The sequence below is a fragment of the Somniosus microcephalus genome, chromosome 6 (assembly GCF_052327205.1).
Source record: "Somniosus microcephalus isolate GS21.2 chromosome 6, FLI_Smic_1.0, whole genome shotgun sequence".
NCBI lineage: Eukaryota > Metazoa > Chordata > Chondrichthyes > Squaliformes > Somniosidae > Somniosus > Somniosus microcephalus.
Window position 1 is genome coordinate 138,406,094 of NC_140992.1, and position 71,888 is coordinate 138,477,981.

The 71,888-nt window shown below is 48.3% G+C and overlaps 1 protein-coding gene across 2 annotated transcripts; it reads left to right on the forward strand.

Annotated features, from left to right (window-relative positions):
* Positions 1-2,478: 2,478 nt before the first annotated feature.
* amotl2a (angiomotin like 2a) lies at positions 2,479-37,314 on the forward strand. 2 transcript variants are annotated; one of them, XM_085990855.1, is made up of 12 exons: positions 2,479-2,631; positions 5,901-6,742; positions 12,433-12,682; positions 15,740-15,884; positions 16,541-16,633; positions 26,040-26,185; positions 26,287-26,436; positions 28,321-28,511; positions 29,227-29,364; positions 31,771-31,988; positions 33,640-33,822; positions 34,371-37,314. In XM_085990855.1, exons 2-12 carry the CDS (start codon positions 5,925-5,927, stop codon positions 34,541-34,543), a joined length of 2,505 nt encoding a protein of 834 aa, XP_085846981.1. In that variant the 5' UTR covers positions 2,479-2,631; positions 5,901-5,924; the 3' UTR covers positions 34,544-37,314. The 2 variants fall into 2 exon arrangements, with proteins under 2 accessions (XP_085846981.1, XP_085846982.1); XM_085990856.1 differs by having other exon boundaries at positions 34,194-34,464.
* Positions 37,315-71,888: the final 34,574 nt, after the last annotated feature.

Consider the following 71,888-nt stretch of genomic DNA (forward strand, 5'->3'; position numbering starts at 1 on the left):
GTGAATCTTCGCTGCACTCCCTGCATGGCAAGAACGTCCTTCCTCAGGTAAGGTGACCAAAACTGCACACAATACTCAAGGTGCGGTCTCACCAAGGCCCTGTACAACTGTAGCAAGACATCTTTGTTCCTGTACTTGAACCCTCTTGCTACGAAGGCCAACATACCATTTGCCTTCTTAACCGCCTGCTGCACCTGCATGCTTACCTTCAGTGACTGGTGCACAATAAAACCCAGGTCTCTTTGCACTTCCCCTTCTCCCAATCTATTGCCATTCACACAATAATCTGCCTTCCTGTTTTTGCCACCAAAGTGGATAGCCTCACATTTATCCACATTATAGTGCATTTGCCATGTTTCTGCCCAATCACCCAACCTGTCCAAATCGTACTGGAGTTTCACGACATCCTCCTCACAGCTTACACTCCCACCCAGCTTTGTGTCGGCTGCAAATTTGGAGATATTACATCCAATTCCCTCGTCCAGATCATTAATATATATTGTGAACAGCTGGGGTCCTCGGACCGATCCTTGCGGTACCCCACTAGTCACTGCCTGCCACTCGGAAAAAGACCTGTTTATTCCAACTCTTTGCTTTCTGTCTGCCAGCCAGTTCTCTATCCAAGTCAATACCTTGCCCCCAATCCCATGTGCCTTAATTTTGCACGCTAATCTCCTATGTGGGACTTTATCAAAAGCCTTCTGAAAGTCCAAATACACCACATCCACTGGTTCTCCCTTATCTATTTTACCAGTTACATCCTCAAAAAATTCCAGTAGATTAGTCAAGCATGATTTACCTTTTGTAAATCCATGTTGACTTTGTCCGATCCTGTCACTGCTTTCCAAGTGCTCTGCTATTACATCTTTTATAATAGACTCTAGCATTTTCCCCACTACCGATGTCAGGCTTACCGGTCTATAACTCCCCGCTTTTTCTCTACCACCTTTTTTGAATAGTGGGATAACATTAGCTACCCTCCAATCCATGGGTACCGTTCCAGAGTCTATTGAGTTCTGGAAGATGACCAGCAATGCATCTACTATCTCTAGGGCCACCTCCTTAAGTGCCCTGGGATGTAGACCATCAGGCCCTGGGGATTTATCGGCCTTCAGTCCCATCAATTTTCCTAACACCATTTCCCTACAAATACTGATTTATTTCAGTTCCTCCCTTTCATCAGACCCTCTGTGATCCCTATGATTCTATGATTCTATTCTATGATTCCATTCTGTGATCTCTATGATTCTATGATACTATTCTATGATTCTATTGTATGATTCTGTTCTGTGATCTATATGATTCTAGTCTAAGATTATATTCTATGATTCTATTCTATGATTCTATTCTGTGATTCTATTCTATGATACTATTCTATGATTCCATTCTATGATTCTATTCTATGATTCTATGATTCCATTCTATGATTCCATTCTTTGATCTCTATGATTCTATTCTATGATTCGACTGTGTTTCTATTCTGTTTTTCTATGATTCTGTTCTATGATTCTATTCTATGATTCTATTCTATGATTCCATTCTGTAATCTCTATGATTCTATGAATCTATTCTGTGATTCTATGCTATGCTTCTATACTATGATTCTATTTTATGATTCTGTTCTGTGATCTCTATGATTCTATTCTATGATTCTATTCTGTGATTCTATTCTATGATTCTATTCTGTGATCTCTATCATTCTATGATTCTATTCTGTGATTCTATTCTATGATTCTATTCTATGATTCCATTCTGTGATTCTCTGATTCTATACTGTGATTCTATACTATGATTCTATTTTATGATTCTGTTCTGTGATCTCTATGATTCTATTCTATGATTCTATTCTGTGATTCTATTCTATGATTCTATTCTGTGATCTCTATGATTCTATTCTGTGATTCTATTCTATGATTCTATTCTATGATTCTATTCTGTGATTCTATTCTATAATTCTATTCTATGATTCTCTTCTATGATTCTACTCTATGATTTTATTCTGTGATTCTATGATTCTATTCTGTAATTCAATGATTCTAGTCTGTGATCATTTGATTCTATTCTGTGATTCACTGATTCTATTCAATGATTCTATTCCATGATTCTGTGGTTCTATACTGTGATTCTATTCTATGATTCTATTCTATTCTATGATTCTATGCTCTGATTCTATGATTCTATTCTGTGATTCTAGTCTATGATTCTACTCTGTGATTCTATGATTCTATTCTGTGATTCTATTCTATGATTCTATTCTGTGATTCTATTCTCTGATTCTATTCTATGATTCTATTCTGTGATTCTATTCTGTGACTCCATTCTATAACTGTGCCCTCTGCAGTTTGAGTCTTGCTGTGCAGCAGCGAGCACGGATCCCGGCTGCTGGCTGCCTTTGATAAGCCGAGGAACACGCAGCTCCGCATTCCTGGCATTCTTGTCGCTGCTCCATCGCTTGCTGCTGTTGTGCTGCCGCACGTCGGGATCCAGCCATTCCACAGCAGACAGGCACGCAGGCAGCAAGGCTCCCGGCTCCTGTGAGCGCTCGGGGACTAGGCACTCGGAATCCGGACACTGACTCGGCGCCTTCACGCACACCAGGGCTCGCTCCCTGATATGAAATTATAACCTCAGGTCAGTTTCTTATTTCTCATTGTATTGTGTCAGATTCAGGCTTGGGGCAAAGTGTAGGGATTTACCACGGCTCGTCAACTTTATTTTTCCAATGCCGAATTACTTTAAACATTGTACTTCGAGGAGATTCAAACTTTTATAGATATTCCGTGTACTTCATCAGGGCTCTGATAGGAATGTCCTGACTGCAACAGGAGCGATTCACACTGTTACAGCGGATGGAAATAGCTGTATTTCACCGATTTCAGCACGGAATTATTCATCTTTCTGTCTCAGTTATCTCCCCTTTCCCTGGGTATGTGCACTGAACGCTTCCTTCTCACTGCCCGACTCAATGATGTCACTCGACAAGAATGTGCCAACAGCAAGGAGCAAATGAAGGAACTAGTCAGTGTGGTAGTAAAGATTACAGATTATAACATATCCATATTGTAACTGTTATTAAAGAAAGACTTGCATTTCTATAACGCCTTTCACAACCTCAGGACATCTCAAAGTGCTTTACAGCCAATGAAGTACTTTTTTGAAGTGTAGTCACTGTTGTAATGTGGGAAACGCAGCAGCCAATTTGCGCACAGGAAGCTCCCACACACAGCAATGTGATAATGACCAGATAATGTTTTTAGTGATGTTGATTGAGGGATAAATATTGGCCAGGGAACCGGGGATAACTCCCCTGCTCTTCGAAATAGTGCCATGGGATCTTTTACATCCACCTGAGAGAGCAGACCCGGCCTCGGTTTAGCATCTGATCCAAAAGACGGCACCTCCGACAGTGCAGCACTCCCTCAGCACTGCACTGGAGTGTCAGCTTGGATTTTTGAACCCAAAAACTCAGAGGGAGAGTGCTACCAAGTGAGCCACGGCTGACCAAAGATTACAGATTATAAAATATTCATAGTGTACCTGTGTGTTAGTACGGGTTACAGAAGAACAAAACCCAACAATAAACCTTATTTAATATAAACTGACTGAGGGGATGAGGACCCTATTGTATAATTAGACTTTTTAATAATTAGACTTTCTGACCTGCTGCATCTGATAGCACAGAAATTCTTCAATGATCTTTATAGATGTCGATGGGAAGAAAAAACATTTTTGTGTAAAGTTTAGAATTTTTTTGCCACAATACGCGTGAAGAATATATTTAAAACCCAAAGAGTTTTGGGAGAGGAGCTGCTCTGTGGGCTAGTGTGGAGACTGGAGTTGTCAGGTTTTCAGGGCGAAGAGCGGTGGACTGGGAGGTGTTTTCACATTGCTGTGGAATGCGCGCTCTGCCCCGGGATGCTGCAGGTAAATGAATGAGCCATTGTTTTGGAAACCTTTAGGAATGCAGTTCCTTTTACAAGTCTGTTGTGTTTTATCAGTGGCCCCATTCAGGGATAATCGGACCCAACTGAGAAGGAATGTTTCCCGACTTTCAATGAACATATTTTTGTTTGTGTATCAACTGTTACTATCTTCAGATCTGTTTCACTCCCCCCCCTACAAATGTAATTTGGGAGCAGATTCTTTCCTCCACCAATGTACATTTGGGTGGTTAGAAACGGTAGTTATTTAGACCTTAGCTAAAGAGACACTTGCCATTTTTGCATCAAGGATGGAGAAATCGCTTTAGTGCTGTCAATGCGCAGTTAAATCAGAACCACACGTAAATTACAGGATCTGTCGGGAATAAAGGAAGCTGGGCTCTTTTCACTGCCGAGTATCCCATCCATTCTCTGAATGTTTTCCTAAGTGATTTATACTTTTCATTTGTACCAGGGTTCCCTCAGCTTTGAAAAATCAAAGCATCTGCATTGCCGGAGTGGTGTGATTGTTTTGTGTAGTCATCCTTTATGTCGTGTTTGAAATGACCAGCCCAATATATTTTAAATAAAACTTTTACATGTATAATATCTTCCTCCTGAAGATTCCCAACGAATGCGATTTAAAGTCCGCAACTAATTACCCACCCTCTATCTCTCCCGAGTGTTATTAAATGTTGCTCTATGTACATATCGTTAAAAAATATACAAGCAGCCTTGCTAACAGAGATAAAATGCAGATGGTTTTGATTGCAGAAACTTTGGTAGAAAAATGCACTCTTTCTTAGCTTTCACACGCCACATTTTATTGCTGGAATTTCCTGCAGGGTGTTCAGCCTCCCTCCCATCAGCTCAGACTGCCAGCCAATCTCCCTCAGAACCTCCTTCACCGGCCAGTCATTTCAAGCTTGCAATTCAATGCCTCACATTCCTCAAATTCATGCCATTATCTCGTGATGATAAAATAACTACCCCGAGCCTGGATGGCTGTTATTTCAGCCTGACCTGCTGTCTCCAGGGATACGCTCCCAGGGAGGTAGATACATGTTGCAGTCCTGGGCTGGGGGAGACTCGGGGAACGCAATGTGACAGGGCTAGTGCAGTTAATTGTACCCTGTGTCATTTTCTTGGAAGGAAGTTGAGGATTTGCACCGCGGATGAAGGGGGAATGAGTGTTGGCAGGTTGTCCATATCCTGCCCGGGCTTGGAGGATCACTGTACGATGGAGTACCCTGGACTCAGGATTAATTACTCACGGGCTTTCCGCTCTGTCAGGGCTTAATAGGCACGTTTAATTTTGCAGTGTTACCAATGACCTAATGTTTGCTGTAGATGTCAAAATTAAAATGATGCAGGAAATGTATTGGATTGGGTAGGGTATCAAGGCCATGGAGAGGATGCAGAGGAGATTTATTCGAATGGTACCAGGGGACTTCAGTTATGTGGAGAGACTGGAGAAGCTGGGGTTGTTCTCCTTAGAGCAGAGAAGGTTATGGGGAGATTAAATAGAGGTGTTCAAAAGCATGAAGGGTTTTGATAGAGTAAATAGGGATAAACTGTTTCCACTGACAGGAGGGTCGGTCACCAGAGGACACAGATTTAAGGTAATTGGCAAAAGAACCAGAGGGGAGATGAAGAGAATTTTTTTTGCAGCGAGTTGTTGTGATCTGGAATGCACTGTCTGAAAGGGCGGTGGAAGCAGGTTCAATAGTAACTTTCAAAAGGGAATTGAATAAATACTTGAAATGGAAAAAATTGCAGGGCTATGGGGAAAGAGCAGGGGAGTGGGACTAATTGGAGAGCTCTTTCAAAGAGCTGCACAGGCACGATGGGCCAAATGACCTCCTTCTGTGCTGTAAGATTCTATGAAATATCTAATGATTGTACTGAATGATTCTACTGTTTTGTATAAAATGTCTACATCTATGTGTGTGTGTATCTCATTGCTGTTTTGTCTTTTAGGTTCTATCCTTTAACTGAGCCACGATGAGAACAGCAGAAGACTCGTCAGGTACGGTCCTCCACAGGCTGATCCAGGAGCAGCTGCGTTATGGGAATCTTACAGATAACCGCACACTGTTGGCTATCCAGCAACAGGCAATGAGGGGAGGGTCCAGCAGCCCCCGGTCCTCTTTGGAAAGTCTCACTCAGGAGGAGTGTCAGATTGTACAGCATTCCACCCGGCAGGAGCCGCAGGGTCAAGAGCACCAGGGTGACCACACTCATTCGGAAAATCTGCTGCACCGCCTGCACCAGCTTCAGTTCAATGGGGAGGAACTTCCTTCCTACGAAGAGGCGAAGGCCCACTCTCAGCTCCTGGCTGTGCAGAGGAACCAGCAGGCTGGAGGCCTGTGTTCTTACATGGTTGCTGGAACAAACCAGAAGAACTGCACCGAAGGCAAGGCAGCAACACATGAAGTCTATCCAGACCACAGCCTTCACGATGATGCTCTCAAGGAGTTGAAACATGGGCACGTGCGGTCTCTCAGCGAGAGGCTCATGCAGCTTTCTCTGGAGAGGAATGGAGCCAAAGCCCAGACGACCATGAGCTCCTCGCAGAGTTTCCCTCAGCTGTCCAAACATCACAAGCAGCCGGTGCTTGCAGGATACCAGGTGGATTGCCATTCCATAGACCCTCGCGGCCCTCCCCCAGAATACCCCTTCCGGGTGAAGTCAGCCGCTCCCATGCTCAGCCGCTCCCAGCAGCCTGGCTACTTTTACAATGAGTCCACCGCTCCGCACTTCAACTGCCAGCCGAATGTGCCGGATGGTTATGGTTACTGCAGCCAAGTACAAGCAGCCAGGTAAACATGCTCCGTACAATCTCTCACTGAAACCAATCTAAGATTCTTCAACTCCTTCTGCCACAGACAAGTTAAAAACCGACGTGTGGTGGTTCAGTCAGTAACTGCACTGCACAGTGGAACTGATTCCTGGAGATCAGGAAGCTCCCAGCTTTGATCCCTGATCTGTGCTGAATTAGCTGCCCTTAGCTGGGTGATAGGACTGGCTGTGCGATTACCGCAAGGCTGCTCGGGAAGGTGGGGGGTGCCAAAAGAATCAGCCAGCACTCCCATCCCTAGTCGCTGCCCAGTGATATGTGATGGAGAGTGTGTGTGTGTCTGTGTGTGTTTTTATGAGCAGTGGGCAGTGATATGTGATGGAGAGTGTGTGTGTGTGTGTGTTTATGAGCAATGGGCAGTGATATGTGATGGAGAGTGTGTGTGTGTGTGTGTTTATGAGCAATGGGCAGTGATATGTGATGGAGTGTGTGTGTGTTTATGAGCAATGGGCAGTGATATGTGATGGAGAGTGTGTGTGTGTGTACTTATGAGCAATGGGCAGTGATATGTGATGGCGAGTGTGTGTGTGTGTGTGTGTGTTTATGAGCAATGGGCAGTGATATGTGATGGTGAGTGTGTGTGTGTGTGTGTGTTTATGAGCAATGGGCAGTGATATGTGATGGAGAGTGAGTGTGTGTTTATGAGCAATGGGCAGTGATATGTGATGGAGAGTGTGTGTGTGTGTGTGTTTATGAGCAATGGGCAGTGATATGTAATGGAGAGTGTGTGTGTGTGTGTTTATGAGCAATGGGCAGTGATATGTGATGGAGAGTGTGTGTGTGTGTGTGTGTTTATGAGCAATGGGCAGTGATATGTAATGGAGAGTGTGTGTGTGTGTGTGTGTTTATGAGCAATGGGCAGTGATATGTGATGGAGAGTGTGTGTGTGTGTGTGTTTATGAGCAATGGGCAGTGATATGTGATGGCGAGTGTGTGTGTGTGTGTTTGTGTTTATGAGCAATGGGCAGTGATATGTGATGGAGAGTGTGTGCGTGTGTGTGTTTATGAGCAATGGGCAGTGATATGTGATGGCGAGTGTGTGTGTGTGTGTGTGTTTATGAGCAATGGGCAGTGATATGTGTTGGAGAGTGTGTGTGTGTGTGTTTATGAGCAATGGGCAGTGATATGTGATGGCGAGTGTGTGTGTGTGTGTTTATGAGCAATGGGCAGTGATATGTAATGGAGAGTGTGTGTGTGTGTGTGTGTGTTTATGAGCAATGGGCAGTGATATGTAATGGAGAGTGTGTGTGTGTGTGTGTGTGTTTATGAGCAATGGGCAGTGATATGTAATGGAGAGTGTGTGTGTGTGTGTGTTTATGAGCAATGGGCAGTGATATGTGATGGAGAGTGTGTGTGTGTGTTTATGAGCAATGGGCAGTGATATGTAATGGAGAGTGTGTGTGTGTGTGTTTATGAGCAATGGGCAGTGATATGTGATGGAGAGTGTGTGTGTGTGTGTGTTTATGAGCAATGGGCAGTGACATGTAATGGAGAGTGTGTGTGTGTATGTTTATGAGCAGTGGGCAGTGATATGTGTTGGAGAGTGTGTGTGTGTGTGTGTTTATGAGCAATGGGCAGTGATATGTAATGGAGAGTGTGTGTGTATGTTTATGAGCAGTGGGCAGTGATATGTGTTGGAGAGTGTGTGTGTGTGTGTGTGTGTGTTTATGAGCAATGGGCAGTGATATGTAATGGAGAGTGTGTGTGTGTGTGTGTTTATGAGCAGTGGGCAGTGATATGTGTTGGAGAGTGTGTGTGTGTGTGTGTGTGTTTATGAGCAATGGGCAGTGATATGTGATGGAGAGTGTGTGTGTGTGTGTGTTTATGAGCAATGGGCAGTGATATGTGATGGAGAGTGTGTGTGTGTTGTGTGTTTATGAGCAATGGGCAGTGATATGTGATGGAGAGTGTGTGTGTGTGTGTGTTTATGAGCAGTGGGCAGTGATATGTGTTGGAGAGTGTGTGTGTGTGTGTGTTTATGAGCAATGGGCAGTGATATGTAATGGAGAGTGTGTGTGTGTGTGTGTGTGTGTGTTTATGAGCAATGGGCAGTGATATGTGATGGCGAGTGTGTGTGTGTTTATGAGCAATGGGCAGTGATATGTGATGGCGAGTGTGTGTGTGTTTATGAGCAATGGGCAGTGATATGTGATGGAGAGTGTGTGTGTGTGTGTGTGTGTTTATGAGCAATGGGCAGTGATATTGTGTGTGTGTTTATGAGCAATGGGCAGTGATATGTAATGGAGAGTGTGTGTGTGTGTTTATGAGCAATGGGCAGTGATATGTGATGGAGAGTGTGTGTGTGTGTGAGTTTATGAGCAATGGGCAGCGATATGTGATGGAGAGTGTGTGTGTGTGTGTGTTTATGAGCAATGGGCAGCGATATGTGATGGAGAGTGTGTGTGTGTGAGTTTATGAGCAATGGGCAGCGATATGTGATGGAGAGTGTGTGTGTGTGTGAGTTTATGAGCAATGGGCAGCGATATGTGATGGAGAGTGTGTGTGTGTGTGTGTTTATGAGCAATGGGCAGTGATATGCAATGGAGAGTGTGTGTGTGTTTATGAGCAATGGGCAGTGATATGTGATGGAGAGCGTGTGTGTGTGTGTGTGTTTATGAGCAGTGGGCAGTGATATGTGTTGGAGAGTGTGTGTGTGTGTGTGTGTGTTTATGAGCAATGGGCAGTGATATATGATGGCGAGTGTGTGTGTGTTTATGAGCAATGGGCAGTGATATGTGATGGAGAGTGTGTGTGTGTTTATGAGCAATGGGTAAGACCACATCAGGCTCAACTGGGATGTCCTCATGGTTGAATAGCCTGCGGCCACCTTCTGTTCAGACTTGCACCGGAAGAATGCCCCCGGGTGAAGTACTGGAGGGCCACCAGTGTCCATCGAACTGCACCTCACTGGCTCCAGCAACAGAGCGGCGAAATAGGAGGCAAGACCCAATTGTTGGCCTGCGTGTGGGAGAGTCTGGATTATTACGTGGGGTTCTGGGAAGAAGCTGAACCTCCTCAGTTCTTTGGTGTGCCTGATTTGGTGTGTTTGATTTCACAATCAGCTTTTTTTTGGCTATGAGCTTAAATAGAGAAATTAAAAAATAAAATGAGAACATTTTCAGCAACCTGTAACAACCAGTGATTGAGTAGGGAGATCCCAGCAGTAGAATGATTACAAATGAACAATCACCAATACAGGAACAATAGTTTGGGGATTATTTGGTAGTGTCAGTTTAAGTACACTAATTATTAGTGTATATATACTCTAGATATTAACTACCCTGCCCAGCCTCAACCAATTTACGAGAGCATTTATGCAGAGGTCAGGAGACTTACACAGCATCATTTTAATGTTTGCGAGATCTGTTCTCATTGTCAGCTTTCGTACAGAAGGATTTGGATGGGCAGGGGATCATTACACTGTCACATTTGTAGCCTACTCATTGAATGACCCATTTAACTAATCGTGTAGCACAGCCTTGACAAAAAAATGTGAGTATCAGCTTGTGATTTTCCTTCGGCTAATCCCTTTCCTGCCGTGCCCTTCATTGTTTTGGTCATTAATTGCTTGTTTGGGTGAACACAAGAGAGGTGAAGTAGTGCAGAGCTGGTCCCCTGCACCTAGTGCCCAAGTGAGATAACCTCAGAAAGGAAATCCGAGCTTCCTGTGTGGAGTGAGTGGGCGGTTGAATTGACCCACATTGTGCACTCCATGGCCCTTGTCAGAAGTTGTACTATTTGTTTGAGGAGTTTGTTCAGAGTTCCCTGTTCCCTCATGACCTCTATTATTGTCAATCTTGAAGTCATTTTAAGAAACAGACCCAAACTCGGGAAGAAGAAATAATTTTGCCTGTTTAATATAGACTAGTGAGGAATGTCCTGTGTGCGAGGGATTGATGGTGGACCATTGTCGATCACCTCATTACCATAATCGCCTTCTTTTACAAAGATCAATCCTGCTAAACACATAAACTATTCTAATTAAAATGACCTACACAGAGCCTTTCTACTTACATTCATACTCTGTGGATTTAAATAAATGTATTTGTTCACCAAAGGACTGTTGTGTAAATACTGCAGATATGTTAAAATCTTTTCTTCCTGAGTTTTAAATGTGTGGATATGATTTGAATAATAACAGAGTTGTTATAGCGGAACAAGCAGCAGCGTGAAGGTGTGTCTTGTCACATTCCAGTGAGGTGTGTAATCCACATCTTGCTCACCTACGGGAAGCAGTGACGTCGACACTGGGGAGATGTTGGGAGTGAGACTTACGATCAGCCAGAGTGAGAGAGATTGTAAACTTATTTCATAGAAACATAGAAAAATAGGAGCAGGAGTAGGCCATTCAGCCCTTCGAGCCTGCTCCGCCATTCAATATGATCATGGCTGATCCTCTAGCTCAACACAACTAGTGGTTTTATTTTGTGTGCCAGAGAGTGTCTTCTGTGGGTCGATCTCCCGCGGTCAGGCTGCGAATCAGGGACCTGCTTGTTTTGCGTTGCTGTGGTAACGCGAAGATCCAGGGGGAGAACATGGGATGCTCCTTGCATTTATTTACAGGAACCGGTTCCATTGACCCGATGGAACATTGGTAAACCCATAATTCTGTAGGTCTGTCTGTGACCACTCTCGTTATCTGCCGGAGATGGCACCTATAGATTGTTGAAGAAAGCCTTGGGTGCCAACTGGGAAGGCCACAGCCCCAGTGGGATACTGTACCGAGATTTCATCAGCATAACAACACTAATAAAGCACAGAATTCTGAATCTTACTGGTCATTCCTTCTGAGCAAAGTGGGAACCGTTTTCAGAACTATTATTCTAGGAACCAAAACATGGAAACAACAGCGAGGTCGGCCTAGAATTAAGTAGAATGCTCAACTTGTACAAGGGACAGAAATTCTCATAGAAGGATTACCATCATTCCTGATGAATAAGGAGGTTTGAAGGGAGAATAAGGAGCTTGTGACGTTAGTCCCCCAATGGTGATTTGATGATCAGTCTGCTTTGCTCTATAGTATTAAAGCTCCCCTGGAGAAGTGACTTTTATAGTGCTTTACTCACACTGGGGGAGGTCTGGGACAGTGTGATCCCATCGTTTGACTTAATATCTGACAAAAGAATGTCCTGTACTTGAGCACACTGCATTACAGCTTTGAAAGAGCCTGTAGGACATAATCCACTTGTTAATAAATTGCTTTAAGTTTGCAAACGGGTTAACAATCTTTACAAACTCATTGCTGCTAGTGATTTAAGCGTAACCTGATTTATCTAGAAGTGATACATGGAATATTTGTTGTATTGTTGAGATTTTTTCTAGTCTATCTTCCCAGTGGTTGTATAATTACGCTTCATTTGGTTCAATAAAACTTGCATACAGTTTGACAAATCCCACTTCAGGTTTCATCCTAAATATTGTACTGGGTTTCATTGACAGGCATATTTAAAGAATGTTTTCTCGTTCAGTCAAACCTTCCTTTTGAAATGAGGTTTTTTGTCTGTGCCTGAGCTGGTGGTGATGTAAAGACTCAAGAGCCTACAGTTAAATACTGAGGCAAACAGTAGGCTGATGATTGTACAGCAAGGTTACATTCCAGAGAACTCAACCTATCGTGACGTCTGCTCCCTTTGTGTCATTGTTTTTGCTCAGGATGACTCAAGCCCAAGCACTGTATCCTGCCCAGCAGCAGAGACACAGCCTCCTGTCCTCTCCAGCCTCTTCACAAATGGAGGCATTGATGGTTACTGGCACCCCTCGTGGCAGTGGCCAGATGGTGCCGGTCGATCACGTGGCACTCATAAACCGTGCTCAGCAAATGGTCGAAATGCTACTGAAGGAGAATGAAAACCTGAGGAAGGAACTCGATGGCCACACTGAAAAATCGGCTAAAATCCAGAAGGTACGAAGAAATATTTTCGTCAAGTGCATCTTTTGTAATGAGCACTGACCACTGGGTATACGGAGTAGAGTCTGACAGTAAACGCCAGTGCAGGTGGGGCCAGTTACAAAGTATCTGAATTTAAAATCAAATGTAATACGATTTGTCGAATGGCAGACATGTTGGGGTTGAGAATGGTGAGGGGGTGAAGCTGATTACTGGAATATCTGACTCTCACTTCCTCTTATATCCTTGCTGCTCTTGGATTAAATAGTTGCGAACAGTTGCAAACTGGGGGGGTTTGAAAGCTATTGACAACTGCTGCCTGTGGAAGTTGGTTGGGCACACAGCTGGTAACTGCAGTCTCTTCTGTAGCTCTGCCCCTTTCACCGAGAGCCACAAATACCTGACTGCGATGGTCACACGTTCCAACCAGGTGCGCCTACGCCTGTTATTTTTCTGCATACTTTGAATGGTTTCTTGTTCTTATGATCCTTGTGTTTTTCTTCCACTGCTGATGATATAATTTGCATTGTTAATTTGATTATATCTAATATGTTCATCAATTCTCATTGACAAATTACCACCCACAAAAGGAATGCTCTTTAGGGTTTTTAAAAGGCCAAGTCTGTGCAATACTTTCCTTGCTCCTGGTCTTTAAGGATGTGAATTCCGACAGCTTATAATCAGTACATGACTCACCCTCTACTAAACTCTTGCTTAATAAAACAAAAGATTGGGTTTTGCTTGAGTGTTTGTTGAGCAGTTAAAGCTGTTTATTTCACAGAAGATCTTTTAGTTTCTGTAAACACAATTACCTGGTTTTGGGGGCACATTAAACTCAAAGCCCAGAGAAGCAGACGGCAGGTTTAGCAATACCCCATTCCAGTGCTCGCATTGGAATCAGAATGGAATGTGTGTGATCACAAGGGAGGGACCTTTCCTGCTGTGGGCCAGCCATTAGTTTTGATACAGGAATTTTGACTGAGAAAACTCAGTAAACAACATGGGTGGAATGATCAAGTAATTCCAAAGTCAGTAACTGGCAATGTTCTTCAGAACCCTTGAGAGACTTTTGCTGAATCTCATTCTTAGAGCTTTGTAAGCCTATTGCTTTACTTTGATAACTCCCTGGAGGGTTTCCAGTCATATCTGAAACTAGGATTCACTGCACCTGATAAACAGTGTACAATAACAAATGAGGGAGAATCATTCAAGCTATGCGACTGCTAGTGTCTATTATGAGCGCAATTGCCATGACCATAAAGTTGGCAGAACCACAGTGAATTTAAATTTGTATCATCTCCCGTCTGACCTCAGCTGTAATGGTTAAGGAATGAAAGTTGCCGAGACTTGAAGAGGGATACAACAGTTTTTTTCATGTGAAAGAGCCTCTTTCATTTGCTTCTCAGTCAGGTGCATGGAGGCTTGTCTTTCTAACCCTTGTTGAGTTAGAAATAGAAGGCCTTTGTGAAAGCAGGGCTCCAAATGTAGTCTTCTCTGCGCTTTGCCTCTTGGTGTAGGAATGCTTTCAGATCATGTGTAGATTACAGGGATTACCAACATTCAACAGGCTCAATCAGGTCTAAGCAGAAAGCCCAGTGAGTAGCTCAACCATCAGACCAGGAAAGTCCCAACTTTGATCCCTGGCTTGTGCTGGGTTAGCTGATCTTAGCTGGGGTGGCAGTAGGCTTCCATTGAGCTCAGTGTCCCCGGGGATAAGGAGCTGGAAAACCAGCCAGGATTCCGTGCCTCTGATTGCTGTCCAGCAGGCTCTGCTGGAAAGCTGTACGTGTGGATGTCAGGTGAGGGGTTTCAGCTCTGATGCCCCCTCACCATTTAACAGCCTGCCAACACTCACTGCTAAGGTTCTAACTGGGTGAGATATCAGAGCACAGTTAGCACACCCAAAGCTTTATCCCAGCAACAGAGAGGCAGGGGAAGGGGGAAAATTGATAAAGAAAAACAATTATGTCTGTTAGTGAAAGCATTTGATGTGGGAAAAGGTGAGGGTAAATTCCCCATGCTCCCAGTGAGAGTGTAGCTCGCAGAATCAGTGTTGTGACCCTATCTCTGGCCTACTGCCCCTTTGAGCGTGGTCCCCTGCCTGGGTGGGGGCAGTGGGAGCTGTAAATTCACCCTTCAGCCTGCTGACTTCCAGCTGGGTACAGTTACTAATTGTCAAGAAGTGTGCTTTCAGATATGCCATGACTTTTTCACTGTATCATTTATAGTAGTTTTGTCTATTGTTTTCTTAGTGGTTTAAAATCATCACTGAAGGCTGCAGGTTTTGCATAGCTGGCTGTGAAATTATTGTCTGTGCCCTGGTTTTGGTTAATTTTGCCAACGTCATTTCCCTGGAATTTGACCAGGCTGGTTTTGAGTGCAAGAGCTGATATTCTCCCAAAGTTAATAGTGGCAAATCAAGCATTTCATGTGTCTTCTAAAGCAGATGATGATCTTAAATCAGCCAATTATTGAAAAAGCTCATTTAAGGAATCCACTGTAATAAAATGGGGAAAGAACAGCGGGGAGTGGGACTAATTGGATTGCTCTTTCAAAGAGCCAGCACAGGCACGGTGGGCCGAATGGTCTCCTCCTGTGTTGAATTGTTCTGTGAAAATATGATTCAAATGTTATTGGATGGACATCTAAGCACTTTTGGATTGATTTGAACCTGGCCATTTCTTCTCAGCTAACCATTGCTTGCTGTTCACTGCCCTCGGTGTTGTTGCTGTGTAGGGGTCAAGCCATCCGATTGAGTTAAGTGCCCCACATGCTGCTGCATCTCATTTTATTACCGTTCACTATCAAACATAGAAACATAGAAACATAGAAGATAGGAACAGGAGTAGGCCATTCGGCCCTTCGAGCCTGCTCCGCCATTCAACGAGATCATGGCTGATCATCCAAACCCTAGCACCCGGTCCCTACACCGACAGCCATCCCACACAAGCCCTATCCCCGTAACCCCATAACCCCACGTATTTAATCCCCCCTAACACTAAGGGCCAATTTTTATCATGGCCAATCAACCTAACCCGCGCATCTTTGGACCCGCCTGTGTTTGCTCTGCAGTTGGAGAGAGAGATCCAGAGGATTTCCGAAGCCTACGACAACCTCATGAAGGCATCTTCCAAACGGGAGACACTGGAAAAAACAATGAGGAACAAAATGGAAGGAGAGATCAGAAGGCTTCACGATTTCAACCGCGATCTGAGAGGTAAGTTCGTCAAACAAGCTACGAGCCAGAAATTGGTGGCGGCTAGCTCCCAAATTTCCCTTTTAATCAATTTGCTAAGACAAAGACTGTCACAATGGAAACGATCAAAAGATTTAGTATAAGCAAATATGAGAATTACTCATATTTAAACTAAATTAAAATTGTCAGGGAACTACAGCTTTAAAGGGTTCATGGAGTTAATTCCACTTAAGCATTGCTTAATATATGTACCTTAAAATATTTCCAAGCATCTATTGCACCACACATTTGAACCAGAATGCATATATCGCTATGTTTGGAGTCCAAATGGTGTCATGACTACAGTCTACCAAACTGGAGCACGTTGAGAGAATCAATGGGAGGAGAAATCTGACATTCAGACAGTGTTATAATTTATCAGAAAGAGAACAAGAAACTGTAATGGAGGATTCTGACACGTACTTCACTTGGACTTCATAATAATAATTAGACAGAAAATGTGAGCAGGAGATGCGGTTAAAGGAGCTGTGTGTATTAGCACAGTGTAGTTTTTGCAGGTGAACTCTTCACAAGATTGATGGCTTTAGATCATTTGAAGTACAGCTAGCTGCTTTGAGCTTGTCCTTCTACAGGCTGGTCATTTCACCGTTTTTTTCCCCCCAATAAATCTTTTGTAGAAAAGCTGGATTCTGCCAACAAACTCTTGACCAGCAGAGAGTGTGAGATCTCAGAAGACAGACAAAGCATTCTCAGCAAGCTGATCACTCAAAGTAAGTTCATCTTCAACTAACTAACAACAAACTTCTGTCCAGAAAAACAAGCATTTGCAGAATAAGGTTCTCGTGGTTTGGTAAATGCTCTTTGTTTTTAAAAAAAATCTGTTTTGTAAAAGTAAAACTTCATTCATGAAGATTGACAGGCTGAAGCTAAATTGAACAAATGAGAAGGGCCCAACATAATTTGGGACAATTTACGTGCCTTTAGAATAAAGCAGTTCCACTGTCAACTCTTGAAGTTAAGTAAAAGAAAACAATTGGATTGATTTTTGTAATGCTGCTGTTCGAGTTTTCAGACTGGTTTAAGATTGTTACAAGTGACCTATTCAATGAAGTAGTTCCTATTTTGTTGGCCTGGTATTGAGAGAATGTTAGAATCCTTCCAGCCCTTTCCCACTCCCATTGTTTTCCTCACCAGTTTTCTCCCTTTCCTGCCCCTCCTCCTGAAGGTGTTGACTCCTTCAATGGGAATGTTCTGTGGGCTCTGCCTGTTCTCCATACCTCACTGTCTGCAGCCTTCATTCACGTCCGAATCTTGGCCCAGCCAAATCCCCTCATTTCCAGCAGGACTTAGCTGCCAGGGGAAGGAATCCTGGCTTGGTGTTTCCACTCCTTAACTTGGGCGTTGAGGCTGCATTAGCTTCTGTACTGCACCCGGGCTCAGCTAACTCAGCGCTGGACTGATCGTGGGACGCTCCTGGTCTTTGCGGCTCAACCAATCACGAGATAAACCCCGTGAAGTAAATGACCTTGGCGTGTGCCAGTGGCAAGGTGCATCGCCCGGCGCCAGCACCGGTAACAAAATGGCGGCTGCGCAGCCCTTGACTTTGCGGTGCGTGCTGAAGGCGTGCGCTGTACCTCGCAATCAGCTTGGCTTGGGGAAATCTTGGCCATTGCGTCACTGAGGGGTGTCTGCAGCCAGGCTATTGGAGGGTCAGAAATCCGAAGGCCCGCCTCCAGGCATCAGCATTGGCGGGAGTGCTGCACGGAAACCAATAAGCAAGCTGGAACTGCCATTAAAGGCACACACACAGCTTCAAGTGTAATGCAAGCAAAAAAATGGCCTCCCCTTCCCGCCAAACCCCCCGCCCCACCCTCTCCGCCCCCCTCTCATGTGCTGTGGCACTTCATATGTACTCCAATTTGGTCAATTCTTCAGGGTTTAGTTGAGTTGTACAAGGGACAGTGAAAAGCTTAAGGAGAGCGAGACTAGAGGACTAAACAAACTGCTCTTGGCACTTGAACACTTCTCCCCTGTGATAATAAAGGCAGTCTAAATTCCTGGCATACCCCAGGTGATTCTAGCTGTTGTCGGCCTCCCTCTGCCAATCCTCAAACACCAGTAATTTGCGCTTAAGTAACTTGGGCAGAGTTAATGGATCGGCTGAGTGTAGTGCAGCATAATTAGCACACCACTCTCCCGTACCATATCGCAAGCAGACATGTTTGCTCTTGCCGTTGCTAGTGTGTCCTTGAGGTAAGGTCAGGGGGGAGGCAGAGAGCTGGCTCTGCTCACTGGGCCACTGGGGCCTTTAGAAAGCTGCTCTTCTCCTGAGTGCTGAGCTTGAACCCATCGCTGCCACACTTTCCAAAACAAACAGCAAGCGAGATTTAAAGCGAGAAAGGTCTCAAACGAAATGCTGAGTATTAAATTGTGCCAAGGTTCTGCGACCTGTGCACTGGGAGTCTACGTCATCATCTGTTGGTTAATATAACAAGCAAGTCAATATTTCTGACCGTGGAGCTGATTAGTTATGATAATCAGATAGAAGGGCACTTTGACAGTAAAATGTTACTTTCGGCATGTATGCGGACTTTTGAACTGGCTCGGGTACAAACTGCAAGCGAGGGCTTTGGTTCTTCTTGAAAGTCTCCTGCATCAGACACTCTCGTGTTATGTGGATGCCAGATGGTTGAGTCTCACCGCCCTGCCTCCCTCCCTGTCTTTTCCCAATGGCACAGGTCACAAATGCGCTACCAAGTGCTGAGATAACTGATATCAGCCAGGGCACCAGTCGGAGTTGTATAGTTGGCCTCAGCACCTCTGGGCCAGAGAAAGGCCCACTCCTGATCACTGTCCAGTGACTGCTGCTGGATACCTCTGGGCCAGAGAAAGGCCCACTCCTGATCACTGTCCAGTGACTGCTGCTGGATACCTCTGGGCCAGAGAAAGGCCCACTCCTGATCACTGTCCAGTGACTGCTGCTGGATACCTCTGGGCCAGAGAAAGGCCCACTCCTGATCACTGTCCAGTGACTGCTGCTGGATACCTCTGGGCCAGAGAAAGGTCCACTCCTGATCACTGTCCAGTGACTGCTGCTGGAAAGTGTGCATGCCTGGATGTAAGCTGCATGGCGGCATTCATGTGGCGCACTGCACGCTCACTCACTCCTCGCTGTGATGCACTCCTGGGTCGAATAGGCTGCTGGCGCTCACTGTCTGGACCTGTAAGCCAGCCTGAATCAGGAAAGGAAAGCAGAATCTTAAAAAGAGAGCCATCTGTTTCAGATACGTTGGGAGGTGCTGAGAGTCCACACTGGGTAACTGTCATGTTTTGTTTGAGATGCGCTTTTAAAGATAGCAAGTGCTTTTTAATTTATTCCGCTTTCCCATTCCTTGTCTGAGTGTGCACTAGCAGGTGACTGCACCAGCACAGCCGACACCAGTGTTTGCTTGAACCGTCATTGCTTCTCACGGTGTGGACTGGTAATCCAGAGAACGTGAGTTCAGATCCCACCATGGCAGTTTCGAGAATTTGAATGCAGTTTAAAAATTCTGTTAATTAAAAAGCTGGTCTCACTAAAAGTGATCATGAAGCTGTCGGCTGGTCATAAAAACCCAACTGGTTCACTAATGTCCTTTAGGGAAGGGAACCTGCCCTCCTTACCCGGTCTGGGCCTATAGAGTCATAGAGTTATACAGCGCAGAAAGAGGCCCTTCGCCCATCGTGTCCGTGCCAGCCATCAAGCCCTGTCTATTCTAATCCCATTTTCTAGCACTTGGTCCGTAGCCTTGTATGCTATGGCGTTTCAAGTGCTCATCTAAATGCTTCTTGAATGTTGTGAGGGTTCCTGCCTCTACCACCCTTTCGGGCAGTGAGTTTCAGATTCCAAAGTCTTCCTCAAATCCCCTCTAAACCTCCTGCCCCTTACCTTGAAACTATGCCCCCTGGTTATTGACCCCTCTACTAAGGGGAAAAGTTCCTTTCTATCTACCCTATCTATGCCCCTCATAATTTTGTACACCTCAATCAGGTCCCCCTCAGCCTGTGACTCCAGTCCCACACCAACAGGCCCTCTGACGCGGCCTAGCGACACACGGTTGTCAGAGCAACTAGGGAAGGGCAATAAATACCAGCGATGCCCACATCCCGAGAATGAATATAAAAAGAAGCAAACTGAGAAGTGACTTACTCTGAGACTGTGTGCAAAAAGTGTTTTTTTAGGAGGTGGATTAATCATTAGAGGCAGCTGGTGTAACACTGATTGGCTTTGAGGGAAATGTTTGACATTTTGGGCTGTTTCAAGGCGTGCAGCGAGATAGCTTGGAATTGTGGGAAGGTTTTCTAGACGCGGTCACCGAACAGACCTGTTGCTCTGAAATACCGCGTGGGACTGTGTGCTGTTAAATACTGCTGTCGCTGTGCCTCCGCCACGGAATTGTTGAACACTTGCCACCACTTTATGTACGAGACTCTTAATGACTAACCCACACCTCTGCCGCACTCCAGGCATAAGACCCATGATATCTTGGATCCTATTTTTCCCTGTCCACCCCCCTCCCTCAATGCAGTTCCAGCACTGACTGAAATCCCCACATTAACTCCTGCTCCCCAGCCTCTGGCAGCCTCTCCAGGTGTGTTTGGGCTTTCAGTACATGTCTCTGTTGTGCGGCATTGGTTGTAGCCAGCACAGTGTGCGATTCTGTTAGTCACAGCTGAGCGATTGCCATGCTCAGTGAGCAGAGCGCAGCATGAAGGGAATGTTCGCCATTAACCCTGATCCAATTGCATTCTTCCCCGTCCCACGGGAGACTCTCACCTTTCTCCTGAGCAGTGAACAACCAGCCACTCCTAGTGATTTAACCCATTGTGAGAGAGTGAGTGTGTGTGTGAGCGTGTGTGAGTGTGAGAGAGTGTGTGTGTGTGAGTGTGTGTGAGAGTGTGTGTGTGTGTGTGTGAGAGTGTGTGTCTGTGTGAGAGTGTGTATGTGTGTGTGAGAGTGAGTGTGAGAGAAATTGTGTGTGAGAAAGTGTGTATGTGAGAGAGTGTGTGTGAGAACGTGTGTGTGTGGGTGAGAATGTGTGTGAGAAAGTGTGTGGGTGTGTGTGAGAGTGAGATTGTGTGTGTGTGAGTATGTGAGAATGTGTGTGTGTGAGTGTGGGTGAGAATGTGTGTGTGTGAGAGTGTGTGAGTGTGTGTTTTTGTGAGTGTGTGTGTGTGTGCATTTTTGAGAGTGTGTGGGTGAGAATGTGTGTGTGAGAGTGTGTGTGAGAAAGTGGGTGTGAAAGTGTGAGTGTGTGTGTGAGTGTGTGTGTGTGTGTGAGTGTGTGTGAGAGTGGGTGTGTGTGAGAGTGTGTGGGTGTGTGTGTGTGTGTGTGTGAGAGTGGGTGTGGGTGTGTGTGAGTGTGTGTTTGTGTGAGTGTGGGTGAGAATGTGTGTGTGTGAGAGTGTGTGAGTGTGTGTTTGTGTGAGTGTGTGTGTGTGTGCATTTTTGAGAGTGTGTGTGGGTGAGAATGTGTGTGTGTGGGTGTGTGAGAGTGTGAGTGTGTGTGAGTGTGTGTGTGAGTGTGTGTGAGTGTGTGTGGGTGTGTGTGTGAGAGTGTGTGTGGGTGTGTGTGTGAGAAAGTGTGTGTGGGTGTGTGAGAGTGTGAGTGTGTGTGAGTGGGTGTGTGTGGGTGTGTGTGTGTGTGTGTGTGAGAGTGGGTGTGTGTGGGTGTGTGTTTGTGTGAGTGGGTGTGTGAGAGTGGGTGTGTGTGAGTGTGTGTGTGAGAGTGGGTGTGTGTGTGTGTGTGTTTGTGTGAGTGGGTGTGTGTGTGAGTGAGTGTGTGTGAGTGAGTGTGTGAGAGTGGGTGTGGGTGTGTGTGTTTGTGTGAGTGGGTGTGTGAGTGAGTGTGTGTGTGTGTGTGAGTGTGTGTGAGAGTGGGTGTGTGTGTTTGTGTGAGTGGGTGTGTGTGTGAGTGAGTGTGTGTGTTTGTGTGTGAGTGAGTGTGTGAGTGTGAGTGTGGGGGGGGTGGATAGGCCAGAAGTTATATTTGGTTATGTCTGGTTATGTGGAGGGTGCAAAGATAATACAAGCAGTTTGGTTCAGACACAGAACCTTGTGCAAGTGCCGAGATTCATATATTGTAAAACTTATGTACATAGGAACAGAGAGGGGTGGGAGAGAGCACGGCTAAATCTGAACAGTCCCAGTAAACCCTAAGTGGTCAGCTGTATATCTCCCTGGATCTGCTGAAATCATAATAAATTAAAGTATTAAAAGGGAGGTGCAAATCAGTCTGCAGAGTAGAACAGCCTAATGTTGCAAGGATCAGAAAGGTCCCTCCATGATTAATGCCTCCTCGCTTCACAGAACAGATCCATTGCAAGCTGATCCTGGTCAGACACAGGTCCAGATCTGGCCTCTTCACGTCTCTCTGCCTTCTGCCTTGAGGCCAGAAAAGGCAAAGCAATTCTTAAAAAGTCAAACCATGAGTTGCTCGTTGCATTGCCAGCCCTCTTCTGGCTTCAGTCAGTTCCTGTTTTTGATTTTTCTGAGAGGTAGGGATCACAGCCACTGTCATTAAAGTGTTAATTTGGGTTTGCTCTGGGAGGTACGTGTTTTGGAATGCATTTGATTGTTAAGTATGTAGGTCAGTCAGGAGCGATGTGTACTGTAGTTTGTCCCATGACTTTCATCAACAACCCAGCTTCCCCTCCCCCGCCCTGCTGCCCTGAAGCACATTCTTTGTGGAATGCTGGAACGTTATAGCAGGAAGTTCGGAGCCTACCAAGGTCATTCAGTCATTCCCTTGGGGGGGCAGGGGAGAGAAAGGAGGAGAGGAATGTGGAATGCGGGTTTCTGTTGATACTAATGCACTGAGCTTTTACTGGAACAGTTAAGTTAAACAAGAAAGGATGCCAGGATTTGTGATGCTTATGCACAAATTATTTGCAAACTTGCTAAAGGACAATAACAAGCTGCAGCTTAAAGCAGCGCCTTTACTTTCTCAAGTAAATTGTTTTGTGTGTCGGGCAGTGTCTGCAGTCTGCGCAGCAATTAGTGTTGCAGGACTCCGTGCTATTTCCTTAATTATCGCTTGCAGGAATGCATCTTGTTTCTCAACCTTGGGCAGACAAGGTTCTCAACATTTGTTTTATCCGCGACTGCATTCTGTGAAGACTCAGTGAGGAACACCACTGAGGTGGGGGCGTTTGTACTGCTGTGTGAACCATCTTGAAGCGCTTGGCTGACATTACCCAGAGCGAGTTGGTCTCCATGACATGGAGCACATGCAGCCAGGAGTGTTCCTTTACTGTAATTCCTCAGTTATCCTGAGAACAACAACAACTTGCATTTATATAGCACCTTTAACGTAGGGAGATGCCCCAAGGTGCTTCACCAGGAGCGTTATCAGACATAAATTAAACACGAAGCCAAAGAAGGAGATATTGGGAGGGGTGATTAAAAGCTTGGTCAAAGACGTGGGTTCAGGAGCGTCTTAAAGGAGGAGAGGTTTAGGGAAAGAATTTCAGAGCTTTCGCCTCTGAGTCAGAAGGTTGTGGGTTCAAGTCCCACTCCGGAGATTTGAGCACAAAATCTAGTCTGACATTCCAGCACAGTGCTGAGGGAGTGCTGCACTGTCGGAGGTGCTGCCTTTCGGGTGAGACGTTAAACCGAAGCCCCGTCTGCTCTCTCAGGTGAACATCTAAGATCCCGCAGCATTATTACGAAGAAGAGCAGGGGAGTTATCCCCGGTGTCCTGGCTGATATTTCTCCCTCAACAAACATCACTAAAACAGATTATCTGGTCATTATCACCTTGCTGTTTGTGGGAGCTTGCTGTGCGCAAACTGGTGGCTGTGTTTCCCACATTACAACAATGACTACACTTCACCAGGCTGATATCTGGGATGGCAGGAATGACGTATAAGGAGAGATTGGGTCGATTAAGCTTACATTCGCTGGAGTTTAGAAGAATGAGAGGGGATCTCATTGAAACTTATAAAATTCTAACAGGACTAGACAGTCTAAATGCAGGAAGGATGTTCCCGATGGCGGGGGAGTCCAGAACCAGGGGTCACAGTCTAAGGATAAGGGGTAAGCCATTTAGGACTGAGATGAGGAATTTCTTCACCCAGAGTGTGGTGAACCTGTGGAATTCTCTACCACAGAAGACAGTTGAGGCCAATTCATTAAATATATTCAAGAAGGAGTTAGATATGTTTCTTAAGGCTAAAGGGATCAAGGGATATGGGGAGAAAGCAGGGACAGGGCACTGAATTTGGATGATCAGCCACGATCGCGTTGAATGGCGGAGCAGGCTCGAGGGGCCGAATGGTCTACTCCTGCTCCTATCTTCTATGTTTCTATGTACTTTAGCAAAATACTGCGGATGCTGGAAATCTGAAATAACAGCAGAAAACGCTGGAAAAACTCAGCAGGCCAGGCAGCATCCGTGGAGCGAGAAACAGATTTAACATTTCAGGACCTGAAACATTAACTCTGTTTCGCTCTCCACGGATGCTGCCTGGCCTGCTGAGTTTTTCCAGCGTTTTCTGTTGTTACTTCAAAAGTACTTCATTGGCTGTGAAGTGATTTGGGACAGCCTGAGGTTGTGACGGGCACTGTATAAATGCAAGCTCTTTCTATTTCCTTCTTTATGTAAGAGAAACAAACTTGGTGACTCATTTAAATTACAAAGCTGGAAAATCAGACAAAATGGCTGCGAGCTAGGGTTGGAAGCAAAATATTCCCCCGCAGCAGCACCTGGTGGCTAGAGGAGGGAACTGCAAGTCGGACAGTGTCACCAAATGTCACAGACTGTCACATAACATTGGAAAGCCCTGTTAGGTGAACATTACCTGCAGATGGCACCTGCAGTCCGTCTGTATGTCTGTATGTATGTCTGTCTGTCTGTATGTCTGTCTGTCCGCTATACACTCAAAAGTTATAGAGCGTACCTACACATATGTTATAGCAAAAGAAAGCTGATGATCAGGGGAGTGTCATAGGCATATTTACTTTTTGGTCAGACAAAAATTGTTCGGACAGTATACAAAAAACGTTCAAAAATCCGCTCATTAGCGGTTGACCAATCCTACAGTTCAGTGACCTGATGGTTGACCAATCGGTGCGTCACGGGCGGGAGCTAATCCTGCAGCCTCCCGAAACGTTGCTGCCATTTTTTCCCCTGCTTCTACCAGCTGCAGCGGCCCGCCGGAGCGGGAGGTGAGTTCGGGTCACTCGGGCCGATGGGGTCACTCAGCCCGAGCCTCACAACCGCTCAGCCTGAGACACAGAGCGGGGGAGCGGCAGCGGCCGGCCGTCAACCGTGCGGCCCGAGGCACAGAGCGGGGAAGCGGCAGCGGCCGGCCGTCAACCGCGCGGCCCTCTAAACTGCCCTGGCAACGCCGGGCCCCCCCAGCTAGTATATTGATATATATCGGCTGATATTTATCCTTCAACAAACATAAAGAAAGAAAGACTTACATTTATACAGCACCTTTCACGACCACCGGACATCTCAAAGTGCTTTACAGCCAATGAAGTAGTTTTGGCATGTAGTCACTGTACTGCTGTAATCTGGAGCTTTCTATTCCCTGCCCTAGGATGCTGGAGCCAGTGACTGCGAGCCATGTCTGAGATCAGCTCAGTCAGCAGGATTTGTGTTGGCACTCCTGATGTGAGCACCCTAGTACCACAGGGCCATCGGATGACCTCGCCCACTGGCGGGTTTCACCTCTATAGCTCAGGCTGGGCTCCAGGAGCCTCCCCCGGATGCTGGCGACCTGTGTTTGACCCTGGGCTGTGGTGTACTTACACTCACTGAGGGAAGTAAAGGATGAGTTCCCCGGCCCAGCACAGTGCTGTAGCCCTGCCTCCGAAATGTGCTCCCTTTCACAGGATTGGTCAATTCATCTTTTATCATTGACAAAAGAAAAGATCTTGTCAGGACTGTTGGGAGTTTTGTACCAATGCAGCGATCCCTGACATGAACTGCGGTCCAGTAACTCGGCTTCAAGACGTTTATTTTGACTTGCTATCTGTGCAGATAAACATACACATTTTTTTTAAAGACGTCTGATTTATAAATGTATGGAATAGATTGCCATGCAGCGTTTGTGTTAAAATCCTCTTGTAAGTTGGGTAAGGAGCTTCGAGTGACTGATTGTTTTGCTGTGTTTGTGTGCTGACAGATAGAGAAGAGCAGCAAGAAAAGGAGCGGCTGCGGACGGAACTAACCCTGTCACAGAGCAGGAATGAAGAGCAGCACAGGCGGATGGAGCTTCTCGACCAGGCACTCAACAGCACACAGTCCAAAGTAGTACGGCTGGAGGACGAGGTACTGAGTGTAAATTCCAGCCCAATTTCGCAATTAAGGACTGTTGCAAAAAAGTCAGGACATTAAACCCGGGCGTGTTTTTTAAAATCTTTTTCTTCCAGCTGCGGAAGAAGCGAGCGTACGTAGAAAAGGTGGAGAAACTGCAGCACGCGCTGACTCAGCTGCAGGCCGCCTGTGAGAAACGGGAACAGCTGGAACTGCGGCTGAGGAACCGCTTGGAGCAGGAGCTAAAGAGCCTGCGAACGCAGCAGGTAATGAGCAGCCCCTCGGCCCGGCAGGCTATTGCCCACAGCTCACTGCTCATTTCACATCGTGTTTACACTTCAGAATTCCTCCTCAGTGAATCGGTGCATAAGTAGAAGGATTTGCTGACGAAGATTGGATTGCTCCTGATCAATAAAGGGTGGGGGGGATTCTGCAGTCTGGGGGGGATTCTGTAGTCCGGGGGGGATTCTGTAGTCTGGGGGGGATTCTGTAGTCTGGGGGGGATTCTGTAGTCTGGGAGGGATTCCGTAGTCTGGGAGGGATTCCGTAGTCCGGGGGGGATTCTGTAGTCTGGGGAGGATTCTGTAGTCTGGGGGGGATTCTGTAGTCTGGGAGGGATTCCGTAGTCCGGGGGGGATTCTGTAGTCTGGGGGGATTCCGTAGTCCGGGAGGGATTCCGTAGTCCGGGGGGGATTCTGTAGTCTGGGGGGGATTCTGTAGTCTGGGGGGGATTCTGTAGTCTGGGAGGGATTCCGTAGTCCGGGGGGGATTCTGTAGTCTGGGGAGGATTCTGTAGTCCGGGGGGGATTCCGTAGTCCGGGGGGGATTCTGTAGTCTGGGGAGGATTCTGTAGTCTGGGAGGGATTCCGTAGTCTGGGAGGGATTCCGTAGTCCGGGGGGGGGATTCTGCAGTCCGGGGGGGATTCTGTAGTCAGAGGGGGATTCTGTAGTCCGGGGGGGATTCTGTAGTCTGGGGGGGATCCTGTAGTCTGGGGGGGATTGTGTAGTCTGGGGGGGATTCTGTAGTCCGGGGGGGGTTCTGTAGTCCGGGGGGGATTCTGTAGTCTGGGGGGGATTGTGTAGCCTGGGAGGGATTCTGTAGTCCAGGGGGGATTCTGTAGTCTGGGGGGGATTGTGTAGTCTGGGAGGGATTCCGTAGTCTGGGGGGGATTCTGTAGTCCGGGGGGGGTTCTGTAGTCAGGGGGGATTCTGTAGTCTGGGAGGGATTCCGTAGTCTGGGGGGATTCTGTAGTCCGGGGGGGATTCTGTAGTCTGTGGGGGATTCTGCAGTCCCGGGGGGGGTTCTGTAGTCGGTGGGGGGGTTCTGTAGTCTGGGGGGGATTCTGTAGTCTGGGAGGGATTCCGTAGTCCGGGGGGGATTCTGTAGTCCGGGGGGGGGGGTTCTGTAGTCCGGGGGGGATTCTGCAGTCCAGGGAGGATTCTGCAGTCCAGCTGTTCCCTTGGGATTCTGCAGGCATGCGTCCTGTGATTTACTGGGTGGGAGTCTGACTGCGATTGCGTGGAATCACCAGGTCATGGAATCACCTCAACCTAAAACATAGCCTTGCAAAGTAGCACCTAGCTTGAAGCAAAAGTGCCCGAAGAGATTGCAAATGTAAATCACTTCTTTGTTGCACGGGCACTTAAGAAAGAAATTATATTTATATCTTACTTTTCACATCCCCAGGACATCCCAAAGCATTTTACAGAAGTACATTTGAAGCGTAGTCACTGTTGTAATGTAGGAAATGCGGCAGCCAATTTGCACACAGCAAGCTCCCACAAACAACAACGTGACAAAGACCAGATCATCTGTTTTAGTGGTGTTGATTGAGGGATAAATATTGGCCAGGACACTAGGGAGAACTTCCCTGCTCTTCTTCGAAACAGTGCCACAGGTTCTTTTACATCTCAGCCGAAAGATCTAACAGTGCAGCACTGCTCTTGAGTGTCAGCCTACATTACATACTATAAGTCTCTGGAGTGAGACTTAAACCCACAATCTTCTGACTTAGAGGCAAGAGTGCTACCCACTGAGCCAAGGTTGAGACCTAGAATATAAGTGCATTTCTGGCATTTTGGTAATGCAGTAGCGATTGTTTTGTTTGTTTATTTGTAGTAAGAGTTAACACTGGCTTTCCCCCCCGCAGCGCCAGGCGATGACCCAGAATCCCGGAGCTTCAGAGTACAGCGCTCCAGCACTGATGGAGCTGCTCCGAGAGAAGGAAGAGCGGATCCTTGCTCTGGAAGCCGACATGACCAAATGGGAACAGAAGTACCTGGAGGAGAGCACGATGCGGCAGTTTGCAATGGATGCTGCTGCCACTGCAGCTACCCAGAGGTACGTGCTGTGTACGGACAACTCCTTCCATTTAATCCTCCAGCTCAGTACGACTCCGAATAAATCCTTCCACCTTCCAACTCAACGTATGTCACCGCCGGTGTCACAGGTCACTCAAACACTGGGACTTTTTGTACTGGGAGCAGGATAACCTGTGGATTTAACACCACTTCCCCTCTTGGAGCTTTCCCTTCTCTTTATTTACTGCCTCAGCTTTCAAAACGGAATTTCTCTCCTTTTTAAAAAAAATGTCAAAATGTAAATGGTTAAACTGAAATTATATTACATAGAATGTACAGCACAGAAATGGACCATTCACCCCAACAGATCTATGACGGTATTTATGCTCCACATGAGCCTCCTCCCACCCTACTTCATCTAACTCTAGTCAGCATTCCCTTCCATTCCTTTCTCCCTCATGTGCTTATCTAGCTTGAAATGTATCTGTGCTATTGGCCTCAACCACTCCCTGTGGTAGCGAGTTCCACATTCTCACCACTCTCTGGGTAAAGAATTTCTCCTGAATTCCTTATTGGATTTATTGGTGAATATCTTATATTTATGGGCCCCTAGTTTTGGTCTCCCCACCACAAGTGGAAACATTTTCTCTACGTCAACCCTAGCAAACCCCTTCATAATTTACAAGACCTCTCTATCAGTTCACTTCTCAGTCTTCTCTTTTCTAGAGAACTGAACAGTTTCTTTATTTCTACAGAGACACCACAATCATCAATCACTCCCCTCGCCATTCCCCTAACAGCAGCTTCAACGGTGGCTCCTTGGAGAAGCATGTTTACTACGAGAGTGGGGAGGTCATTGTGATCAGTCATCGCCATCAAGAGATGGAGAGCAGGTACATATTTTTGTTTAGTAGCCTAATTCTAGATGTATTAAAGTGATTTATTAATTCCTTCAGAAGCGAGTATTTATCTCTCCGTTAACCTCACTGATAAAGGCAAGCCTTGCGGTAGTTACTTCATAACAGTCAGAAGGTGCTGAGATCCATTGCTGGTTAGTGCTGACTCGAGCTGATGCCAGCCAGGGCAGGATTGGCCTATCGTTGACCCTGGGTAAGAGAGGCTAAAGGTTAGGCCGGGTTCCCTCTGGTGATTGCCATCTAGTCACACCTGGAAAGTGCACCTGTGCACACGTTGGGTGAGACACTGTCAGGCTAATGGCGGTCCAATCCTGTGTAGTCAAATAGTCCGCCCAGAACTCACTGCTTAGGTTCAACACGCGGGAGGTTCCGGAAAGCTGCTGGCGCTGTGCTACTGGGACCCCAGTCAAAATCTGGGCCCAGTCTGTCTGTACCCCAGTCAGTCTGTACCCCAGACAGAGTCTGAACCCCAGTCAGAGTCTGTACCCCAGTCAGAGTCTGTACCCCAGTCAGAGTCTGTACCCCAGTCACAGTCTGTACCCCAGACAGAGTCTGAACCCCAGTCAGAGTCTGTACCTCAGTCAGAGTCTGTACCCTAGTCACAGTCTGTACCCCAGTCACAGTCTGTACCCCAGACAGAGTCTGAACCCCAGTCAGAGTCTGTACCCCAGTCACAGTCTGTACCCCAGACAGAGTCTGAACCCCAGTCAGAGTCTGTACCTCAGTCAGAGTCTGTACCCTAGTCACAGTCTGTACCCCAGTCACAGTCTGTACCCCAGACAGAGTCTGAACCCCAGTCACAGTCTGTACCCCAGTCACAGTCTGTACCCCAGTCACAGTCTGTACCCCAGACAGAGTCTGAACCCCAGTCAGAGTCTGTACCTCAGTCAGAGTCTGTACCCCAGTCACAGTCTGTACCCCCAGTCACAGTCTGTACCCCAGACAGAGTCTGAACCCCAGTCAGAGTCTGTACCTCAGTCAGAGTCTGTACCCTAGTCACAGTCTGTACCCTAGTCACAGTCTGTACCCCAGTCACAGTCTGTACCCCAGTCACAGTCTGTACCCCAGACAGAGTCTGAACCCCAGTCAGAGTCTGTACCTCAGTCAGAGTCTGTACCCCAGTCACAGTCTGTACCCCCAGTCACAGTCTGTACCCCAGACAGAGTCTGAACCCCAGTCAGAGTCTGTACCTCAGTCAGAGTCTGTACCCTAGTCACAGCCTGTACCCCAGTCAGAGTCTGTACCCCAGACAGAGTCTGTACCCCAGTCACAGTCTGTACCCCAGACAGAGTCTGTACCCCAGATGGAGTCTGTACCCCAGTCAGAGTCTGTACCCCAGACAGAGTCTGTACCCCAGTCAGAGTCTGTACCCCAGACGGAGTCTGTACCCCAGTCAGAGTCTGTACCCCAGACGGAGTCTGTACCCCAGTCAGAGTCTGTACCCCAGACGGAGTCTGTACCCCAGTCAGAGCCTGTACCCCAGTCAGAGTCTGTACCTCAGACAGAGCCTGTACCCCAGTCAGAGTCTGTACCCTAGTCACAGTCTGTACCCCAGTCACAGTCTGTACCCCAGACAGAGTCTGTACCCCAGTCACAGTCTGTACCCCAGACAGAGTCTGTACCCCAGTCAGAGTCTGTACCCCAGACGGAGTCTGTACCCCAGTCAGAGCCTGTACCCCAGTCAGAGTCTGTACCTCAGACAGAGTCTGTACCCTAGTCAGAGTCTGTACCCCAGTCACAGTCTGTACCCCAGACAGAGTCTGTACCCCAGTCAGAGTCTGTACCCCAGACGGAGTCTGTACCCCAGTCAGAGCCTGTACCCCAGTCAGAGTCTGTACCCCAGTCAGAGTCTGTACCCCAGATGGAGTCTGTACCCCAGTCAGAGTCTGTACTCCAGTCAGAGTCTGAACCCTAGTCAGAGTCTGTACCTCAGTCAGAGTCTGTACCCTAGTCACAGTCTGTACCCCAGTCACAGTCTGTACCCCAGTCAGAGTCTTTACCCCAGACAGAGTCTGTACCCCAGTCAGAGTCTGTACCTCAGTCAGTCTGTACCCCAGACAGAGTCTGTATCCCAGTCAGTCTGTACCCCAGTCAGTCTGTACCCGTCAGTCTGTACCCCAGACAGTCTGTACCCCAGACAGTCTGTACCCCAGAGCCTGTACCCCAGTCAGAGTCTGTACCCCAGTCAGAGTCTGTATCCCAGACAGAGTGAGCACCTTGAGAAGGTTGTGGTGAGGATTTGCTACTAATGAAGAATTAGCATTTAATTGATCACAAAAGGCCCGCACACTTTGTTTGATTAAGATTGTTGTGTCAGATTAAACACTCCGGTTTAATTCAGAAGGCGCTATAAGTAAATATGTGGGCTTCTCTTGCCTTTAGGATTAAAGCCTTGCATGCACAGATCCTAGAGAAGGATGCCATCATCAAGGTCCTCCAGCAGCGCTCGAGAAGGGAGCAGGCGAAGCCTGAGCAGTCTGCTCTCCGGCCTGCAAGGTCAGTTCCATCCATCGCCATGGCCACAGGAGTGACCCAGGGCAGCTCCATCAACCAACTGACCAGTGACAAGCTCCTTGACAAGGCAACGAGAGGCACATCAGGTAACTACATTCTAGAAATGTTTTAGTTAGCTCTGACATGAATGTCTTCTAATTTTGGCTATTTATGATGCAGTTACAGCATTAGCGGTAGCTCAGTGTGTAACTCTCATCTCTGAGCCAGAGGTTTGTGGGTTCAAGCCCCACTCCAGAACTTGAGTGCAAAATTCAGGCTGGGGCAGCGCTGCATTGTCGGGAGAGTCATCCTTCAGCAAGACATTGTCTGCCTGTTCGGTGGATGTCCTATGGCACTATTTGATGAAGAATGGGTAGTAATTATCCCTCCTTTATCTCATTGCTGTTTGTGGGACCTTGCTGTGTACAAATTGGTTTCCTACACTACAACAGTGATGACACTTCCAAAGTACATCTTTGACTGTGAAGCACTTTGGGACTTCCTGAGGTCAATTTGCACACAGCAAGCTCCCACAAATAGCAATGTGATGATGACCAGATAATCTGTTTTTGTTATGTTGATTGAGGGATAAATATTGGCCAGGACACCAGGGATATCTCCCCTGTACTTCTTCAAAATAGTGCCATGGGATCTTTTACGTCCACCTGAGAGAGCAGACGGGGCCTCGGTTTAACATGGCACCTCTGACGGTGCAGCGCTCCCTCAGCACTGCACTGAAGTGTCTGCCTAGCTTTATTTATGTGCTCAAGTCCCTGGAGTGGGACTTGAACCCACAACCTTCTGACTCAGAGGTGAGCCACAGCTGAAACTAAGTGAGTAGAGGGGGAATGCTGGTTCGTTCAGTCCTGCTCCCTGTACCGAGGAATGAATTATAAAATCATACAGCACAGCAGGAAGCCATTCGGCCCATCGTGCCTGTGCCAGCTCTGTGAAAGAGCTCTCCAATTAATCCCACTCCCCTGCTCTTTCTCCATAGCCCTGCAAATTTTTCCTTTTCAAGTATTTACCCAATTCCCTTTTGAAAGTTATTATTGAATCTGCTTCCACCGCCCTTTCAGGCAGTGCATTCTAGATCACAATAATTCACTGTGTAAAAAAAAAACTCATCTCCCCCCTGGATTTTTTACCAATTACCTTAAATCTGTGTCTTCTGGTTACTGAATTTGCTGCCAGTGGAAACAGCTTCTCCCTATTTACTCTCAAAACCCCTCACAGTTTGGTGGTGGGATAATTCCTCAGGTGTTGAGCATTAATCTTGTACTATTTTCATGCTTCACTGGGAACAGCTCATCCGACAGCCCACTCTGTTAGAAAATACTGTGTGCCTCGCAGGAAAGGTTAGGCGAGAAATATCGGGCTTAGTGTGGTGCAACGCAAGGTTCTGACCCAACCGTCAACTTGCTGGCATCACTAATGCCCACCACCAGTAAAAATAAGTCGCCCAATTGGCCAGCCTCAGGGGATGCGGCAAGTTTGCCCTGTGTTTTTAGCCAGCTGTGTAAGACCCAGCTGTTGGCGCCTATGCAAGCAATCCTTTGACCTGCAACTTTCTACATCTGTTAATGAGCTTGTTTCATGTGACCTGCAAAAACTACATTGAAACAAACAGCAAAGCTATTATCAGTAAAGAAAAGGGAACATGCGCTTACAGAAGAATTGATTTCAATTATACAAGTTCTTACGGTATAATAAAATGAAGGACTGCGTTCAGTGTTTAAAGTCTCTTTATCTTTCCAGGTGCTTTGAACAAAGGCTTCGCAGAGGATCAGGCCTCGCGTCCTGCGACATCCCATGGCAAACATGGGAACAGAGACGGCAGCACGCAGACCGAGAAAATGGCAGAGATTGAACAGTCAAGCTCGCGGGACAGTGACGCTGCAGTCAGCTCGCGGGTCGCCAGAACCACAGCAACTTCATTGGGTGAGTGTCTGTGTAGCTGGCAGTGACCCCGAGTGAGCGGAGTGCGTAGGGAGGGGGAGAGTTTGTGATTTGGTGCAGGCAGGGGTGGGTATGGAGAAATTGGCCTGTGATTCACCGCCCAGTAACTTACCCTTAGACTTGTAAACTTGGAGGCCGCGTTGAATCCCATTTCTAGCCTCTTCACATTAGACCCCTGCAGATTGGCCTAGTCTCAAGGAATTCCAGCTATGCGGTTTAGATGGGATGCGGACGAACCTGAAGCCCTGGGGGGGGGGGGAGAAGATTCTTTCTTGGCATCGGGGGGTGAAGAGAAGAGAATTAAAAGAAAAAGGCACTTATGAGGAATGTTCTTTTGCTTTTCCTGCTGGCAGATACTTTGCAGCCATCGATCCAGATGGTCCCCAGCAATGCCAGAAACCACCAATCATCAGACAGCGAGATGGTCGAAATTCTTATCTGAAAAAAGACTCTTGTGGCAGGAAATGCAGGACTTCTGTGAAACATAAACATCTCCTTGTTTAGAAAGCCTTTTTCTCCCCTCTTCCCAGATGTCAAAACGTGGAAGCAGAACAGCGACAAGAGAAATGAGCATTCAGTGGACTTCCAGACAGGACGTTATTTTTGTGGGAAAGTGGGGAGTTGTAGCCTGAAATGTACCACATCCATAAGCTGCTATAAAGACTGTGCGTTGGTTCGAGGATCGCACACATGGAAGAGCTGAGCTAGTCTTTGTGCCAAGTGTGTACCTACCCTGAGTGACGGGAGACACTTGTGAACGAACTCGAACTATTCAAACTGCTGTGAAGCTATGTTCCATGAGGGACAAGTTGGTCCTGTAGGAGGAGTCAGTATTTTTTCACGCAACTGCCAAGCAAGCAAAAAGGCTTCACAGCACCATAAATATATATAAATACAAATACATAGCACTAGACTGTGCTATACATAATATATACTGTACATAATGCTGTAAATTAATCTGTTTTTAACAGCCTCTTTGTTTCAGTTTTAGACTCTGTGCAATTGAGCTAAATCCTCTGATGTTGCTAAACACATCTCTGAAAACCTAACTTCTGTTTCCTGCCGGCAGCAGACATTTTCTGTCCTTCCTTTGCCATCGCCCAGATGTATGTTTTCCATTTTCTTCTGTTATACGTATCCCCTGTAGTTGTTGCCCAGCAGCTATATTTAGCGCGCCTAAATTCCCTCTGGATTTGAAAGGTTCCCAAGTTTTCCGTTTGCGACTGGGAGATTCTTTCATTCACAGCTTTTAATGGACGCGAATAAAAGCAACTTTCTCAGGTGTTGCATACTGTCCGCGACAGAGCGCAGGCTGCTCGGCACAGTCACAATCAGGCTTCACTGAGCAACCCTTCCGCAGCTTTGAAACGGGGCACCGTCGTGACTGAGTACTCGTTAGCATTCAGTCAGTGGCGATTCAGCGGGCCGACATCACTCCCCATGCAGTGAAACAATCTACCCCTTCCTGAACAGGAGAAAACATTCTCAAAAAGAGAAAGAAAAATGGTTGATGCCACGTGCAAGGGTCTCCACGGTAACTGCAAGCTGCTTCCATGCCAAGCTTTTCATGGAACTGAGCACGCTTCGCAAACTCGCCGAGAGTCGCCCAGTACCCTTTCAGTCGGCAGTACTTGGCTCGCAGCGCATAAATGATTTGTCGGTTCGAATTTCCAGTTCAGTAGCAGGACAGGGACACTGTATTTACATCTCACCTCCAGCTTCCATCACACCTCGGCAATAATCGTGCAACAGTTGTGTCAGAGCACCATAATGGTGAACGTGTCAGACATCCCCCCCCATTGTGTCCCTTTAACCGAGCAACACAATACCGCCGGGTGTTTGAGCCTCTGTCTCTATAACACTCGGGCACCAACACAGCCAGCCAGCCCTCCGAGCCGGCCCCTTCAGCGAGCCCAGGGCTGAGATCACCGATGCTCAGAGATGCTGCAAAAAGAGGGGCTACCTTGTTGAACAGGTGCCCCCTGTCCTGTGTCCCGGCCCGGCCTGCCTGCTCGGGTTGTGTTAGAGGAAGCACCTGCCCCCTCCAGTGGAGACTCTCACCCTGCAGATTTCAGATTAAAGTTAATAGCCGGGGCGTGGGGGAGGGGGGGGGGTTCTGAGTTCCCCAAGCCCTGATTTCCTCCACCCCTCTACCGAGTGGGAATGGATGAAAGCGGGGAGACAGCCACAGTTTCTACTAGGAGGTGTGATCAGTGTGACGACACCACTGAGTGTGTCACTGGTCACTATTTCATGCACAAATCACTGGATATGTGAATGATGCTCTTTAGAGGGGCACTTCCCCCTTTCAGTGAACATGTAACTCTTTAAGTTGTTGCTTGTCCACAGCTCCAGTTTATTATTGGGTTCGGCCCGAGCACGTCTGTTATTCAGCTGTGTTCCATGCCCACTTTTGCAGAGTTGAGCTGGTGTTTATTCCGCTCTCTCGTTACCCCCAGTGACACACCCAGACTGCATCTGTTGCAGTTCAGGAGGATGCAGAGCACCAGCGTACGGCAGAGTGTTTACCTGAGGTGTGGGGTGGCAGCTGGTTTCTGCCACATTTACTATTATCAGGTTAATTTTAAAAAAAAACAAAACACAACCTGGACCTGTGGAATGTGGAACGGCTGGGTTTAAAGGCTAACGTACATCATCTGATTATCCCTTTGTCAGCTGTTGGACCCGGGCTGGGGCCAGGATCAATCCGGCAAGGGTCCCACTCCTGGTTGTTGTCCACTGACTCATTCCGGGACACACGTGGCTGTAAGTGTCGGATGTGGGGGCAGGGGAGACTGTGATGCCACCCGTGGCCGGATAGCCCGCTAACAAAATGTCCGGGTTTATAACCTGAAGTTATGAGGTACCAAAGGGCCTTGCTGGATCTCTAACCCCAGCAAGAACCAAGACCTGCAAGAAGGGGTGGGGGGTACAAGGTAGAGGTATCACGTTTCAACATAGGTTTCAGTGTGTGAGGGGTGCAACACTGTGAGAACGAATAAAGCCGACTGGGAACCGGACAGCAGAGGGGAATTCGCTTAATTCCGCAGTTGGAATTGCCCGGCTTTTACATTGTGATGTTTTTCATATAATGTGCAATTGCTGGCCATTGCCTTTACTTCGTGACAGCATTCACACTTGTACTTTGTTTACAAAAAAATATTGTGAAGCAAACAAAAAAAAGAAAAAAAAACTTAATATATTTTGTATGAATATTTGTACCTGACACCGGCTGTATTTTAGTGCCATTGAACTTCATGCCAAAGATGACAAACTGCATTATTATTGATAACTTATATAAGTATTTAAATGTAAACCCTAGGGTTTGCGTTAAGGCGCCATATCCTGAGATTGCTGCAGCATTCTGTATGGTATGCAGTTATTTGAAATTATTGATGTGAACTCTGAGACACGGGGATTTTTGTATTGGGATGTCAGCACACATTTCAGTAATAAAATCAAAAGTTAAGTAAATATCTCTCCGGCCTTTTCTACCTTATTCTTGGCTACAAGCAGCAAAAGCTGAAGCTCGTGTACACCGATGAAACAAAACTAAAATACGTGCCATTCTTTCCCCCGACCTCCCGCGCCTGACTGGGACTCTGAGGGGGGAGGGGGGGCAAAGCACAGAAGGAGGCCCTTTGGCTCACCCTGCCTGTGCCGGCTCTTTGAACGAGCTATCCAATTACTCCCATTCCCCTGCTCTTTCCCCTTGCCCCTGCAAACCCCCCCCCTCAAGTATTTATCCAATTCCTTTTCGAATGTAACTATTGAATTTGCTTCCACTACCCTTTCAGGCATTCTAGATCACATCAACTCACTGCTTAAAAGAAATTCTCAGCTCTTCCCCCTGGATTTTTTGCCAATTACCTTAAATCTGTGTCCTCTGATTACTGAATTTCCTGCCAGTGGAAACAGCTTCTCCCTATTTATTCTCAAAACCCCTGGTACTGTAAGGGGTGGTGTGTGTGGTCAGCTTTGCCTCTGACTCCTGAGCAGTTCGAATCGCTCCCACTCCCTTGGTTCTAGACCTGAGCTTATTTGGGGGTTGCAATGAAATTGCAGCAAACGACTGAATTTGATACAAGAACTTTGGTTTTTATTTTGAGACAGGAAAATATACACTACACAATAATCTTATTACTCTAAAAGGGGAACACTTCGGAATATACGAGGGAGAATGACAATAGACAAAATACTTCACCCCTCTCAATCCCACTACACTAACTAGGTTGGATTCCAGAGGACCAGGGAAAATGCTCACCAAACGACTTCCTTGACAGTTGTAGAGGTTCGCGATTTCGGGGTTCTCTTTAGGTGTGGCGGTTGGGGCCTGCCGTACCACGGATGTGGTGGAAGACTTCACCTGCGTTGGTTTTTTAGCCTTCACGAGTCCGCTGATGCGGTCGGGTGCGTATTTGGATCTATCAGGTAAGTACCCAATTTCCTTTGTTTAGGTATAGGGTTTAGAGTCTCTTTCATCAAATCTTACCCAGGGGTAAGTCAGGATAGCTTGTAGAGTGGAAACAAACTTGCAAATTTTCGGTTTCTTCCAGGTTGGTTTCTTGTTGGTCGCGGTGGCCCAATATTACCTAGTTGTTGGTAATATTGTTGATTGTTTGTTTCTTGGGGCCCTTGTTTGCCGCGATTCCTTTCCGTTCTCCTTCTGTTGTCCTTCTGTCGATTGATTGTCCCGAGGCTCATGTCTTTTGAATGAGCTGTGCCTCTTTCTGTATGAACTGTACCTTCAAGTTCACACACCTTCCGAATAACCTTCACTGACTGTCTGTATGACTCTGACTGTTTCTGTGTAAAAGCAGGCCTCAATTATACCATTTGAGGCTTTGCTTATCTGCCCGCCAAATCTTCTCTGGCCCATTGTTAAATTTTGGGCGGGCTCATTAACATTGATTGGTTTTAAAATTCTTTAACGAGTTCCGTGCTGGTCCCATCTATTTTTAATTGATTTTTAACTAGTTTCAGGATTGTTTTGAAATCAGTTTAAGTGTGTGAAGTGGTTTTGGATGTTTCTCTGAGTGGTTAAACTGTTGTTCGATTGGCTTCTCCTGCTGGGGTCAGGGTCCCTTTTGTTGATCAGTGGCATGTACTGTATTATTCATATTCTTGATGGCTCTGTATCTTTGGCGGGAACTGTCCTTCCGTAGGCCTATTGTCATTATGTATGAATGCCTGAGATAGTCCAGAACATTCCCAGACAATCTGGCCTATGCCAATACTCAAACTGTTCGTTTTACAGGGGCCCATCCCAACTCTTTGTCGCAGCCTTCCACAGGCCTGGACATGTCCTTTTAAAATAACCAAAATCTTGGGGTTTTAACTTTAAACCCCTTTTTGGCCCAATATTCTTTTAAACAGTCCAAAAATCTCTTCTCTTCTTGGTTTGGGGGAATCTGTAGAATTTTGCGAACCTTACAGTACCATCCTCTGCACCCTCTCCAAGGCCTTGACATCCTTCCTAAAGTGCGGTGCCCAGAATTGAACACAATACTCCAGCTGGGGCCGAACCAGTGATTTATAAAAGTTTAGCATAACTTCCTTTCTTTTGTACTCTTTGCCTCTATTACCCTCTCCAAATAGTCAGAGCCAGTGTCATTTGGGCTGTTCCACTATGGAGGGAAGCATCCGAGCTGAGCATGATCCCGTCCTCACCTTACCTGGTGATTCGCTGCCAGCTGGATAAACAATTGGTGCAAATCCTGGATGTTTATTTTTCCATGTATCCAGCCCAAGGGCTGTGTGTCGCCCTCAGGATGTTGGCACAGTCGGGAGCAACAATCTCCACATAGACTGGAGACTGAAGTTCATTCCAGGCCTTCCCAATGAGAGCCTGTTGAAGGTGTTGACTGATGGTATTTAAATGTTGCGTCTTACAATATAGGACTCCGGGCCCGATTTTCACTTTAACTGTTTAAATGCCTATACCCTATATTTAGGATTGGGCGAAGTACACTCAACCAACATGGAACAGGAGGAGGCCATTCAGCCCATTGAGTCTGCTCTGCCATTCATTTAGAGCATTGCTGATCTGTACCTCAACCCCATTTTCCCGCCTTTGCTCCATATCCCTCATTACCCTTACCCAACAAAAATCTATCGATCTCAGTTGTGAACAATTAATTCCAAGCTTCCACAGCCTTTTGCGGGTGTGAGTTCCAGATTTCCACTACCCTTTGTGTGAAAAAGTGCTTCCTAATTTCACCCTTGAACGGCCCAACTCTAATTTTAAGATTCTGCTCCGACTCTTCTGTCATTAATACCCTCTGGCCTAAAAATTGGATAAGGCCCGAAAACGGGTGTGGGTATCGTGATGCGTGGTTAGCCCGTGACCGTTGAGTCCGATGCAGGCAGCACGCAAACTTCATGGTGTCTGCTAATTAAAATGATTGCAGGGGTAAGGAAGCGCTAAACGTGCTTTTCAGTGGCTTAGCACCTCAGAAGGGAGCCCAAGTTCATGCGAGGCTAGCACCACTTAAAGCTAGCCTGCACTACTTAAAGCCAGTCTGCATCTCTTAAGGGGAGGTGCATTCTGGCTGGAGCAGGTGGTGGAAGTGGCTGGAAAACAGACTGAGAAGCAAAAAGACTCAGTCATGGTGCAACATGGCAGAGAGAGAGCTGCCAGATTTTCAGATGCAGAACTGGAGGCCTTGACATGCAAGGTGGACAGGAGAAAGGAGGTCCTCTATCCATAGGGGGCCAGGAGGCCTGGCAGACAAACTATGGGAAGACATTGGGACCAGATAGCCGTCACGGTCAATGCGAGCAGTGTCGCCCCGAGAACCTGGATGCTGTGCCGCAAGAAGTTTAATGACTTCACATGAGTGGTCAAGGTCAGTGAATTCATCTTCAAATGCCATATCCCATTGCTCAGACGCCATTTTGGACACAAAACGGCACCCGTAGCGCCAGAAAACCGGGCACTACGGAGGCAAATTTCTAGCCCTCTGTCTTTGCTGTTGGTTTAAATCTTTGATTAATGGGCTCAATTTATTTTAGTGAACTTAAAAACAGTGGCCCCAAAATAACCACTGGTGGTGTGGTGGAGCGAGACAAGCTCACCCAGCTCTGACCTCATCCCAAACCTCGAGTCAGGGCACTTGTATCAAGGATGAGGGAGGGTGGCAGTTTAAGCATCTACTGCACCCTCCGGGCACCTGTCCCTTAGTGGTCCGGGGATTTCAGAGCAATACCATACCGCTCACCCGGAGCAAGAGCAGGGAGAAACTGTTCTGCTGATTCAGTGATTTTTTTTTTCTGCAAAAGACGATCTAATGCTCTGCGATTGAGGTGCTGTTAGGGAACACGGCCATGTGGGCCCCATTCATCAACCTGTTATCCTGCCACAAAGGTTCTTATGCATTATTCACCAGTCACAGCCCAAATTACCCCATCCTGATTGTGCTCCTGTGGTGCCCATCTTGGGCCCTCTGTAATGACCTGATGATCATTTCTCAACACCAGGACTGAGGGGAACATCGTGTGTCTGTCTGATCATCAAAACACTAGAGAGTCGGTATGATCAGTATAACCAGGGCTGGGAGTCGGTATGATCAGTATAACCAGGGCTGGGAGTCGGTATGATCAGTATAACCAGGGCTGGGAGTCGGTATGATCAGTATAACCAGGGCTGGGAGTCGGTATGATCAGTATAACCAGGACTGGGAGTCGGTATGATCAGTATAATCAGGGCTGGGAGTCGGTATGATCAGTATAACCAGGGCTGGGAGTCGGTATGATCAGTATAACCAGGACTGGGAGTCGGTATGATCAGTATAACCAGGACTGGGAGTCGGTATGATCAGTATAACCAGGACTGGGAGTCGGTATGATCAGTATAACCAGGACTGGGAGTCGGTATGATCAGTATAACCAGGGCTGGGAGTCGGTATGATCAGTATAACCAGGGCTGGGAGTCGGTATGATCAGTATAACCAGGACTGGGAGTCGGTATGATCAGTATAATCAGGGCTGGGAGTCGGTATGATCAGTATAACCAGGGCTGGGAGTCGGTATGATCAGTATAACCAGGACTGGGAGTCGGTATGATCAGTATAACCAGGGCTGGGAGTCGGTATGATCAGTATAACCAGGGCTGGGAGTCGGTATGATCAGTATAACCAGGACTGGGAGTCGGTATGATCAGTATAATCAGGGCTGGGAGTCGGTATGATCAGTATAACCAGGGCTGGGAGTCGGTATTCTAGGTGAAACAGCGATTTACTTGTACTTCTTGCAATTTAGTATACTGTATTCGCTGCTCACAATGCAGTATCCTCTACATTGGGGAGACCAAACGCAGATTGGGTGACTGCTTTGCGGAACACCACCGTTCAGACCGTAAGCATCACCCCGAGCTTCTGGTTGCCTGTCACTTTAATTCTCCGCTCCACTCCCACTCTGTCCTCGGCAGCACGGTGGCATAGTGGTTAGCACTGTTGCCTCACAGCGCCAGGGACCCGGGTTCAAATCTGGCCTCGGGTGACTGTCTGTGAGGATTTTGCACATTCTCCCCGTGTTTGTGTGGGTTTCCTCCGGGTGCTCCGGTTTCCTCCCACAGTCCAAAGATGTGCAGGTTAGGATGATTGGCTATGATAAATTGACCCTTAGTGTTAGGGGGATTAAATACATGGGGTTACGGGGATAGGGTGGGATATGTGTCGGTGTAGGGGTTACGGGGATCGGGTGGGATATGTGTCGGTGCAGGCTCGATGGGCCGAAATGGCCTCTATCTGCACTGTGGTGATTCTGTGTGATTCTTACACTGTTCCAATGAAGCTCAACGTAAGCTCGAGGAACAGCACCTCATTTTTCTATCAGGTACTTTACAGCCTTCTGGACTCAACATTGAGTTCAACAATTTCAGACCATAAACTCTGCACCTATTTATTTTCAGATGGCAGCTGTTGATGATTCTGATGTTCCCATTTACACCTCTTCTAGACCCATCTTTTGTTTCTTTACTTGCCCCATTACCATCCCCTCTTGCCTTGCACCATCATCCCTTTTGTCTTTTAATCTCCAACACTTCCACCCTATCACAGACCTTCTCTTTTGTTCTTTCCTCCCCTCCCCCTTTCCCTGCCCCTGCACCTGCTTAAAACCTGCTACATCTCCAACTTTTTCCAGTTATGCTGAAAGGTCATCGAACTGAAACGTTAACTCTGTTTCTCTCTCTCCACGATGCTGCCTGACCTGCTGAGTATTTCCAGCATTTTCTGCTTTTATTTTCAGCATCTGCAGTATTTTGCTTTTGTGTCTGAGAGTCTGTATGATCAGTATAATTATAGAATTGTTAGAATAAAATTTTGCTGGACAAGATTGCTGGACAAGATTTTGCTGGAAAAGACACAAACAACAAATTCGCTGACTGGGACTAATTGAATCACTGCACAGTGAGACATGCCACGCTTACGCATGGCTGGAACAAAGTTCGTCTCGTGTCCTGACTGGGACTAATTGGATCACTGAGGACTAACAAGGTTCACTGGTATCCTATCATCGAACTAATCACTTGTATCCTATTATCGAACTAATCACATTCCGCCGGGGAACAAGACGGAACGAAGACCTGAAGAGGCAGAATTGGCAACACAAGTGTGTAAACTCCTGACTGGAGGAAAATAACGATATGCGCTAATAAACAAATTGATTGGATGAATGTAAATGATCTAAAACCAACTTCTTGGAATTGTATATAAGCTCGGCACGTACTACAATCGGGGAGAAGGTGCTCTCGCAGACCGCGTGGTTGTAGACTCTTCTCCCAGAGCTCTGTCATTTAATAAAGTTGTCTCTCTTACTCAAAGTCTAGTTTCCGAGGAATCATTTTTCCTACAACAAATTGGCGCTGCGAGCAGGGTGCCACGGAGCTGAACAGTCGTTCGAATCAGTGACCAGGGTGAGTAGTCAGATTTTTGACCGCCCATAAATCAGAGACACTCGACAAGGCGACTGAACGGCGAAGCGGCACCAAAACGAATCTGGGACACAGACTGAGTGGGTAAGAGACACTTCTTGATTTGTATGTGTGTATTTGTATTTGTGTAATAGTAACTAAGTAACTAAGAAAAACCTCGGGTCAGGAGGACACTTGTCTCAGACACCTTGCCTCAGGCCGGTTGTTAAGAGGGCAAATGCCCCACGCGAAGGCCAGGACCATGAAGTAGGTGCCGAGACTCGAGACTCCAAGGTGTTCTAAAGTCGTGATACTAGTCGAGTATGGTTAACATTTTTCTGCATTATATCATGTTGCTAAGTGAACTAGGAGATTATTAGTGTCGGTGTTGTAGGACCCTGATCAGGTAAACAGACACCAGGGAGGGGTAGAAACCCCGTCCAACAAGCAAGCGTTACACGTCCGGGCAGTTTTGAGAGAAAGGCAAACCCGGACCTCTGAGAACGCTGGCATAGAGTGTGACAAGAAGCTCGGGTATTCTCGGAAGGAAAGAATAGGGGGGCTCTCTAAGGAACAGATCTCCAGACACGAAGGAACGATCGGTGAAGCAGCGGTGATGTCAGGTGAGGAAGTTAAGAGGGGACCTTCGGGCTCCCTCACATATTCTTATATGACAAACCGACAGTCGTTAATTAAGAAGATGCAGAAAGACGAGTGGGATGTGTCACAGACTTTAGAACTCCAGAGAAGCTGGTTGACTAAACAGACAAAGGATAAAACCAAGAAGGCAGGAGTGTTATTAGTACACCAACTAGCAGGACTCATTGAACAAGTAAACGTAATAAAGAAAGTTGCACAAGACAAAGTACAGATGGTTACGGAACTAGAGACAAAGGCGAAATGTCAAGCAAAGATTATAAAGGAATTAGAGTGTAAGGTATACGAGGGGGGGCGAATAGAGACCTGTCCAGACACCACCTCCCTTCCCCCATATTACAGTGCAGAACCAACAGCCCCTGCAGGCGAGGGGGACGTTGAAATAGTCGAGATGGCTCCTGTGAGTCGGGGCGGGACATTGGCTAATCCCCCCGCCAGTTACAAACCATTCACTCCCGGGGAAAGACAACAGATCATGACCGTCTTAGGAAAACTCCAGCCCCGGAGCCAGAATGTTAAATTCTGGACGGAACTTAACGCCGTCTGGGTAGGGCACCAGTTGCACCTAAGGGATATTCACCAATTGGTAATGGCAGGAATATAAGCGTAGTAGTTGATGTCCTGTGGACCCCATAAAAGGTAAAAGGGAGGGGAGAATTTATGTGTCTGCACTAGTAGGGGGCCGACAATGTGAAATGCTGGTGGACACAGGCGCATCAGTTTCCGTCACTAACCTCCCCCTCCCCACGACTAGTAAGTCAATACTCCTGCGAGGACTCAATGGCACTAAAGTGCCAGCTCACTTGAGCACCACGCAGCTGGTGGAAATCGATAATATATAACTCCCCATGAAATTCTATGTGTGTAAAAATAATGAAGGTACAATATTAGGTAATGATATAATGAGGGAGTACAAAGCAATAATTGATTGTGGCAAAGGAAGGTTAACATGGCCAAAGGCGGATGGCCATAAGGAAAAGATTAGACAACTGGCAAATAACACTGGCACCCTTGGGGTGGCCACCGTAACTACCAGGGACTGGCCCGAAGATGCGGGAGGATACGGAGCCATTTGTGATTCTGTGATTGGGGTATGGGCTGAAACAAAGTTAGATACAGGAAAAGCTAGTTTCGACCCTATTAAGATTCCCGGACCAGAACACAAGCCACACCACCAGTACCCAATAAAGGCGGAGGCCAGGAAGGCAGTCGTGGACATAGTGAAGGGACTAGTAGAAAGGGGTATCCTGAGGGAAACCACGAGCACTACTAATTCCCCCACATGGCCAGTAGAGAAACCTGATGGGAGCTATAGGTTGACTATAGACTATACAGCCCTCAACAAGGTCACTCCTAAATTACACCCCATCGTTGCCAGTCCCTCAACAATTTTGAATGGGCTATCCCCTGAACAGAAGATATTCACTGTTTTAGACATAGCTAACGGATTCTGGGCACTCCCATTAGATCCGGAATCACAAGAGAAATTTGCATTCACAGTAGGGGATAAACAATATACGTGGACCCGATTGCCACAGGGATTCCATAATAGCCCAGCTATTTTTCACCGCGTCATGAGTGATATCCTAAAACAGATAGAAGTACCTAAAGGAAGCACTATTTTGCAGTACGTCGATGACATACCAATAGCCTCGGAAACGAAGGCAGACCATCTGGCAACCCTATATTTAGTACTAAGGGCCCTAGAGACGGCTGGCCTCAAGGTAAGCCCTAAAAAAAAAGCACAGATAGGAAAAACTCAGGTCCTATACCTGGGACATCTAATCTCCCAAGGACTTTAAAAAATGCCACAGGACAGGAAACACGCTGTCCAGGGCATGCCGAGACCCGTAACAGTACGCGGAGTTAGGAAGGTACTGGGGCTCTTTAATTACAGTAGAAATTTTATCCCGGGGTTCGCTAAATTAGCAGAACCTATACAAAGATTAGTGAAAGTGGGTAAACCCGCGTTGGAACCGATAGATTGGGGACCGGAACAAGAGGAAGTTTATACTCAACTAAAGTCTGAGCTAGTATCAGCCCCAGGGCTAGGACTGCCAGGTATGAGTAAGGACCTCCATATACATTGCAACAATGAAGAAGGGTTTTACACAGCAGTAGTTACACAGGATCATGGGGATAAAAGAAGGCCCGTCGCCTACTATTCCACAGCGGAGGGATCGGTAGTCACAGGGCTCTCACAGAAATCACAGAAACCCCACAATGCAGATAGAGGCCATTTCGGCCCATCAAGCCTGCACCGATACATATCCCACCCGATCCCCGTAACCCCTACACCAACACATATCCCACCCTATCCCTGTAACCCCATGTATTTAATCCCCCTAACACTAAGGGTCAATTTATCATAGCCAATCATCCTAACCCGCACATCTTTGGACTGTGGGAGGAAACCGGAGCACCTGGAGGAAACCCACGCAAACACGGGGAGAATGTGCAAACTCCACACAGACAGTCACCCGAGGCTGGATTCGAACCCGGGTCTCTGGCGATGTGAGGCAACAGTGCTAACCACTATGCTCCCGGTGCATAGCTGCATTGGATTGTGCGGCTTGGGCAGTAAAGGTTAGTGAGCCGATAGTAATGACAGGAAACATTATATTGCACACTAAACACACTCTGGTAGAGATGCTGAATACCGGGAAATGAAGATCCGTCTCGAACATGAGACGTGCCAAGTGGGAGGCCGTCCTCCTCCCTCCGAGTAAAGCAGTAACCATTGTTAGAGACACAGGGGAGAACCCGGCAGAAGGAATACTGGGAACTGGGGAGCCCCACAACTGTGGGGACGTAGATATGAACCTGGAAGAAGATAGGATAAAAGACACCCCTTTAGTGACAGCGGAAGAGATGTTGTACGTAGATGGTTCACGCAAGTATATAGATGGGCTGCCCCGAACGGGGTGGGCGGTGGTTAATGGCGAAGTAAAAACCGTAGAGTCAGGACGGATTGATGGAGGCCTATCGGCCCAAGTAGCAGAGCTAGTGGCTCTCACCAGGGCACTAGAGTTGTCAGAGAATAAAATCGTGAACATTTACACAGATAGTAGGTATGACTTTGGGGTGGTCCACGATTATATGACTGCATGGGGTAGGAGGTGATTCATTACTATGGGAGTGTGGTAAACCACTGTTATACCTGCCTGTGTGGGTGTTTGTATTCCACTGTGTACATGTCTGTACATGCCTCAGCTGACTCCTCCCACGAGTCCAGGTATAAAGGTGACTGCTCCACAGTCCCTCTGTATTCTGGACTGGTCGACCACTTGAGGCACACCTTCATTCTCTTGTTAATAAAAGCCAGTTAGCTACTCGCTTAACCTCAGTCTTTTGAGTAATTGATAGCGCATCAATTTTATTAACAAGATTTTTTATAATGGAGAAGATCCTCACACCAGCATGCCTGGACTTAGACCATCGGGAGGCGGACGCATCCACCAAGTTTGTTCACTGGCTTAGGTGCTTTGAAAGATTCCTGATTGCCTCCGCTGCAACGGTCAAATCGGATGAGGACAAACTGGATGTCCTGACCTCCAAAGTGAACCACCGAGCGTACTCGGTCATCCAGGACGCGACCTCGTACACGGCTGCTCTCAAGCTCCTCAAGGACCAGTACACACACCCAGTGAACGAGGTGTACGCCAGGCACCTCCTGGGGAGTCGTAAACAACAACCTGGGGAATCGACCGAGGAATACCTTCAGGCACTGTCTGTGCTTGGCCGGGCCTGTGGTTGTAAGGATGTAAAGGCCGCCGTGTACACAGAGGAACTTATCCGGGACGCTTTTGTAGTGGGCCACAGGTCCAATTACACCTGAAAGCGACTGTTGGAGCAGAGTGACCTCGACCTCAACAAGGCCTCTGAACTCGCACTATCATTGGACGCAGCCTACCGGGGCATGGATGCCTACTCCTCTGCACCGTGGACGCCGCGGGGAACGACAGCCTGGGACACGGTAGGACCGTCTCATAGCGCCGTGCCACCCCAGCCACATCCCAGCAACGGCCCAACTACCGCAGCAGTGTCCCAAGGCCAGAAATGCTACTTCTGTGGCCAGGCCAAACACCCCAGAGCGCGCTGCCCGGCGAAAAATGCGATCTGCTCGGGCTGCGGGAAGAAGGGACACTACGCCAGCATCTGCAGGGCCAAAACCACCCCGAACCCCAGCAACACCGCGTGTGGGCCGTGCGGGCCGCCATCTTGGGGCTCCCCAGCCATGTGCGAACCACCGGAACATCAGCCATTTTGGACGCCTCCAGCCACATGGGGATCATGGACGCCGCCATCTTGGATGCCAGCCGGGACGCAGCAGGCCCCCAACACCGCCTCATCTGATACCCGCAGCGACACACCGACCCCTACGCTGGCCTCCGTTACGCTGGACCAAGCGAGATCGCACCAACTGGCCCGGTCCACAATGGACATTAAGGTAAATGGTCACGAAACAACCTGCCTTTTTGACTCTGGGAGCACGGAGAGCTTCATCCACCCCGACACGGTGCGGCGTTGCTCTCTCCCAGTCCTGCCTGCGCACCAGCAGATTTCTATGGCCTCTGAGTCCCAGTCGACGGACATTGGCGGCTACTGCGTGGTGACACTCTTAGTAGACGGGACTGTGTACGATAATTTTAAACTTCTGGTCCTGCCCCACCTCTGCGCTGCCGTTCTACTGGGGTTAGATTTTCAGTGCCACCTTAAAAGTGTTACGATGGCGTACAGTGGACCCCTCCCCCCACTCACAGTCCGCAGCCAGCAGCTTCCAAATTGCCCGCCGCGCACCAGGTGCAACCTCTCCACACTCAGAGTCACCCCCCCCCCCCACTGTTTGCTAACCTCACCCCCGACTGTAAGCCCATTGCCACAAAGAGCAGGCGATACAGTGCCGGGGACAGGGTTTTCATTAAAACCGAAGTGGAGCGGCTCCTGAAGGAGGGGATTATTCAGGGCAGCACCAGCCCCTGGCGAGCCCAGGTTGTGGTCGTTAAGACTGGCGAGAAGCAGCGCCTGGTCATCGACTACAGCCAGACAATAAATCGCTACACCCTGCTGGACGCTTACCCACTCCCCCGCATAGCTGATATGGTCAACCAGATCGCGCAGTACCGCGTCTTCTCGACCATTGACCTGAAATCAGCGTACCACCAGCTCCCTATCCGCCCTGAGGACCGCCAGTATACTGCCTTTGAGGCAAACGGCCACCTCTATCACTGCCTTAGGGTTCCCTTTGGCGTCACCAACGGGGTCTCCGTCTTCCAAAGGGAGATGGACCGGATGGTCGATCAAAATGCGTTGCAGGCCACTTTCCCATATCTGGACAATGTGACCATCTGCGGCCATGACTTGCAGGACCATGACGCAAACCTCGAAAAATTTCTCTGCACCGCCCAACTCCTGAACCTGACGTATAACAAGGAGAAGTGCATATTCCGCACAACCCGCCTCGCCATCCTTGGCTGTGTTGTGGAACACGGAGTCATCGGTCCTGACCCCGACCGGATGCGTCCCCTTATGGAACTCCCACTGCCCCACTGCCTCAAGGCTCTGAAGAGGTGCCTAGGGTTTTTCTCCCATTACGCCCAGTGGGTCCCCTACTATGCGGACAAGGCCCGTCCGCTGATCAAGTCCACCTCTTTTCCCTTGACGGCAGAGGCCCGCTTAGCCTTCCACCGTATCAAGGAAGACATTGCCAAAGCCACCATGCACGCAGTGGACGAATCCATCCCCTTCCAGGTGGAAAGCGACGCGTCCGACGTTGCCCTGGCCGCTACCCTTAATCAGGCGGGGAGACCCGTGGCCTTCTTTTCACGAACCCTCCAGGGCCCGGAGACCAGACACTCCGCTGTTGAGAAGGAGGCCCAGGCTTTTGTGGAGGCTGTGCGTCATTGGAGGCACTACCTGGCCGGAAAACGATTTACCCTGCTCACTGACCAGCGTTCAGTTGCTTTTATGTTTAACAACAAGCAGAGGGGCAAAATCAAAAATGACAAGATCTTGAGGTGGAGAATCGAACTTTCCACCTACAATTACGAGATCTTGTACCGGCCCGGGAAGCTCAATGAACCCCCGGATGCTCTATCGCGTGGCACCTGCGCCAGCGCGCAGATCGATAGACTGCGGGCCCTCCACAATGACCTCTGCCACCCGGGGGTCACCAGGTTCTTCCACTTCATCAAGGCCCGCAACCTGCCTTACTCCATTGAGGAGGTCAGGACCATGACCAGGAACTGCCAAGTCTGCACTGAGTGCAAACCGCACTTTTATAGACCAGACAGGGCTCACCTGATAAAAGCCACTCGCCCCTTCGAGCGCCTGAGCGTTGATTTTAAAGGGCCTCTCCCCTCCTCCGACCGCAATGTGTACTTCCTCAACATTATTGATGAGTACTCCCGTTTCCCGTTCGCCATCCCCTGCCCGGGCATGACCAGTGCCGCGGTCATTAAATGTCTGAACGACCTCTTCACCCTGTTCGGTTTCCCCAGCTATATCCATAGCGACCGGGGCTCATCATTTATGAGCGATGAACTCCGCCAGTACCTGCTCGCGAGGGGTATTGCCACAAGCAGGACCACCAGTTACAACCCCCGGGGGAACGGACAGGTGGAAAGAGAGAATGCGACAGTTTGGAAGGCTGCCCTGCTAGCCTTAAAGTCTAGGGGCCTTCCGACCTCCCGCTGGCAGGGTGTGCTCCCCGATGCGCTCCACTCTATTCGGTCACTGCTCTGCACTGCCACTAACGCCACCCCTCATGAGAAAATGTTTGTCTTCACAAGGAAGTCCACATCGGGGACATCGCTACCGCCATGGCTGACGTCCCCAGGGCCAGTCCTACTGAGAAGACACGTGAGGACCCATAAAACAGACCCCCTGGTCGAGAGGGTTGACCTCCTCCACGCCAACCCCCAGTATGCTTACATTGCGTACCCGGACGGGCGGGAGGGCACAGTCTCCATACGAGACCTCGCACCCTCGGGGGCCCCAGTAACCCACTACCAACTACCACCCCCCCCCACGATCCAATGTCCAACCCCAGCAGACGGCACGCCTGGGCCCCGCGACCCGCTCGACACCCACGAGGACTACACACCAGTGCCCCAGCCTACGCGGGACTCGACGCCGGAAGCTTCACTACCCCTGCCATCGCCACATCGATCACAGCGGCAGACAAGACCTCCGGAGAGACTCCAATACACAAACTTTTAATACACTTCACCCCACCGGACTCATTTTTAAACAAGGGGTGAATGTGGTAAACCATTGTTATACCTGCCTGTGTGGGTGTTTGTATTCCACTGTGTACATGTCTGTACATGCCTTGGCTGACTCCTCCCATGAGTCCAGGTATAAAGGTGACTGCTCCACAGTCCCTCTGTATTCTGGACTGGTCGACCACTCGAGGCACACCTTCATTCTCTTGTTAATAAAAGCCTGTTAGTTACTCGCTTAACCTCAGTCTTTTGAGTAATTGATAGCGCATCAGGGAGGCAATCCCATAAAACACCAGCTGAGGATAGAAGCCCTCCTAGAAGCTAGCGACAAACCCCAACAGATAGCAGTAATTAAGATTAAGGCACATCAGAGGGAACCGGACCGGACTAGCCTGGACTGGTTAAATCACCAGGGGAACCAGGCTGCGGACCAAGCAGCACAAAGGGCGCTAGAGCAAGAAAGGATCGAAGAAGTACCAATAGCCGCTGTCTGCAGCTCTGAGGACGAGATAAGTATTGACGAACTCCATGAGGACACCCCCGATGTCGAAAAAGGTACGTGGGAAGAACAAGGCGCAAAGCGGGGAAGCGATAATGTCTGGCGAAAGGATAACAGGGTAATGGCCCCCAAGTGCATTCAAAATACGCTATTAGAACTCCACCATGGGCTTGTGCACTCAGGGAGAGAAGCGATGATGGGAAGCCTCAGCAAAGAATGGTGGTGGAAGGGGATGGGAAGAGATATCGCGAGATACTGCCATCGATGTATCACCTGTGCGCAGTATAACCCCGGGCGACCCATAAAAGTCAAAATGGAACATCAACCAAGGCCACGAGGGCCCTGGGAGCATATACAAATAGACGTCACAGGTCCCCTTCCACCGTCACACGGCAAAACATACTGCCTCGTGGTCATAGACCAATTCACCCGCTGGGTAGAGGCTTTCCCCACGCGAAATTGCACCGCTTTGACGGTTGCCAGAGTCTTAGCTGAAGAAGTAATCCCCAGGTGGGGAATACCAATTCAAGGTACCCACTTTACCGGAAGTGTCATAAAAACGGTATGCCAATTAATGGGAATTAAACAAAAATTCCACATCCCATACCACCCTCAAAGTTCGGGCATGATGGAACGAATGAACCGAACCCTTAAAAATGCATTGGCAAAGGCAATGCAGACGTCAGGGAAAACCTGGACTGAAGTATTGCCCATTATCCTAATGAAGCTGCGAGCCACTGAAAACCGAACGACAGGCTTGACCCCTTATGAATTGATGACAGGAAGGGCGATGCAATTAACAGAAGGTATCATAACAGGTGGGGCCGATGTAGGCCCTTTAAAAGATAGACTAAAACGATACGTTCTGGAACTTAGCACTCAATTAAAGGAGATGCGAAAGAATGTCCGCGATAATCAGGAGGACAAGGATCGGGCACAAGAGCTCACAATGACGGCTTATGTTCCGTCAGCGGGTAGTAAAGTCATGGTGAAAACTCTGCCCAGCAAACCAGGGTTCACCCCAAAATGGAGTGGACCATATGAAATCATAATCAGTGGGGATACCTGTGCCTGTCTAGACATAAGGGATAAAGGAGTATGGAAGCATTGGACACAATTGAAAGTATATAAAGACAACTGACTGGCTACTTTCTGAATCTGTTTTACAGGTGATCTGCATACCCTTTGTCATAAAATTCCTGTAAAGACTGGACTGTAGTGATATATTAATCATGTTTAGAGTATTATGGGTAATGGCGTTGTTTCATATTGTCACGGGAAGCGCGGTACCCCATTTACGTAAAGAGAGAGGATTGCATGTAAATACCTTTCTGTATATGTCATATGTCTATGCGAAAAAATGGGCCAAAGCTCCTGCTGGGTGTGCGCCCATGTGCCCACCCATACGGGGGGAGGAATCCCATTAAGGCCTATCCCCTTTAAGGTAGAGGAGATGGTAGGGTGGTTATTATACTCTAATACCACCTGGAATAAGGAGGATACCATACAAACCCAAAATAGCTTGAATCCAGATCAGCTGGAACATGAGTGGAAACAGGCAGGGTATAACCCCACGAACTTTAAAGGATGGTTTCATCCCCAGTACGATAATCGAAGGTATCCAGAAGAGCTATTAGTCAGCACAGGGGGAAAACTAAACAATGCAGAGGGGGAAGTCTGCTTGGTAAACTATGACGAGACAGGGTTAGTGGTTGGATGGAGTAAGTGCAAGTATAATTACACTTTAACCAAAACCAGTACTAAACCACCAGGTGCCCTAGAATGGCCCTACGTGGGAACGTTTAATTTATCCGAAGTGCTAAACCGGACTAGCAATCTACCCTGGAAGGAATACCTGGGATCATGTACCAACTTTGGAACAAATTTGAGGCCTATAATAATACCTATTTCATTTGCGGATATAAGGCGTATCCGTGGCTTCCACGAACCTGGACTGGGTCATGCTATATAGGATACGTAGTACCATACATCCATTATTTATCCTCCCTAACCCACCACTACGGGTACCAGTCGTTATGGCAACCAGCCAAGCGTGTTAAGAGAGCTATTACGGAAACCGAAAGATTCTGGGCAATAGCATTCCACTGGTACAGAACAGGAAAAATAGCAAGGGAATCCATAAACATGGCAGCAGTGCTCGAACAAATAGCCAACGATACGGCTGAGTCCCTGAGAGAAATGAGTGCCGAAATGGTGGCGATCCGGACCACCGCCTTACAGAATAGGATAGCCCTAGATTATCTGTTGGCGGCGCAAGGAGGCACCTGATCCCTGATCGGGACAGACTGCTGTACATATGTCCCAGATAGCTCCGAGAATATCACGAGCCTAGCAAATCATATCCAAGAAGAAATAAAGAAGCTCCATCAACCCACAAGCACAGGGTGGCTTGATTGGTTGCTAGGGAAAACCGGGTGGGGAGCGTGGATGATGCAAGGGATAATAATAATAGTTGTAATTTGTATGTTGATGTGTTGTGCGCTGAGCCTTATAAAGTTGTGTTGCCAAACTGCTATGAAAACCGTGATGCCGATTGCCTCTATCGAGGAGGAACACACCAACCTGCTACCAAGGGACGAAGAACACCAATACGACACTGTCGAAGGAACAACCGAACCCCCGGACATAAGCCAGTGGCTGTAAGCACCGACGAAAGGGGGGCGGAGGATGGTCATCTGGGAGCAAATGAATCATGCTCCAGGACCAAGAGGAGGGATTGTTAGAATAAAATTTTGCTGGACAAGATTGCTGGACAAGATTTTGCTGGAAAAGACACAAACAACAAATTCGCTGACTGGGACTAATTGAATCACTGCACAGTGAGACATGCCACGCTTACGCATGGCTGGAACAAAGTTCGTCTCGTGTCCTGTCTGGGACTAATTGGATCACTGAGGGCTAACAAGGTTCACTGTGTGGTAAACCACTGTTATTGTATATTGTTACCTCTGGGTGGCGCTGTGTACCAAGGCATGCCTCAGCTGACTCCGCCCACATGACCAGGTGTAAAGGTGGGGGTTTCGCCGACTCACTTCCTTCTTGGAACCAGCCACCCACGAGAGGCATGCTCTGTTCTCTAGTTAATAAAAGCCTTTTCATCACCTTCCTGATTCATCGTCTTTTATGGAGTAATTGATAAGCGTATCACACTGGTATCCTATCATCGAACTAATCACTTGTATCCTATTATCGAACTAATCACATTCCGCCGGGGAACAAGACGGAACGAAGACCTGAAGAGGCAGAATTGGCAACACAAGTGTGTAAACTCCTGACTGGAGGAAAATAACGATATGCGCTAATAAACGAATTGATTGGATGAATGTAAATGATCTAAAACCAACTTCTTGGAATTGTATATAAGCTCGGCACGTACTACAATCGGGGAGAAGGTGCTCTCGCAGACTGCGTGGTTGCAGACTCTTCTCCCAGAGCTCTGTCATTTAATAAAGTTGTCTCTCTTACTCAAAGTCTAGTTTCCGAGGAATCATTTTTCCTACAACAGAATCATACAGCACAGAAGGAGGCCATTCGCCCATCGTGGCTGTGCCGGCTCTTTGATAGAGCTATCCAATTAGTCCCAGTCCCCTGCTCTTTCCCTCTAGCTCTGTAAAGTTTTTCCCTTCAAGTATTTGTCCAATTTCCTTTTGAATGTTACTATTGAATCTGCTTCCACCATTCTTTCAGGCAGCGCATTCCAGATCGCTGTGTAAAAAATTGTTTCCTCATGACTCCTCTTGCCAATTTTCTTAAATCTGCGTTCTCTGGTTACCGACCCTTCTGACACTGGAAACAATCTCTCCTTATACTCTTATCAAAACCATTCATAATTTTGAACACCTATCAACAACAACAACTTGCATTTATATAGTGCCTTTAACATAGTAAAATGTCCCAAGTTGCTTCACAGGAGCGTCATCAAACAAAATTTGACTCCAAGCCACACAAGGAGATATTTGGGCAGGTGACCAAAAGCTTGGTCAAAGAGGTAGGTTCTAAGGAGCGTCTTAAAGGAGGAAAGAGAGGTCGAGAGGAGGAGAGGTTTAGGGAGGGAATTCCAGAGCTTAGGGCCTTGGTGGAGTGATTAAAATTGGGGATGCGCTAGAGGCATAATTGGAGGAGTGCAGATATCTCGGGGGGTTGTGGGGTTGGAGGAGGTTACAGAGATAGGGTGGGGCGAGGCCATGGAGGGATTTGAAAACAAGGATGAGAATTTAAAGTCCTGTTGCTTAACCAGGAGCCAATGTAGGTCAGCGAGCACAGGGGTGATGGGTGAACGGGACTTGGTGCGAGTTAACCTTCTCTGCTCTAAGGAGAACAACCCCAGCTTCTCCCACCTCTCCACATAACTGAAGTCCTGCATCCCTGGTACCATTCTAGTAAATCTCCTCTGCACCCTCTCAAAGACCTTGACATCCTTCCTAAAGTGTGGTGTCCAGAATAGGACACAATACTCCAGCTGAGGCCTAACCAGTGATTTATAAAGGTTTAGCATAACTTGCTTGCTCTTGTACTCTATTCCTCTATTAATAAAGTCAAGGACCCCATATGCTTTTTTAACAGCCTTCTTAACTTGTCCTGCCACCTTCAAGGATTTGTGTACATACAACCCCGGTCTCTGTTCCTGCATCCCCTTTAAAATTGTACCGTTTTGTTTATATTGCCTCTCCTCATTCTTCCTACCAAAATGAATCACTTCACACTTCTTGCGTTAAATTTCATCTGCCATGTGTCTGCCCATTTCACCAGTCTGTCTATGTCCTTCTGAAGTCTGTGAGTATCCTCCTCATTGTTTACTACATTTTCAATTTTCATGTCATCTGCAAACTTTGAAATTGTGCCCAAGTCCAGGTCAATAATTTATACCAAAAAGGGCAGTGGTCCTAATACTGACCCCTGGGGAACACGACTGTACACTTCCCTCCAGTCTGAAAAACAACTGTTCATCACTACTCTCTGATTTCTGTCCCTGAGCCAATTTTGTATCCATGCTGCCACTCCCCTTAATCCCATGGGTTTAATTTTACTAACAAGAATCTTGGTATGATCAGTACAACCAGGGCTGGGAGTCAATGGATTGTTAGATTTAACGGGACACACATTGATCACTTCACACATTGCCCAGGATGGCCGTGTGTTGGGAAAGATGAACAGTTGGTAATTTACAACAGATTCTGCCATCTCCGATGCTGCCCCAAGTTTAGATTGAAGTACAATTAAGATACATTGTGAGCCAAGATTGTAAAGTGAAATCACATGTTAGCACAGTTTCCTTGGAAACCCTGTTTATCCGTGCCGATTTCTTCCTCACCTACAGCCAGGTGGAGACTGCAGGTGAGACGGGATTTGCTTGTCATGTGAGCTTCATGCACGCCGCGCTGGAAGTGGTCCTCACCTGTAATACAGCCACCCTCTGCTCAGGACCTCCCTCACTGTGGCTCTTCTCACCTGTAATACAGTCACCCTCTGTGCAGGGCCTCCCGCACTGTGACTCTCCTCACCTGTAATACAGCCACCCTCTGTGCAGGGCCTCCCGCACTGTGACTCTCCTCACCTGTAATACAGTCACCCTCTGTGCAGGGCCTCCCGCACTGTGGCTCTCCTCACCTGTAATACAGTCACCCTCTGTGCAGGGCCTCCCGCACTGTGGCTCTTCTCACCTGTAATACAGTCACCCTCTGTGCAGGGCCTCCTGCACTGTGACTCTCCTCACCTGTAATACAGCCACCCTCTGTGCAGGGCCTCCCGCACTGTGACTCTCCTCACCTGTAATACAGTCACCCTCTGTGCAGGGCCTCCGGCACTGTGACTCTCCTCACCTGTAATACAGCCACCCTCTGTGCAGGGCCTCCCGCACTGTGACTCTCCTCACCTGTAATACAGTCACCCTCTGTGCAGGGCCTCCGGCACTGTGACTCTCCTCACCTGTAATACAGCCACCCTCTGTGCAGGGCCTCCCGCACTGTGACTCTCCTCACCTGTAATACAGTCACCCTCTGTGCAGGGCCTCCGGCACTGTGACTCTCCTCACCTGTAATACAGTCACCCTCTGTGCAGGGCCTCCCGCACTGTGACTCTCCTCACCTGTAATACAGCCACCCTCTGTGCAGGGCCTCCCGCACTGTGGCTCTCCTCACCTGTAATACAGTCACCCTCTGTGCAGGGCCTCCCGCACTGTGGCTCTCCTCACCTGTAATACAGTCACCCTCTGTGCAGGGCCTCCCGCACTGTGGCTCTCCTCACCTGTAATACAGTCACCCTCTGTGCAGAGCCTCCCGCACTGTGACTCTCCTCACCTGTAATACAGTCACCCTCTGTGCAGGGCCTCCCGCACTGTGACTCTCCTCACCTGTAATACAGCCACCCTCTGTGCAGGGCCTCCCACACTGTGACTCTCCTCACCTGTAATACAGTCACCCTCTGTGCAGGGCCTCCCGCACTGTGACTCTCCTCACCTGTAATACAGTCACCCTCTGTGCAGGGCCTCCCGCACTGTGACTCTCCTCACCTGTAATACAGCCACCCTCTGTGCAGGGCCTCCCGCACTGTGACTCTCCACACCTGTAATACAGTCACCCTCTGTGCAGGGCCTCCCGCACTGTGACTCTCCTCACCTGTAATACAGTCACCCTCTGTGCAGGGCCTCCCGCACTGTGGCTCTCCTCACCTGTAATACAGTCACCCTCTGTGCAGGGCCTCCCGCACTGTGGCTCTCCTCACCTGTAATACAGCCACGCTCTGTGCAGAGCCTCCCGCACTGTGACTCTCCTCACCTGTAATACAGTCACCCTCTGTGCAGGGCCTCCCGCACTGTGACTCTCCTCACCTGTAATACAGCCACCCTCTGTGCAGGGCCTCCCGCACTGTGGCTCTCCTCACCTGTAATACAGTCACCCTCTGTGCAGGGCCTCCCGCACTGTGACTCTCCTCACCTGTAATACAGCCACCCTCTGTGCAGGGCCTCCCGCACTGTGGATCTCCTCACCTGTAATACAGCCACGCTCTGTGCAGAGCCTCCCGCACTGTGACTCTCCTCACCTGTAATACAGTCACCCTCTGTGCAGGGCCTCCCGCACTGTGACTCTCCTCACCTGTAATACAGTCACCCTCTGTGCAGGGCCTCCCGCACTGTGACTCTCCTCACCTGTAATACAGTCACCCTCTGTGCAGGGCCTCCCGCACTGTGACTCTCCTCACCTGTAATACAGTCACCCTCTGTGCAGGGCCTCCCGCACTGTGACTCTCCTCACCTGTAATACAGTCACCCTCTGTGCAGGGCCTCCCGCACTGTGGCTCTCCTCACCTGTAATACAGCCACGCTCTGTGCAGAGCCTCCCGCACTGTGGCTCTCCTCACCTGTAATACAGCCACCCTCTGTGCAGGGCCTCCGGCACTGTGACTCTCCTCACCTGTAATACAGCCACCCTCTGTGCAGGGCCTCCCGCACTGTGACTCTCCTCACCTGTAATACAGCCACCCTCTGTGCAGGGCCTCCCGCACTGTGACTCTCCTCACCTGTAATACAGTCACCCTCTGTGCAGGGCCTCCGGCACTGTGACTCTCCTCACCTGTAATACAGCCACCCTCTGTGCAGGGCCTCCCGCACTGTGACTCTCCTCACCTGTAATACAGTCACCCTCTGTGCAGGGCCTCCGGCACTGTGACTCTCCTCACCTGTAATACAGTCACCCTCTGTGCAGGGCCTCCCGCACTGTGACTCTCCTCACCTGTAATACAGCCACCCTCTGTGCAGGGCCTCCCGCACTGTGGCTCTCCTCACCTGTAATACAGTCACCCTCTGTGCAGGGCCTCCCGCACTGTGGCTCTCCTCACCTGTAATACAGTCACCCTCTGTGCAGAGCCTCCCGCACTGTGACTCTCCTCACCTGTAATACAGTCACCCTCTGTGCAGGGCCTCCCGCACTGTGACTCTCCTCACCTGTAATACAGCCACCCTCTGTGCAGGGCCTCCCACACTGTGACTCTCCTCACCTGTAATACAGTCACCCTCTGTGCAGGGCCTCCCGCACTGTGACTCTCCTCACCTGTAATACAGTCACCCTCTGTGCAGGGCCTCCTGCACTGTGACTCTCCTCACCTGTAATACAGCCACCCTCTGTGCAGGGCCTCCCGCACTGTGACTCTCCTCACCTGTAATACAGCCACCCTCTGTGCAGGGCCTCCCGCACTGTGACTCTCCTCACCTGTAATACAGTCACCCTCTGTGCAGGGCCTCCTGCACTGTGACTCTCCTCACCTGTAATACAGTCACCCTCTGTGCAGGGCCTCCCGCACTGTGGCTCTCCTCACCTGTAATACAGCCACCCTCTGTGCAGGGCCTCCCGCACTGTGACTCTCCTCACCTGTAATACAGTCACCCTCTGTGCAGGGCCTCCTGCACTGTGACTCTCCTCACCTGTAATACAGTCACCCTCTGTGCAGGGCCTCCCGCACTGTGACTCTCCTCACCTGTAATACAGCCACCCTCTGTGCAGGGCCTCCCGCACTGTGACTCTCCTCACCTGTAATACAGTCACCCTCTGTGCAGGGCCTCCCGCACTGTGACTCTCCTCACCTGTAATACAGTCACCCTCTGTGCAGGGCCTCCCGCACTGTGGCTCTCCTCACCTGTAATACAGTCACCCTCTGTGCAGGGCCTCCCGCACTGTGGCTCTCCTCACCTGTAATACAGCCACGCTCTGTGCAGAGCCTCCCGCACTGTGACTCTCCTCACCTGTAATACAGTCACCCTCTGTGCAGGGCCTCCCGCACTGTGACTCTCCTCACCTGTAATACAGCCACCCTCTGTGCAGGGCCTCCCGCACTGTGGCTCTCCTCACCTGTAATACAGTCACCCTCTGTGCAGGGCCTCCCGCACTGTGACTCTCCTCACCTGTAATACAGCCACCCTCTGTGCAGGGCCTCCCGCACTGTGGCTCTCCTCACCTGTAATACAGTCACCCTCTGTGCAGGGCCTCCCGCACTGTGACTCTCCTCACCTGTAATACAGTCACCCTCTGTGCAGGGCCTCCCGCACTGTGACTCTCCTCACCTGTAATACAGTCACCCTCTGTGCAGGGCCTCCCGCACTGTGACTCTCCTCACCTGTAATACAGTCACCCTCTGTGCAGGGCCTCCCGCACTGTGACTCTCCTCACCTGTAATACAGTCACCCTCTGTGCAGGGCCTCCCGCACTGTGACTCTCCTCACCTGTAATACAGCCACCCTCTGTGTAGGGCCTCCCGCACTGTGACTCTCCTCACCTGTAATACAGCCACCCTCTGTGCAGGGCCTCCTGCACTGTGGCTCTCCTCACCTGTAATACAGTCACCCTCTGTGCAGGGCCTCCCGCACTGTGACTCTCCTCACCTGTAATACAGCCACCCTCTGTGCAGGGCCTCCCGCACTGTGACTCTCCTCACCTGTAATACAGCCACGCTCTGTGCAGGGCCTCCTGCACTGTGGCTCTCCTCACCTGTAATACAGTCACCCTCTGTGCAGGGCCTCCCGCACTGTGACTCTCCTCACCTGTAATACAGCCACCCTCTGTGCAGGGCCTCCCGCACTGTGACTCTCCTCACCTGTAATACAGCCACCCTCTGTGCAGGGCCTCCTGCACTGTGGCTCTCCTCACCTGTAATACAGTCACCCTCTGTGCAGGGCCTCCCGCACTGTGACTCTCCTCACCTGTAATACAGCCACGCTCTGTGCAGGGCCTCCTGCACTGTGGCTCTCCTCACCTGTAATACAGTCACCCTCTGTGCAGGGCCTCCCGCACTGTGACTCTCCTCACCTGTAATACAGCCACGCTCTGTGCAGGGCCTCCTGCACTGTGGCTCTCCTCACCTGTAATACAGTCACCCTCTGTGCAGGGCCTCCCGCACTGTGACTCTCCTCACCTGTAATACAGCCACCCTCTGTGCAGGGCCTCCCGCACTGTGACTCTCCTCACCTGTAATACAGCCACCCTCTGTGCAGGGCCTCCTGCACTGTGGCTCTCCTCACCTGTAATACAGTCACCCTCTGTGCAGGGCCTCCCGCACTGTGACTCTCCTCACCTGTAATACAGCCACCCTCTGTGCAGGGCCTCCCGCACTGTGACTCTCCTCACCTGTAATACAGCCACGCTCTGTGCAGGGCCTCCCGCACTGTGACTCTCCTCACCTGTAATACAGTCACCCTCTGTGCAGGGCCTCCTGCACTGTGGCTCTCCTCACCTGTAATACAGCCACCCTCTGTGCAGGGCCTCCCGCACTGTGGCTCTCCTCACCTGTAATACAGTCACCCTCTGTGCAGGGCCTCCCACAGTGTGACTCTCCTCACCTGTAATACAGTCACCCTCTGTACAGGGCCTCCCGCACTGTGACTCTCCTCACCTGTAATACAGTCACCCTCTGTGCAGGGCCTCCGGCACTGTGACTCTCCTCACCTGTAATACAGCCACCCTCTGTGCAGGGCCTCCCGCACTGTGGCTCTCGCCCCTTGCCTGCTGCAGACAGTGTTTTCCCCATCAGCTACAGGATGACAATGAGAGGGTCCAATTGCCCTTTAAGGTGCCCTGTACCTCCCTAAACTTCTCCGCCTCTCTCTCTTTCTTTCAGACACTCCTTAAAATCAACCTCTTTGACCAAGCTTTTGGTCACTTGTCCTAATATCTCGCTATGTGGCTTGGTGTTAATTTTTTGTTTGATTACACTCCTGTGAAGTGCCTTGGGATATTTTACTACATTAGAGGCACTATATAAATACAAGTTGTTGTTGCCATGGATAATTTTCCCCCTAACCCAGCACCAGCGGCAATTGATATTTATTATTATGGGATGGGCTTGCCTTATACATGTGAGCCCGTGGTGTGCACCATGGTAGTGTCACCTGACCCGCATCATCCGTCCCACAGTTCTGTGACAATGCTTAGGCATTAAGACAGGGAACACAATTGGCTTGAACATACTTTGAATGCCATTAGGTTACTATCAGGCCTGCCGCCCAAGTGTCCGTATCCATCTGTTGCTCCGTTGTGGTGAAATCTGACAGTAACATTGCACTTTGCAATGGGCATGCCATTGTTCCTGCTGGGTGCAATGTATTCTGTGGGAGATGATGCAATTGCAGCCGCCTTGTGCCTTTGTTGTTGTGTTATAAAACCTTACAGAAGGTTTTGGCTCATAACCAAAACAGCTATTTATACATTTTTATTTATCAAAACTATGTGGAAACACTTATAGTGTGGCAATAGAAGTTTACTGCACAACAGTAGAGATAGCACAGCTTCAGAACAGCAGCCGATCACAATGGCGTCAGATCAATGTTACAATCTGCAATTATCCGCAGCACATACCTCCGATCGAACTCACAGTGATAGATCCTGACCGCGTGCGATAGTGTAAATTGGGTGATAGCGAGTCGGCAGCCCGTCTTATCATGTTCTTATGTTCTTTTCTCTCTCCTGATACAAGTCAATGGAAATAAAAATGGGGAGAGATGTAAAGCGGACTCCCGACTCACTATCAAAACGAAAAAAGAAAGACTTGCATTTCTATAGCGCCTTTCACGACCACCGGACGTCTCAAAGCGCTTCACAACCAATAAAGTAATTTTGAAGTGGAGCCACTGTTGTAATGTGGGGAACTCAGCAGCCAATTTGCGCACAGCAAAATCCCACAAACAGCAATGTGATAATGACCAGATAATCTGTTTTAGTGATGTTGATTGAGGGATAAATATTGGCCAGGACACCGGGGATAACGCCCCGCTCTTCTTCGAAATAGTGCCGTGGGATCTTTTACGTCCACCTGAGAGAGCAGATGAGGCCTCGGTTTAACATCTCATCTGAAAGACGGCACCTCCGGCAGTGCAGCACTCCCTCAGCACCACACTGGGAGGGTCAGCCTAGACTTTTGTGCTCAAGTCCCTGATTTCACCTGATTTACAGTATGCCACAAAGTCAAGATCTACCGCCAACTAACTCTATAAATGTAGTAAGGCGGCTCGTGTGGAGCATAAACGCTGGCATGGACCTGTTGGGCTGAATGGCCTGTTTCTGTGCTGTACATTTTATGTAATTCTATGTCAAATTCCCTTCTATAGCTAAGCTATCCCAAGCTAGCTGCTTCTGGCCTTTTTTAAAGTCCCCTTGCTGTTGCTGTGAGAGCACAGTGGACTCTACGGGCAATTTTCAACTGCCGTCTGCCCATTTCTAGGGAGGGATCGCACCTCATCTGCCCATTGATGCCCAAGGCCCAGCTGGTACCAGTTTCAGGCAGGCCTGTCAATGAGCGAGCATCCTGCTTGCCTCAAACAGGTGGGAGGCTGCTTACATATGCACAAGAGGCCAGAATTGGAGGAGATCTCGGAGGCTTGGTAGGGCTGGAGAAGTTTACAGAGATAGGGAGGGGCAAGACCATGGAGGGATTTGAAAACAAGGATGAGAATATTAAAATTGAGGCGTTGCCGGACCAGAAACCAACATAGGTCAGCGAGCTCAGGGGGTGATGGGTGAACGGGACTTGGTGCGATTTAGGACGCGGGCAGCAGAGTTTTGGATAAGCTCAAGTTTATGGAGGGTGGAAGAGGCAAGGCTGGCCAGGAGAGCCTTGGAATAGTCAAGTCTAGAGGTAATAAAAGCATTGATGAGGGTTTCAGCAATAGATGAGCTGTGATTTTGGTAATGGAGCGGAGATGTGGTCGGAAGCTGACTTTCTCCGCTCCCCCAATGGTTCTGCTGGTTAAATGATGAGCAGTTGAGCCATACTGCGACCAATTCTGGGCACCACACTTTAGGAAGGATGTCAAGGCCTCAGAGATGGTGAAGAGGAGATTTACTAGAATGGTTCCAGGGATGAGTGACTTCAGTTAAACGGAGAGACTGGAGAAGCAGAGATTGTTCTTCTTAGAGCAGGGAAGGTTAAGGGGAGATTTAATAGAGATTGTGATAGTGTAGTTAGGGTGAAACTGTTTCTATCGGCAGGAGGGTCGGTAACCAAAGGACACAGATTTAAGATAATTGGCAAAAGAACCAGAGAGGAGACGAGGACAATTTTTGTTTTATAGAGCGAGTTATTGTGACCTGGAATGTACTGCCTGAAAGGGTGGAAGTCGATTCAATAGGAACATTCAAAAGAGAATTGATAAATACTTGAAGGTGTAAAATTTGCAGAGCTATGGGGAAAGAGCGGGGGAGTGGGATTAATTGGATAGTTCTTTCAAAGAGCCGTCGCAAGCACGATGGGCCGAATGGCTTCCTTCTGTGCTGTAATATTCTGTGATTCAATACCGAGCAGGAAGGTGCCTGATCTTTTCTGATTTACTGATCTCAGGCCAACTATGCTGGGCATCAGAATTCAATTGGCTCAGCTTCAAGGGTTAGAGAAGAGAGAAAAAGCTGACTAGAGTCCACTCTTCTGATTTCCCGTGGAACCTCAGTAAGGAGTTGACGTCCTCGGAGAGCTGTAGCTAGGAGGAGGAAATTGGCAAAAAATGGAAGAAAAGCATGTCACACTTTCTGCATGATCCAACTGAGTTGAGTGAGTGTCGGCCGTGGCTCGGTGGTAGCACTCTGAATTCTGTGTCAGAATGTCATGGGTTATGTCCCACTCCAGAGACTTGAGCACATAATCCAGGCTGACACTCCAGTGTAGTGCTGAGGGAGTGCTGCACTGTCGGAGGTGCCGTCCTTTGGACGAGACGGTAAACCGAGGCCCCGCCTGCTCTCTCAGGTGGACGTAAAATATCCCATGGTACTCTTTGAAGAAGAGCAGGGGAGTTCTTCCGGTGCCCTGGCCAATATTTATCCCTCAACTAACATCACTAAAAAAACAAATTAGATGGTTATTATCTCATTTCTGTTTGTGGGATCTTGCTGTGTGCAAATTAGCTGTGTTTTCCCCTACATTATAACAGTGACTACGGTTCAAAGGTACTTCATTGACTGTAAAACGCTTTGGGATGTCTTGAGGTCATGCAAGACGTGATATAAATGCAAGTTCTTTCTCTTTCTCTTTTCTTTACACAGCAGTGGGAACTAAATAGTTTATTGATAATCCGCTACAATTTTCCTGCTCAGTCACGCTGTATGCATGTTGAACTGGTTTGCACATATAGCAAGTGTAGCAGGCTCAGGAGGAACAGATGACTTTGGACCGATGGTTTCCAATGCTCTCCACCTCATGTTTAGACTAATGGATAGCGATTGATGCTGGGATTAGTCAACAGCTCCATGATCATCGAATCATGTGATTACCAGGATGGTAGAAGGCGAATTAGATGGACCGTGGTCTTTTTTCCGTCCAGTAATTCCTATATTCTGATGCTAACTGTTACGGTCCTGGATGTGCAGCCTGGAACCTTACAGGCCCAAAGGCTCAGATTTTGCTCAGCTTGGCTCAGTTTGTAGCACTCTTGCCCTTGAGTCAGAAAGCTGTAGGTTCAAATCCCGCTCCAGGCCTTGACTACAAGGCTGACGCTAGTGCAATACTGAGGGAGTGCTGCTTTGGGATGAGGCATTAAACTGTGGTCCTGCCTGTCTGTTCAGGAAGATATAAAAGATCCCAAGGCACTGTTCAAAGAAGAGCATAGAGTATTCCTGGTACCCTTGCCAATGTTCCTCATTCAACCAATACCATCAAAATGAGGTTAACTAATCATTCATTTCACTTGCTGTGTGTGGGATCTTGCTATATACACATTGGTTGCTGCGTTTTGGCTACTTAACAGCAGTGGCTGCATTTCAAAAGTAATTTGTTTGCTGCAAAGTAGTTTGTGTTGTCCTGGGGATGTAAATAGCTGTTAGATAATTATAGTCACAGTCGGATTTATACCGAGCTCGCCAGTCACTGTCTTATTGTGACCACCAGCTCGGGCTGCCAACCCTGGTTGGATGTAAGTCAGGAGGTTTCATCACATGACCTCCCACCCCCACTCTTCTGCTATTGGTCACTCAAAATGTCAACCCTCGCAGTGCCACGCATTCCCGCGCCAGGAAAGCAAAGAGACTCTCCGTTACCCGATTGGATGATTCTTGACTGTTAGTTGAAGAGAATTTATTTTCCCATTGCCAATATCCTTCTACGAAAATGATCAAAGAAGGCAAAAAAAAAGCATACAATTTTTTTAATGCCCGGAGGATTTTTCTCCCAGGTGTGTGGCAGCAGTGTGCAAGAGATTGATCTTTAATTCCTGGAGATGCCAGGACAGGGGTGTCAAACCAATGGCCCACAGTTGGTTCCAGCCTAAAGACGTCCCATACTTGTGGCGACACCTCTGGCCAAGCCTGTCGGAGGTGTTTTCTAGTAGTCTTTCGGATGAGACGTTAAACCGAAGCCCCGTCTGCTCTCTCTCAGGTGGACGTAAAAGATCCCATGGCACTATTTCGAAGAAGAGCAGGGGAGTTATCCCCGGTGTCCTGGGCCAATATTTATCCCTCAATCAACATAACAACAAAAAAAACAGATTATCTGGTCATTATCACATTGCTGTTTGTGGGAGTTTGCTGTGCGCACATTGGCTGCCACGTTTCCCACATTACAACAGTGACTCCACTTCAAAAATACTTCATTGGCTGTAAAGCGCTTTGAGATGTCCGGTGGTGGTGAAAGGCGATCGTGTCTCCCACTGTTTGTCTGACCCCGTTTTTCAATGTCCAGTAACAAGGTCAGCAAGTAGCAGTATGGTTTACTTTTATCTATTTCTATTTTAGAGTAAATTTAGCTGAATGTGGCCCACTCCAAGTGCCAGGATATTGCATCAGATCCACCGTATGCCTCTAATTCTGGCCTCTTGAGCATCCCCGATTTTAATCGATCCACCATTGGTGGCCGTGCCTTCAGCTGCCTGAGCCCTGAGCTCTGGAATTCCCTCCCTAAACCCCTCCATCTCTCTACCTCTCTCTCCTCCTTTAAGTCACTGCTTAAAACCTGCCTCTTTCACCAAGCTTTTGGTCACCTGTCCAAATATCTCCTTATGTGGCTCGGTGCCAAATTTTGTCCGAATACACTCCTGTGAAGCGCCTTGGGATGGTTTACTATGTCAAAGGTACTGTATAAATGCGAGTAGTTGTATAAAATGAGTTTGGAAAGCCCCGCTCCAGGACAATCCTAGAGGGTTGGCAACCCTACCCTCAGCAGACTTAGCTTATGGACAAAGATCCTGGTGCCTCTGGGGTGATCTAACTCACACTGCATACACCATTGTACTGTACACCCCCCACCCGCCCAATTGTCACTTGATCTGCATCAACCCGCCATCCTCACACGTTTCTGTACTATGCCACGTTACATCATATCTGGTGTCAAGATATTTTGTTACTAAACTCCCATCAGACCAACTTAAGGCCAAGGAACCATTACCACCCGCTGAGATACACAATGAGAATGGCATTCCATGCTCAATCAAGCATTCCACCACCAATTGCAAACACATTAAAATACAGAAGACTGACAAAGGGATGTCCACCTCCCCACCTGAGTCATTAATCAGGAATGCAATTCATCTCAGGCATTAGTTTCAGGCACTGGACATCTCGCTGAAGCTCAGAATCTTGAAGACAAATAACAAAAATGTCACTCTAAATTTTGACTTTGTGCGACAGTGTCAATCGGGTGCTAGTGAATCGGCAGCTCCTTTTACATCTCTCCCCATTTTAATTTCCATTGGCCCCACTATCTCACAGATCGACCCCCAACATTTCTTTTATTTATAAACATCTCAGTTTTAGAATGTGGAGAGATCGATAACAAAGTAGAACAAGTACTGGGCTTTATGCTGATGATGATTATCTCATTACTGTTTGTGGCACCTTGCAGTTCTTAAGTTGGCTGCACATTTCCTGCATTCATGTGTCTTGGATAACCACGTGTGCAGGAAATGCCTCCAGTCGCTTGAACTCTAGCTCGGGGTTTCTGAGCTTGAGCAGCGGCTGGAGTCATTGCAGGGCGTACAGGAGGCGGAGAATTTCCCAGAGCGCACCTTACAGGAGGTGGTCACCCCGCAGATACAGAGAGTTCAGGAGCAGAGTAAGTGGGTGGCCATCTGGCAGGGTAGGAGGAGCCAGGCAGGGCAGGAATCCTCCGGGGGTGCGGCGCACTCAAACATTTTCAGTGCTGAACACCGGTGAGGGTGACGACACCTTGAGGAGTGCAGTCTCGAGCACATTCACAGCACTGTGGGGCAAATGACAGCACAGGGGGGCACAGCAAAGTGTAGAAATGCAGTGGTTATAGGGGATTCGATAGTCGGGGGATAGACAGGCATTTCTGCAACTGCTGACGTGAGTCCCATGTGGTGTGTTGCCTCCTGGTGCCAGGGTAAAGGACATCACTGAACGGGTGCAGAACATTTTGGGAGGAGAAGGGGAACCAGCCAGAAGTTGTGGTTCATGTGAGAACCAATGACATAGGAAAGAAAAGAGTTGAGGTCCTGCAGTCAGATTTTCAGGAGCTAGGGAGGAAGTTAAAAAGCAGGACCTCCAAGGTAGTAATCTCCCAGTGCCACGTGCCAGTGTGTATAGAAATAATAGGATAAGACATGGCTGGAGAAATGGTGCAGGAGGGAGGGCTTTTGATTCCTGAGGCATTGGGACCAGTGCCCAGGCAGGAGGGACTAGTTCAAAGGGGACGGGTTGAACCTCAACAGAGCTGGGACCAATGTCCTCGCGGGAAGGTTAACTAATGCTGTGGGGAGGGTTTAAACTAATTTGGCAGGGCACCAGGATGAAACACTAGAGAGGAGAAACAAGATGCACAGAGGACAGAGAGAGGCAAATAGCACTAGAGTAAAGAATAGTTCAGAAATAGGAGGGCTCAGACAGGGGCAAATGCGAAGCAGTCTAAGTTGGGTTTGGAGTGCATGAACGTAAATGCATGGAGCGTGTTAAATAAAGTTAGTGAGCTGCAGGCACAAGTCACCACATGGGACTATGATATAGTGACAATAACAGACCTGGCTCAAAGAAAGGGAAGTTTGGTAACTTAATATTCCTGGCTAAAAGGTATTCAGGAAAGATAGGGAAGGAAAAAAAGGAGGGGGTGGCAGTATTGGTTACAGAAACTATTATAGCACTGGAGAGAAATGATGCAGTTGAGGGACCAAAGACTATTTGGTTAGAATTAAGGAGCAATAGAGGAGCTATTACGCTACTGGGTGTATACTATAGGCCACCAAATAGTGGGAAGGAGATACAGGAGCAAAGTTTCAGGCAAATTACAGAAAGATGGAAGAACTACAGTGTAGTGATAATGAGAGTCTTCAATTATCCTAATATAGACTGGGATAGTAACAGTGTAAAGGGCAAAGAGGGGGAGGAATTCCTGAAATGTGTACAAGAGAACATTCTTGATCAGTACGATAGCAAAATACTGCAGATGCTGGAAATCCGAAATAACAACAGAAAATGCTGGAAAAATTCAGCAGGCCAGGCAACATCCGTGGAGAGAAATTACAGTCGACGTTTCGGGTCGAAACCCTTTTTCAAAACTGGAAAGGAAATAAAATAGATCGAAGGCAGGGCTGCGATAGAACAAAAGAAGTAAAGAGACATTAAGAGGTATTCAAAACCAGACGAGATGGTAATAGGACAGTGGAGACAAAAGACGGCTCAGATTAGGTGTGAAGTGTACTGGCAGAATGGGAGACAGCTGCCATGTGGGAGAGAGAAAAAAAAGGAAGGAAGGGGGGGGGGAAAGGGAAAACCCAAAACAGAGGGGTGGAAAAAAAATATAAGTAAAAATGTAATAGGGGCCGAGGTTATGATTTGAAATTGTTGAACTTGATATTGAGTCCGGAAGGCTGCAAAGTGCCTAATCGGAAGATGAGGTGCTGTTCCTCGAGTTTACGTTGAGCTTCCGTGGAACAATACAAGAGGCCAAGGACGGTGAGGTCCGAGTGGGAATGGAGCGGTGAATTAAAATGACAGGCAACCGGAAGCTCGGGGTCACCCTTACGGACTGAATGGAGGTGTTCCGCAAAGCAGTCACCCAATCTGCATTTGGTCTCCCCAGTGTAGAGGAGACCGCATCGTGAGCAGAGAATACAGTATACTAGATTGCAAGAAGTACAAGTAAATCGCTGTTTCACCTGGAAGGGGTGTTTGGGACCCTGGACAGTGGGAAAGGGGGAGGTATAGGGGCAGGTGTTACATCTCCTCCGCTTGCACGGGAAGGTGCCAGGCGAAGAGGAAGGGCTGTTGGGGGTGATAGAGGAGTGGACTAGGGTGTCTCGGAGGGAGCGGTCCCTATGGAATGCTGAAAGGGGAGGGGAGGGGAAGATGCGTTTGGTGGTGGGATCACTTTGGAGGTAGCGGAAATGGCGGAGGATGATCCGTTGAATGTGCAGGCTGGTGGGGTGAAAGGTAAGGACAAGGGGAACCCTATTGTGGTTCCGGGAGGGAGGGGCAGGGGTGAGGGCAGAAGTGCGGGAGATAGAACGGACACGGTCGAGGGCCGTGTTAACCACGGTAGAGGGGAATCCTCGGTTGAGGAAAAAGGAAGGCATGTCGGAAGCACTGGTGTGGAAGGTGGCATCGTCGGAGCAGATATGGCGGAGACGGAGAAACTGGGAGAATGGAATAGAGTCCTTACAGGAGGTGGGGTGGGAGGAAGTGTAGTCCAGGTAGCTGTGGGAGTCAGTGGGCTTGTAGTGAATATTGGTCGAGAACCTATCCCCAGAGATGGAGACGGAGAAGTCGAGGAAGGGAAGGGAAGAGTCAGAGATGGACCATGTGAAGGTGAGGGAAAGGTG

Excerpts from the sequence above, each read along its gene's own strand:
- amotl2a (XM_085990855.1), top strand. The coding sequence starts at position 5,925 with ATGAGAACAGCAGAAGACTCGTCAGGTACGGTCCTCCACAGGCTGATC. Across the intron at positions 28,512-29,226 it reads GCCACTGCAGCTACCCAGAG|AGACACCACAATCATCAATC; the intron begins GTACGTGCTGTG and ends TTATTTCTACAG. Across the intron at positions 33,823-34,370 it reads AACCACAGCAACTTCATTGG|ATGTCAAAACGTGGAAGCAG; the intron begins GTGAGTGTCTGT and ends CCCTCTTCCCAG.